The sequence below is a fragment of the Quercus suber genome, unplaced genomic scaffold (assembly GCF_002906115.3).
Source record: "Quercus suber isolate HL8 unplaced genomic scaffold, Cork oak 2.0 scaffold_436, whole genome shotgun sequence".
Lineage (NCBI taxonomy): Eukaryota > Viridiplantae > Streptophyta > Magnoliopsida > Fagales > Fagaceae > Quercus > Quercus suber.
Window position 1 is genome coordinate 304,023 of NW_027069887.1, and position 72,089 is coordinate 376,111.

At 32.4% G+C, this 72,089-nt stretch overlaps 4 protein-coding genes, 1 long non-coding RNA gene and 1 pseudogene across 6 annotated transcripts; all 6 read right to left on the reverse strand.

Moving 5' to 3' along the window:
* Window positions 1-11,493: 11,493 nt before the first annotated feature.
* On the reverse strand, window positions 11,494-15,403 carry LOC112039033 (uncharacterized). Its single transcript, XM_024071874.2, has 3 exons — window positions 14,547-15,403; window positions 13,556-13,740; window positions 11,494-12,230 (listed from the first exon to the last, which is right to left on the reverse strand). The coding sequence occupies exons 1-3, from the start codon at window positions 15,097-15,099 to the stop codon at window positions 11,700-11,702; spliced, it is 1,269 nt and encodes a 422-aa protein (XP_023927642.2). The 5' UTR covers window positions 15,100-15,403; the 3' UTR covers window positions 11,494-11,699.
* Window positions 15,404-24,364: 8,961 nt separating this feature from the next.
* LOC112039057 (putative clathrin assembly protein At5g35200) lies at window positions 24,365-30,980 on the reverse strand. Its single transcript, XM_024071894.2, has 16 exons — window positions 30,839-30,980; window positions 30,031-30,153; window positions 29,876-29,945; window positions 29,649-29,746; window positions 28,777-28,918; window positions 28,582-28,682; window positions 27,815-27,898; window positions 27,562-27,612; window positions 27,396-27,461; window positions 27,248-27,313; window positions 27,067-27,147; window positions 26,876-26,953; window positions 26,065-26,220; window positions 25,777-25,852; window positions 25,383-25,495; window positions 24,365-25,184 (listed from the first exon to the last, which is right to left on the reverse strand). Exons 2-16 carry the CDS (start codon window positions 30,127-30,129, stop codon window positions 24,819-24,821), a joined length of 1,647 nt encoding a protein of 548 aa, XP_023927662.1. The 5' UTR covers window positions 30,130-30,153; window positions 30,839-30,980; the 3' UTR covers window positions 24,365-24,818.
* A 12,041-nt stretch (window positions 30,981-43,021) lies between these two features.
* Window positions 43,022-52,197, reverse strand: LOC112039058 (uncharacterized). 2 transcript variants are annotated; one of them, XM_065761974.1, is made up of 14 exons: window positions 52,019-52,197; window positions 51,629-51,796; window positions 49,869-50,019; window positions 49,208-49,287; window positions 48,323-48,595; window positions 48,033-48,176; window positions 46,792-46,926; window positions 46,311-46,409; window positions 45,682-45,738; window positions 45,304-45,508; window positions 44,649-44,767; window positions 44,256-44,324; window positions 43,747-43,845; window positions 43,022-43,666 (listed from the first exon to the last, which is right to left on the reverse strand). In XM_065761974.1, the coding sequence occupies exons 1-14, from the start codon at window positions 52,169-52,171 to the stop codon at window positions 43,427-43,429; spliced, it is 1,992 nt and encodes a 663-aa protein (XP_065618046.1). In that variant the 5' UTR covers window positions 52,172-52,197; the 3' UTR covers window positions 43,022-43,426. The 2 variants fall into 2 exon arrangements, with proteins under 2 accessions (XP_065618046.1, XP_065618047.1); XM_065761975.1 differs by lacking the exons at window positions 51,629-51,796; window positions 52,019-52,197 and adding an exon at window positions 51,189-51,287.
* Window positions 52,198-53,314: 1,117 nt separating this feature from the next.
* On the reverse strand, window positions 53,315-53,857 carry LOC136062650 (uncharacterized). Its single transcript, XR_010624378.1, has 2 exons — window positions 53,679-53,857; window positions 53,315-53,453 (listed from the first exon to the last, which is right to left on the reverse strand). It is a non-coding gene; the product is annotated as an uncharacterized LOC136062650 (long non-coding RNA).
* LOC112039072 (probable glycosyltransferase At5g20260) lies at window positions 53,858-59,572 on the reverse strand (annotated as a pseudogene).
* Window positions 59,573-66,570: 6,998 nt separating this feature from the next.
* Window positions 66,571-68,466, reverse strand: LOC136062648 (uncharacterized). Its single transcript, XM_065761970.1, has 3 exons — window positions 68,218-68,466; window positions 67,712-68,065; window positions 66,571-67,272 (listed from the first exon to the last, which is right to left on the reverse strand). Exons 1-3 carry the CDS (start codon window positions 68,425-68,427, stop codon window positions 66,571-66,573), a joined length of 1,266 nt encoding a protein of 421 aa, XP_065618042.1. The 5' UTR covers window positions 68,428-68,466.
* Between the last annotated feature and the right edge of the window lie 3,623 nt (window positions 68,467-72,089).

Here is a 72,089-nt window from a genome sequence, read left to right on the forward strand (position 1 = left end):
ATAGTCGTGTTCATAAACGTGGCTATAGGTCCAGCCAAATATAAATATAAATATATATATATATATATAAATCTATAGCCGCGTTTAAAAAACGCAACTATAGGCTAAGTTTATAAAATATTAAATATTACTATTTATAAAATATTTATGTATTAAATCATATTATATATAATAAAAGTTGGGCTTAGGCGCTATGGTTGCACCAAGTGGCGGCACGAAATTGCAAAAAATTTCTTAGATTTTAAGAAAAAATATATATAAATTTTCTTCAACTATAATTTTTAAAACGTGGCTATAGCTATTCCTTATAGCCTTGTTTGAAAAATGCGGCTATAGAATGTCCTATAGCCCCATTTATAAAAACGCAGCCATTGGTCATTGCCTATAGCAGCATTTGTAAAAACGCGGCTATAGACCCCTCAGGCCTATAGTTACGGGTTTTAGGCCACGATTGAAAACATGGCTACAAAATAGGTGATTCTTGCATAATGCTCCCAAGTTACCAACCAACCATGTCAATTTGAAAAAGTGCATATGAGGATTTCTCAGTTTAAGAAACCGAACCCTGCATGGTATCTCTTATAATATAATTCTTTATGATTCAGCTTTAGTTAATAGCTCATAAATTAAAGTCTAACTATTAGCTCATAAATTTAAGTCTAACTATTAGATTCACAAAATTCAATTAATGTACAATGCATAATTAATGGACATTACATTTGCAAACAAGATACACAAACCCTAATATATACCATGGCATTTTAGGTCTAACATCCTTTTTTTGCTGAAGTTTAGTTCTAAAACATTCTAGCATCCTATTCTCTAACATATTTAATTTATGCCATCAATCAAACTTTATTGGATAAAACAAAAATAGAAACCTAGTACGTGAGGTGAGTGTAAGGTTGATTTTCTTTGTGTGTAGTGTACTGTTGCTTTATTTTATGAGTGTGCACTGGCACATCCTAGTATCCAACTCCAGACAAAAAGCAAACTTGCCAATATTACGTGAGACGCAAGTCCTCGCCTTTGCTGCTCTCTCTCACACTCTCAGATTGTTTCGCATACTGTCTCTCTCACTCTCAGAGTGTTTCGTCTGGTCTCTCTCTCTTTCTCTCTTCCACACAAAAAATCATCCTCATACTATTGATCTTCATTTTCATTTTCACTAAGAGAGAGAATGACAGAATCCACCAAACTTTGCTTCGACCCACAAAAACTTTACTAGAGTAAGCAAAGATCAATTGAATGAGCACCACATGAAGTGTGAGTGGATCATCGAGAACTATAAAGACATAACACTCGGGTCTCAAGATGGTTATCTGCTTACAAATTTTGAAGTGGGTGAATTCCAATTCGCCCACTTGGTTTACAAAGATCTGGATCAGAAGACATTTATTTTTGACACCATTCCAAAAGACCCTGACGTCACATACTAGCTTTCATAGAGCACAAAATTGTGAACCAAGCACATATATTTGATTCTAAGGTTGATCACCTATGTCACAGGTTTGATTCTAAAGAATGCATATATGCTTTTTCTATAGATGATGCATTTATTGATTCAGATGATTTCTTACTGGATGGTTCTCTACATGTTATTTTTGAAATGCACATATTAGTTGAGACTTTTTGGGTAGAGACTAATGGTTATCGTAACAATATTTCTTGGGTTATATGGAATTTCAAGCTCGTGAAGGTGCATATCCAAAATCATGTAGTAGCAAGCCCTTCCATTGAGATTTGTGAGTTTGTGATTCGTAGTTTTGAGAGGGTTATTCAATCAACCTCTAGTTGTCAAATTGTTATGAATAAGAAAGAGGGTGATGGAGATTATTTGGAGGTGACTATGAAGCAAGCTAACCGGTGTATATATAAGTTTCAAATTTCAGACGGTGATTGGAGCAACAACATCTTTACGAAGATGTCTAATTTAGATGATGAAGTCAAAAACAAGCTGATATTGCATGGGATTGACGAAGCATGTTATATCAAGGAAAAGATGGATAAGGATTACAAGAATCAAATTATCTAGAAAATATCCACTTTACTTACTTGAAGAATGTATTGAAGAAGGGGAAGAGAGTGGATGCTTGATTTCAGACTCCGACAATAGTTTTTGATGAAACACTAGCTGTTAGTCTCATAGTTTATCCACGAGGTATGTGTTTCCTACTTTGTGTTAAAATTGTGTTTGTTAAATTTGTTAGTTTGTGTTAAAATTGTGTTTCATAAAGTTGTAAGTTCGGTAAAAAAATTTAACTAATCACTAAAACTTAATGTGAATAGGGAAATCTCAGACACCACCTAAGGACCTTTCCTTTTTTATAGAAATGGAGAATTTCAAAGGAGGTTTCTTAGTTTACTATCGGCTACTAGTCCACAATCAAAAAGATAAAAATAAGCATGTTTTTAGACATGGACTAGAATGCCCCTCTATGGATAGAAATCAATGGGGATGATTAGACTTCATGAGTCTTAACATCCTATATGATGAGGGGCGGGGTTATACATATGATCAGAGCATTGTATTAGATGCTGAACTGTATATGTTCAAGGAGAGTTTTGAAGAGTTGAGCGCTTGTAATGGAGCATATAAATGGAGGTTGAGCAACTTTTTAGCATTAAAAGAAATCATGGAAACCCAAACACTACAGAACAAAGTATTTGAAATTGGTGGCTGCAAGTTTCAAATTGGTAAGATGGTATTGTTAATCGGTTTAGCTGTTGGGCTCTTTGTTTAGTATATGATTTTTGATTCCAAGATAGCTTCCATCATTATCATGCTGGGCTCTATATGCTCTTTGGTGTCATTTGTGCATACTTGGAGTGTGTAGCTGATCATTGTAAGAATCTTCAAGTCAGCTACAAGTTGTTTGTGTTGAATGAAAAAGACTCTGCCAAAAGTCTACAGAAGATGTTTTCTCTCTATACAAAGACTGGACAAAATACTTGTAGTTATGTTGTTCCCTGGTTCATCAAATTTTTGAAGATACGAGAAGAAAATTCTAGCTTTTTGAATGATGATGTAGTCATTATTCATTGTGAGATTCTTGATTACAAGGAAGTAGATGTTAGTTTGCATAGTACCCACACTACAAGAAAAAAGACTTAATACAACAAAATAAGTCGTTGCAATAACAACTAATGTCATTGTAATAGGTGTTATTGCAATGATAAAAAGGTTGATACAAGCCATTGGGTGTTATTGCAATGATAAAAAAGTCGATGCAAGACGTTGTAATAAACTCTAAGGCAATAGATTGAAAAAATCTCATTGCAATAGGTTGATTTTTTTTTATATTAAAAAAAATTAAAAATAAATAAATCATTTTCTTAAATAATAATTTTTTTTCATTAACCTATTTTGCAATTCAAAAACCATATCTAGGAACTATACTAACAATATAATTCGATTTGAAAAAAAAAAAAAAGATTACCTATTGCAACAACATATCTCAATGTATAATAAGAGTTACCTAATTGGTAAGATGGTATTGTTAATTGGTTTATCTGTTGGTTTCTTTGTTTAGTATATGATTTTTGATTCCAAGATAGCTTCCATCATTATCATGCAGGGCTCTATATGCTCTTAGGTGTCATTTGTGCATACTTGGAGTGTGTAGTTGATCATGGAAAGAATCTTCAAGTCAGCTATAAGTTGTCTGTGTTGAATAAAAAAGACACTGCCAAAAGTCTACAGAAGGTGTTTTCTCTCTATACAAAGACTGAACAAAATATTTGTAGTTATGTTGTTCTCTAGTTCATCAAATTCTCGAAGATACGGGAAGAAAATTCTGGCTTTCTAAATGATGATGTAGTCATTATTCATTGTTAGATTCTTGATTACAAGGAAGTAGAGGTTAATTTGCATAGTACCCAACTAGTTCTTTTGTGAGTTACATTTAGTAAGCTGATGTCCTTTTTGTCTAAATTCAATGTGTACACGTATTAAGTTCTTTCTTCTTCTTTGGATATTCATGCTACCAGGTTTTGGCCTTAAATAATGATTAGAATATTTGCAATCAGCTCACTGATTCTAATGAAGAAGAATTGATTATCAACATCTCCAAAAAACTTTCAAGTGAAGTATGTTTCCAGAGAGGTGAAGATGATTCTCCACAACAATTGTTTTTGGAAGAAGAACATTTGTTGGGTGTTGGTGGATTGGCTAGACTTTTACTCAAGTTACAAGAGTGTTACTTTGATGGTCTTGAGGAAGCTGATATGTCCCTACAACAAACAATTAGTGATGTACTACTACATATAATTGTTCAGTGTTGCCAGTCTTTAACCTGCACTGCAACAACATGTGAGTCTCTTCCAATATATTATTTATTTTTCTTGTGTATGTTGCTTAGATATCAACATATATGTTTGGTAGTGTCATCAAGTTTTGGATTCTATATGTCAATGGAACTTTAGCAGTGAATTGGGGGAATAGATATTGCTTCAAGTTCCCACTTTCTTAGCAGATTTAAAAGATAGAGCACTTGAAGCTACCATTGACTTGTTATTCAAAGCTGCCTCTCAACACCTGCATCTGCTCAAAACAGTATGTATCTTGAGCAACTAGAAGTTGTTAATGAATATATATATATATATATATATTTTGTGAGCTGTATTTTGCATCTATCCTCTCTCTTAATCTATATAACTGCCTTTGTAGGTCAGTGTTGTTAGAACCCGACTAGAAACTTTGGGCCGTAAGGCATCTCCATGTCTACTGGATTTTTTAGGCAAACATGTGAGAAAACAGGCTGAGATTGCCTAAGTTATGTTAATAGAAATCAATTCTATTTTTGGGGTTAATAAAAATGAATTAGAAACTGAGAGCTTGCTTGGAGATGATCACTTATTTGATATCTTCTTTTTGCTTGATATTCTGTTGGTGTCTTCTCTTTACAATAGAGCATGCCAGGCTTTTGAGAGAGGTGTTACATGTGGATTCATTACAGCTAATTCAGTGAATGAAGTCTTGAAAATACACCATAAGCAAAGATCAGGTTCTATAATTTCTGATGAAAGAGATGCGTTGGGAAATATGCAGTCATTATCTGTTGAAAAGGTGGTGCTTGACAATGTTGTCATTCTTGACAATGTTGTTATTCTTGCCAAATCCCTCTTTGTCTTTGGACACCATCGAGTGCTTGATTTTGTGAAGAGGATTTATTGAATATACTTTGGATTATTTGATGAGAAGGATTGTAGGAATAAGTTGAGAGAGCTAGTTGATCATGCAATGAACCTTGATGATAGTTGTTGTGATAAGAATTTTGACATATTGCTTTATTCAATTGATGGGAAACAAGGATTAGCACAATCAGCACTATGGATGATGAGGGAGGCTATTGATACTATGTTAAAGGACACCAGAAAAGAAAGTACCAATACTCAACAAGAACTTTTAAGCATGATGTCAAAGAACTCCTCCTTAGAGACTGCTTTGTCTAATTTTAAAGTATGTCGTCTCACCTTTGTTGATTTAGTCAGTCATAAATATGCAACTAAAATAGGATTTTATTGTTATAAAGATTGTATATTGGAATTCGATTATGGATCCTATCCTATAAGTAATAAAGCTTCAGGTCTTTAATTGTTTAGTAAGTCAGGAAGCAGAAAAAGGTTTACATCTTTGCATTGTGGGGAACAATTGGAATATAAACCTATGAAATTGAAGCATGCATTTATCCCATAAGTTATTGTGCCATATGGTGCATGTATGGTGAATCATATTATTCTTTTTAATTTTTAAATGGGAAAGGTGAAAAAAAGAAAGCCATGTCACCTAAATAGACTTTTAAGTGTTTAATCATTAATGATACATGAAGTAGCTAAAGAGAGAGATGATCTTGCTATAAATTTGATAAGTACAGAGGAGGAAGTAGGCCAACTGCGACAAAAAGTTGATAATTAACCTTGAGAAAAAGGAGAAGGAAGCAGAGATTGCAAATTATGCAACAAAGTTTGAGGCCTACAAGGTTTGTTTGCCCCTTTATTCTGTTCTTGAAATTTTTTTATCCCACCAAATATTGTAGTTTATGGTGCATTTAAGGTGAACCATATCATTCATTTTCATTTTTAAATGGGTAAAAGGAGAAAGTCATGTTACCTTAATAGACTTTAAGTGTTTAATCATTAATGATGCAGGAAGTAGTTAAAGAGAGAGACAATCTTATTGAAAATTTGAGAAGTACAAACACTACAAGAAAAAATATCTATTGCAACTACAAATTCGTTGCAATAAGGTGTTCTTGCAATGACGAAAAAGTTGTTGTAAGCCATTGTAATAAACTCCAAGGCAATAAGTTTATACAACAAAAAATCTCGTTACAATAAATCCTAAATATTGCAACAAACAAGTTGATGTAATAACTTCTTTATTACAACAAATAACTTTGTAGCAATAGATTATTGCTTCAAAGGTTTTGTGAAAAATGTCATAGCTTACTACAACAAACAACCTTGTTGCAATAGGTTGAGTTTTTTTTTTTTTTTTTTTTTAATTTTAAATTTGTCTATTACCCTATCTTGCAATTTCACATTATAAGATAATATAAATATTATATTTAGGAACTACAATTTAAAGATATAAATTAATAAATGCAAAAGTCAAAGTACTCCATCAAATTGATATGTCCAAGAACACAATATATAAATAACTTGTTGAGTTTATGATCAAACACATAGTTTCAAAAGTAAATATACACATATATACACAATTGTAAGAAAATTTACTTTTAGAAAGTGATATCCATGCATGCTTCACAAGCACTTCATTGGCCTCCACTATACAATTGAAAAAGAAAAAGAAAAAGAAATAAGTATAAATTGAAATATATATTATATATGTGTGTGTGTGTGTGTGTGTGTGTGTGTGTGTGTCTCAATAGAATAAAAACAAGAAAATATTTAACCAATAGACTAACATGTAACAAAATCAAATGGCATTCAAGATATGTCCTCCTGAATCTCTGTCTTTTGATATTTTCTATATTGAGAAATGATATGTACACCTCTCTTTCTATATTAATTCCAACTAAGGCCTTGGAGTAGTCAATGGACCGAGTGGACCCGTCCCAGCCCTTTTTGCTTGGCCCATGGGTACAATGGGCTGGATATAGTAAGCTATTAACTAGTTAATGAGCCGAATTGGGCTAGGCCCAAAAAAAAATAAAAATAAAAACTCTTACCTATGACCCTACCTATGGGTAATACTCATTTTGTATTTGACGGGCTAGGCTACCATATTGGGTCTAATGGGTTACTCATAGACTTGTGTTAGCATATTATTTTATTGTTTATTATAAGAAAAAAAAATCATTTTTTATAAAGGAATTATCAATCAATTTTTTAAAAGGAAAGAATTAAAGAATTTAATACATAATTAATTTTTTTATGGTCAAATCTATTTAATTTTTTTGATTTGTTGATGGAAACATATTTAATTTTTTTTATTAATGCTTTAAATAGTTTTTTATATTTATCTTTAATTAAAAAAAATGTCAAATGGTTAATTCAAAGTTGCTAGACTACTAGAAAAATATATATTTAGTAAACTAAGTTTAACCAAATCACTTTACCTATCTTAGTGGTTGGGGAAGATCTCTTAAGAAAATCTTCTATAATGTCTCAAGATCAATCCTTCATATTTTAGTTATGAATTTTGATTTATTGGGCTAGACGATGAGTTGGGCCAACAGGTTGGGCTACTAGGCAAGCCCAGCGAGCCCCTATGGACATGAAAACTAGCCCCATGAATTGACTCGATGGACTTGTGAACTATCCATGGGCCTTAATAACAACGGACTAGGCTGCCTAGTGCCCATCAGCCTAGTGGGCCATCAGGATACTAGATCGGGTTGTAGGCAATAGGCTATTTGGTGACCCTTAGTTCCAATTGCAGCACTAGCATGCGAAAAGAAACATAAATAAAACCGATGCAATTATTATTATTTTTTTTTATAGAGTTTCGATTAATGGTGTCAGCTTTTAATGATTGTATCATTTATCATTAAACTAAGACACCAATTAATTTTTTGGCGTAGAAAGGGATTGAATTTCAGATCTCGTATTCATCTGAGACTTAATTAGTTTTTTTTTTTTTTTTTTTTTAAGGAAAAGAAGAGATTTTGCCAGTTGAGCTAACTAGAAACGACAACATATTATATAATACTAACCTCTGAGCAAACTCTCACACGCATGCTCAGATGCTCTTCTATTTTTTGGGTAAAGGTTAATAATTAGCATCCACTATAATTTGAGATTACTGCATTTTTCAATCACAAAAAAATCTAAGGGTGTAATGAGTATTATGCATTTGTAGGTGAAATTATTTTTCATCACAACCCTAGGTTTTTTTTGTAGTTGGAAAATGTTGTAATCCTAAATTATAAAAGATGCTAATTATTAATTTTTATCCAATAAAAATAGAAGTCATTGAGCATGCGCTGATTCCAATTTAAATCCTAACATTTTTTTTTTTTTTAATTTACATCAAGGCAAATACATCAAACATCCACTACACAAAGTATACTTTACATGGAACCTAAGTCCAAATAAGAAACATATAGGGCAAAGAAGCTTGTTTCGCCTATTCCCTCTGTTCCCCTATTAGTAAATAGGAAGGGACACAAAAATGCTTGATGGGTTATTCAGTACTTAACTACTTATTCTTCCATATCTTTTCAAAATGCTTCAGCACCACCTTATCTTGCCATCTTGGTATTATATGTTCCAGAGTTGAATTGGCTACCACTTTGCTAGTTGTCATCAATATAATACAATTCCTTCTCATGTCTAAAAGCAGGATAGAAAGAACCCTCAAAGATATAACAGTATAGGAGTAGTCTTCCTCTGAATCCTGAAATATTGCAACCTCTACAATTCTTACATTGAAATGAAACACCACAACCTTTACCTGTCTTAGACTTAGAAGCTTCAATTAGGAACAAAGTTTGCCAGGAAAAATAAAAAAGTATCCTTTCTCTTTTCAAATGCACTTAATGGTTCTTCTCCTAATTCATATCCAAACTCACATCAAGTAGCTTGTCTCTACACAATAAGTCAATAACATACCAATGGAGAGGCACGCTTATAGAAACTGAATGATTAATAAAATTTCTTAGTTTTTGATACTTGGTTGTGCCCCGGTTTAGTGGTTTATTGTTAAAATCTTTTACTTACAGAAAAAGAATGAACTATTACCCAATTTTGAACAATACAACAATGTTAATTTTGCAGTTATAATAGCAAAATATTAAACTTATCTTTGAATTAAGTAAGATCCACATTCTCTTTTGCTAATAATAATGTATAAGTTCAAACATTGAGTTTTAAGATGATCAGTTCAAGTTTTAAGTTGTAAATTCCATTTTAAAGAACAAACCACTTAAAAGATAAATATTCCCAAAAAAAAAAAAAAAAAAAAAAGGGGGTGGGGGCTGGGGAGTTTAAATTTTTTTTTAAATTAATTTTTATAATCAGTGATCTTATTTCTCTCATGTTAATTTCGCTATTAAATTGTTCTATCATAGAGAAATTGCAAGCCGTAGTGAGATTATGAGAGTAAAGAAATCTATAACAACATAACCACAAAGAAAGTCCCAAACCCATAAATATCGATGATTATTAAAAATTAGAAGAAAAAAAATTGATCATAAGTTGTACTAAATTTAGGTAAGAATTTTAATATATGACTAATTACATTTACTTTTTTAAAAAATATCATTTGACTAATTGTTTATATTTTTATGATAAAAAATAGAAGAAATCTATATGTATGCACATGTTACATGCTTTTTTTTTTTTTAATAATTTGACTAATTATTTATATTTTTATAATAAAAAGTGTTTTTAATTTAAATGCATCCATACACTTGCATGGATTACATACTCGTGATTTAATAGTTAAGAAATTATTGTCAATTTTTGTAAGTGTTTGCTATTTAGAAGTTGAGCCTTGATGAGATAACAAGTACCTTTCACCAAAAGCAATAAGTTGTGGGTTTGAGTCTGCAAATATCTTTTAAAAATTCAGTGTGAAGCTATCTACCATAGCTTCTCACAAACTCCCAAAAGTGGGAGTTTTGTACATAAGGTATGACCTTGTAATCATTCTCTATTTGAGAGAATGGTTGGATTAATGAATTTGAGAAACATAATCAATGAATAATGAATAGATTTGAAGTTGAAGCTATCTGATAATTGTGTATACGCATGTATGGTGGTTTTCGTGCACTATGGTATCTTTATGGAAGAGGAGTATTAGTATTGCCCTGAAATAGCCAAATTCATTTGTTCTTTGGAGAATATTAGGACTTCCACTAATTAAACAAAAACAAAATAGAAAAACAAAACAAAACAAATTTCCACCATTTCTTTCTCATAAAAAATCTCAACTACACAATGTAGAGCTTGGTTAGTGATTCCCAGATCAGATTGTTACACACAAAATATTTCTTAACTTTTGTTATTTGTGAACTTGACTTGTTCAATTATTTTGTGATTATTCTCTCAATTTACATGATATAACAATAACTTGGCTTAGAGATAACTGCAAATAATTATTGTCAGTAAAATTTGATAAACCCACGGAACCATGATGAGAGCTCCAATGGATGAGAAAGTATATCATACGTTTGATGCATGTAGCCTCCCTCTTGCAGTGGATAAGTCCCACACATTAATGAAGCACTATAAGAGGGAAGCTACATTACAAATACGTGGTATTATTTTCCCCAATTGAAATCAAATAGTGTAGTAATTGTTGGATACAATAAATGTTGATGTAAAAGAGGTCATGGACGCTTCTTGTGAGAGTGATTGTGCTGCCCAACCCCATGTAGGATTCATTACCTAAATCAGTAAATTGGTTATTCTATCGATACACACTCGTTCATATATTTTGATACAACTTACACATTTATTAATGCAAATAAATTACATTACTTTTATATAGATCTACCACTGAAACTTAGTAAAAAATAATCCAATCACCACTTACCACATGACTAAGTTGTATCAAACTATGTGGGTAAGTGTGTGGTCCTAGTCATTTTGTATGGTCTTTTTGTATACGAGTAGAACAAAAGTCTTTCATTCTTGATTTCTTGTGCTCCTTTACTCCGCCTCTCATCTCAGCCACTTGATTTGAATTGCTTGGTTATTCTTTTGGGGCTATAGACCCGAGCCCCCGCAAGTATAAAGATTAATCTTGAATTAAAATGGGTGAAAGATTCTGTTATTAACTTTCAGTCTCTTAAATTCATAATATAGCTCTATACAATCATGGTGAAACTCCCCCCAATTAACCATCGACTTGTAATGAGAACAAAATAGATTTAAAGTGGATGGGGATCCAAGAAGTTGAGTGCTTAATTATGATACTAGTTATAGCTTAAGAACATTATTCTCCTCTCCTTGCTCAAAAAATCTGCCTGTGCCTTTGATGATGACAGTTGTGGCGGAGACAGGAAGAGCACAGCCACATAATAGAGTAAACTAACTTATTAATGTCCCAATTTCTATACAACCTAAATCTGGCTATTTAACAATGGATAATTCTCTAAATGAAGACTGACTTATTAATATAAACAATAAATAATTCTTAGGCACAGAACCCCCAGGGATCGAAAAAAGGAAAAAAAAAAATGGTAGAAACTATACAATAAATCAAGGATAAAACAAACTGCCAAACTCTATTCAAAATCATCAACAGTAAGCCAGTCATTTGAATCCTCACCTTCTGAATCTTTATCCTGAATATTTGACTGCCCTTCCTTTTGCTGTCCATGGCCACACTGAGTCTCAGGACTTCGATTGAGTTGAACCCAGTCACTGCATCCGTTTGAATGGCCTTCCTTTTGCTGCTTTAGACTAAGGCATGAGAGTCTATTAGAAAGATCATTATCATCATCCTCCAGATCACTGAATGTTACGTCCTCCTCATGGTCCTCCTCATGTTCAACTTTGTTTTGAGCATGCACAGAAGTCCCTGTTTCAATATCTTCCTCTTCCAACCACTTTTCAGTATTCCCTTCATCATCCATTGCAACTTCTGCTCTTCTGATATCAGTTGAATCAACTTTTAAATCAGATTGCATATTTTCCCCTTGTGGCTTGCTTACCTTGCTACTATCTTGAGATCTATCAAGAGTCTTACTGTTCTCATTCTCCAACTGTGCATTCTTTTGCAGCTTTTGCAGAAGTACATCCCTCGCTTCAAGAATCTGCAAAGAAACAAATTTCAGCAAAGATACATTTGTTTGAAAGGGAAGTTTCTTACACAAAATGAAAATGGGAAAGGACATATATATTATCTTTACTAGCTTTAATAAACAAATTTCCCGAACAATACTATACATGGGAAGCTCAAGGTCAGTGTTTCTGGACAAATATAACAGTAGACATTTTGAAAGTGCAGTTTTTACTTTTTTTTTCTTTTGACCACTCTCATGGGAAAAACTTTAAATAAAATGAAAATATAAATAAAATGGAAACAAATTATTTAGTACTAGTAGCACAGAACAGCCAATTCCTTTGAAGTAATAGTTCACTCTTTCAACAACTAATTTCTATCTAAATACTAAGGAAGTACAAAAACTAAACGTTTAATAGCCAGTTTAGAAGAAACAGAAAAAGAATCAGAGCATCATTTACATCAGAAAGACGGGGAAATGTATCTATGGACTTTTAATATCAAAACAACACAGAAGAAACAAGATTTTCAGTAATATGAACTAGAAATATAATCCAAAAACATGTAATACTAGAGCAAGATGATGGATTGACCATCCCAGAAGTATCACAGGATAACCCCTCAGCGGAACATAATACAGCTTTCCACAACCTATGCTTTGGCATTAGTGAAAGGCAGCTATAATGTTTACAAGTAGGGTGGCACACAATGAAGTTGAATGCTCAAGGAAAGCATGGTGCGAGAGCAAGAGAGAAGAAAAGAACCACACACACACACACACACACACACACACACACAAAAAACACAACAACAACAACAACAGTAGCAACAATTACTGACTGGGTTGCATGACAGGGCTCATAAAAGATTACAAGTCACGCAGATCATGGGTCCATTTATTTGAGTCACATAACAGGCTCAAATAACAGGAACTTCAGGTCACAAGTATCACAATCATTTGTAACAAAAGCTCAAACATACAAAGAAGCAGTCAAAATCACATACAAGATGCACAAAAATTAATCCTTGAGCAAAACATGCCACCGTCATGCCAAAGAACCTTTTTGGAAGAAGAAGAACTACTTTTTGGCTGGCACATTGGGTTTAGCATAGTGAAAGACAACAATTTTAATTATCACTGTAAATTGCAGAAAATACGTTTCCAATGGTACAATGCTTGCACCTAATAGGCATAATTTTGCGCTGAAAAGCCAGACAACATGCCATAAGATCATTTCCAGGCCCATTATCAATCTGCCCGTGGGTTTGCCAATAGCATATTATATTTGAGTTTATAATGCATGCAAATGCAATTGAAAAGAAACAAAGGATAACATAGAGAAAAAAAATTCTTGCCTTAGACGTAGATAGAAGCTCAAAATCATGTTCACTTAATCTTGGCAGCAACAATATAAAATAAATTATCCAAAACTGTTCTTCACTCATATAACTTTGAAGTTTAAGTCTGAGAGCCGCCAAACTTGGGGCCAAATGTTCAACAGTTGAAGCATGTTCTTTCTGAACATCAGACATATTGAAATCTGCGATAAAACAAGCCAACCCATAAAAATTATTTTTTAATATGCATCTCCATTCATTTATTCCATCGTCTTAGATAACAGAAATGCATGACTTAAATATAAATATGCAATGTTCTAAAGCTTTGCTCTAATGATCATCAGCTTTCATGAACACAAATGTTTTGACTAGCAGTCAGCAAATTTTCAATTGATAATCCACGGCATATTACTACATCAATATAATTGTAACTGAAATCGTTAGACCATGATAGAATCACATTCTAGCTGTCGCCAACAACAAGGAAAAGGTTTCATCTTGTTTGATAAATTCCATAGCCCACTAATCCTCAAAGGTTTTAGATTCCTTCTGTATCCCACCAAGCCCAGTTCTGGGCTCTGTACAATTTGTAAGCTATTTGTTTCTCCTTCTTTCTCCTTCTCTGGTCTTCCGCTTACCTCGTGCATATAAGGACTATGCCCATTTCATTTTCTTTTCTAAATTGAAAAGTTAACTAAATACTTTTGAATTAACTAGGTGATAAAGTGTATGATTTTGATAGAATACTATGACAAAGAATAGATAAATGTGTCCCAAATCCGATTAGTCTGTTGAGGATCAATAACAGCCCATCAAAATCCAACAAGGAAAATTGGTAACAAGTAGCAACTAAAGTTTAACTAACTATCTCACCATCTAATTCCTTAGCAATGAAACTAAATTGGAAAATAATAATAATAATTTATAAACAAAGCCAATGCCGTGCTATTTTACCTAACTCACTAATATTAACCAATTCAAAATATTTACAGATAAACATAAAAGCTACCATTATTATCGAGTGGTAAAGGAAAATCGGTCCAGAGCTCGGGTCGCGTGGAAATCTCCGAAACGAAATCGAGAACATCATCGGTGACTCCAGGAACATCATCGTCGTCCTCGTCTTGTCGAAAAGCTTCTTCTTCTTCTTCTTCCTCCTCCTCCTCCTCGTTGTTTTCGAACAGTAACAAGTTGGAAGCGAGCTTCGAGATCTCACTCACGGCTTTGGCACTGGACAGAAGGGACAACCTACTCTTCAAGCTCCCACCGATTTCAACAAGATCGTTGCGAATTCCAACGAGAGCTTGAGATTGAGATTGCGATTGCGATTGCGACTGTAATTCTGATGATGATGATGATGGATCAACGGCTGCGATTGAAGAAGGTGGTGGCGGTGGGGCCAGGAAGTTGGCGACGCCGCGGAACTGGCGGCCGAGGGTTTGGCCGAGGGCGGAGAGGTCGTCTTTAACGCCACGTGGAGTCGTGGATGGGCTGTGATCATCGTGATCCTGCTCCGACGAATCAGGACCGTCGGATTGGAACGATTTGAATAGCCAAGACATTACTGTAAATTTGAGTTAATGAAATTGAGAAACAAGAACATAATCGAAGAATGAGGATTAGGTACTTGAATTTGAAGCTCTCTGTTTTTGTTTTTTATAAAGTGCTTTCTAGTCTTATCTAAACAACTGTTAAAAGCGAGAAGCCGAGAGTAATGCCTTTTTTTTTCTTTTTTATTTAATATAGAGTTAGGGATTTTGTTTTGCTTCGCTTTTTGTTCTAGACTTCGTTGTTGTTTAGGAACAAAGAATGTTTTGTTGGAATTGAGTTGCCACGTCACTTTTCTTATACATCCCGTGACTTTGTTTCCTTCGCGAGTCGTTTCGGTGGTAGACTTGTAGTCGTACGCTAGCTCATTCATGGTGATTGTGTTTTGTATCATTTTCACATTTTATTGTTGTTTTTTTTTTTGTTTTGTTTTTAACTTGCACAAATATTGACAAGTACATTTAGAACTTGAAAGCTATGTAAATATTATTAATTAATTAATTATACAGTGCAGAAAGTTATTGACCACAAGAATGAAATTCCAAATTAAGCACGTTAATGAAAACAAGGGGCTATATATATATCATTGTCACCCATGTGGGTATAATTGTGTGTGGTGGTTCTAGTGTAGGGTAGTGTGGTGTCCATTGAAAAGTACACGAATTTATGGTGCACTATTGTTTGGTTTGTTTATGGTCCTATGGAAGAGGGGTATAGAATAACTGAATAACCCAAAATAAGCCAAATTCATTTCTTCCTTGGAGAATATTTTACAACTTACACCGTTTCTCTTTCTCATTAAAAATCTCAACTACGCAATGAAGATCTAGGTTAAGTGAGTCCCACATCCTTTTTTTTTTTTTTGAAATCTTCCCACATCCAGTTATTAAGCACGAAATAATCCTCTCTTTTTTAAAATTTTTTTATTTTTTTTTAGAAACAAATACACACACAAAAGAGAAGGAAAGAGATTCTAACACAAACAACATAACCATAATTACAGGGGCGGCGCCATATATAATTGAGGGTGGTCACAAGACCACCCTCAAACTTTAAAAATAAATAAATTTTATACCTAAAAAAATGAAATTCTAAATTAATATGGATGGTTGACCACCCAAAAAAAAAAACCTTAACCACCCTAAAAAATACTTGAACATCTTAAATAAAAATTTGTCCATTAAAAATAAAATTTGACTTCTCCAAAATTTTGGTCCATTGAAGATTGAACCAAAAAATTGAGAGAAGTGTTATGTTCACAACATGTCCTCAACACTTTCATAACAAATCTTAAGTGGCAGATTATTACCGGTAAAAAAAAGAAAAAAAAAACGATTTTAGTGATATGTAAATTAAAACTAGTAAAAATTGCCAACTAAAATTTATTGTGGAAATATTGTAGACGTAACATTTTTCAAAAATTGCCCAAACAAACAAATTAGCCTAAAAACACAAATCAAATGTTTAATTGTGATATTTTAAATTATCTTTACAAAAGGCATATTTTAGAATTGCTAATTTTTTTATTAAAAAAATGCATATTTTCCAATAGCTAGTTAGTTTGTACTTGCTTTAGTCTTTAAATGAATTTATTGGATTTATGTGATGCATCTTGTACATACATGTATGCACTAAAATAATACCTCAATATTTTATTGAACATGATTAATATAACGGTTTAATACCAAAATTGAATACATAGAATGAACTTGTAGCCTACCCTTTATTTTTTTGTTATCACTATAGACAAAATTCTTATAAGGAAATCACTTTTATTACAAAATTTATCTTCTAAGCAAATTTGTATTCACTTGAATAATCTTCTTTTAGATCCTAGGCTATGAGAAAAGTTCTCATCTTTTCATCCTAATAATCAAGAGAAAATAAAAAGAGCATATTTACAAATATATTTTTGTCAACCTCTTTGCCAAGATTTCCCTAAAAAAGAAATTAGTGGAGCATTGCATTGATTTAATCCTGATTAGTTTAGAGAATACGAAATATAGGTTGGAACACATTTTAGGGGTGTGCATGGGTTAGGTTAAGAGAATTTTTTGACCCAACCCACTATGACAGGTGAAAAATAATTCAACCCAACCTAACTCATCATATAAGTTCAACCCAATTTACATGGGTCGGGTTAGGTTGGGTTGATAGTAAATTTATTATTATTATTATTAATTGAAAAAAAAAATATAAATATAAATATATTAAAAAAATTCAAAGATTAGTATCAATATAATTCTTTAAAAGCAAACAACAATAATTTATTAAGGTTTGTGTGAATTAATTGGCGTTTATATAGGATAGGAAGAGCTAGTTATTTAAAAAAATTTATTAATTATATAATATATTTTAAATATATATTAAATATATGAGTGGGTTGGGTTGGGTTTGACAGGTTTGTAATTTTATGACCCAAACCCAAACCGACTCGCTATCAAAAAATTTTTTGTAACCCAACCCACCCCACCAAGCCCTAAAAACTGACCCAACCCAGCGAGTTGGGTTGGGTCGGGTCAGTTTTGGTGGGTTGGCGGGTTGGCTGCACACCCGGTCCATATTGTTTAGGTTTATTTCAGATGCAACCCTTATATTAACAATTTACTAATATTATTGTTAAACAAGTTTTACTAATATTATTGTTAAACAAGTTTGAGTTTGAGAATTGATGAAATTATTAGCATTAACGTCCGAGAATGCCAAAAAAAAAAAAAAAAAACTTATTTTGCATCATCAAATACTACTTTATTTATTTTACTAACCTATTTTATAATTCACCCTACATCTCAATTTTTATTTTTACATACAACCCAATAGAATAATATAAACTACCTAATAAAATAATAAAAAATATTATTCTCTCTCTTTTCCTCACTCACTTTTTTTCTTCACACACAATCACATATTAAAATAATAAATATTTACTTACGACCTATGAAGGTTGCATATATGCAACCTTACTATTCATAGGTTACAAACTTTTTTAAGTTTACAAACCCAAATGGAGATGGTTTTGGGTGGCTTAGGTTGTAAAATAGCAACTGGGTGTATTTACATCCCCCAATGCTAGTGCTTTTATTTTATTTTTGTATACCCCATCTATTGTGATGGATTGAAAGTGACAAGAGAAATAGGCTTTTGCCCTTATTTTTTAAAAGTCTAGCACAATGTTCATGTTTTGAAATTGTTTAGCAGAATGTCTCTGTTTTTGGAACTCAGTTTTAACAAAATCAAGTTCTGTATAAAACTCGATATCCTCAAAATTGAGTTATATGTAAAATTTTAAGTGAAAATCAACATTGCTAATGTCAAGTTTCACTTAAAATTTCAAAAAAAAAAAAAAAAGCGGCAAAATATGTATAGAACTTGACTTTGTTAAAGTTCAGTTCTATCTGTAACTCGATTTTGTTAAAATCGAGTTTCAAAACAGGGACACGGTGCTTAATAATTTCAAATTATGGACATTGTGCTAGATTTAAAAATAATAATAATAATAAGGACAAAGGCCTATTTTTCTCATAAAGTGACCAAATAACTATAAATAAATAAAAACTATCTGAAAATTTAAAAATGATTTTAAATATTTTCTCTTTAAATTAAAATTAAAATTAAAGACAAAAACACATTTAGTAGTTTCATCATTTTTGAAACCTCATGATCACGGGTCAATAACATTAAATTAATAAAATAGGGTACGTTATCATCCCATTAAGAATACAATTTTAGTTAATAAATTGACAACTTTAAATGAAGCTTTAGGAGAAAACCTTTCTTACCTCCTATGGTTGTCCACTTCTCACTCCTAACCCCTAACTCTTCCTTGTCCATTTTATTGTAGTTGAGGATTATGTGGTGCATTTTTTTTTTTTTTTTAAACTTGATTATAAATACTAGAAGATAAGTAGATATACTGCCTCTAAATCTGAACCCACTCTCCCCCTCTTCAAGTCCAAGCACTAAGCACTTATAGTGCTTGGGAAGGTACCAATTTGCCTCACATGTGGTTGGTGTTTGGTGCTTTTTTTTAGTTGAATTGGTAGTAAGCCAATTGATAATCACAACTTTGTATTTCTGCAGATAATGCAAACATTTTTCTGGGACCATGTTCTTCAGCCATAACTAGTACCATAATTAAGCACTCAACTTCTAGGATCTCAATCCTCTTGAAATCCATTTTGTTCTAATTACATGATACTCAATGATTAACTTGTGGAAATTTCACCATGATAGTATGGTGCCATATTATGAATTTAAGAGAATGAAAGTTAATAATAAGTATATTTTGTTGATCTTTTGCCCATTTTAGTTTACGATTAATCTTTATACTTGTGGGGGTTGGTCTACAGCCTGAAAAAGTAACCAAGCACTCAGATAAGTAGTTGAGTACAAGGACGGAGCCAGAACATAGAGTTAGGGGGGCGGCTTTGCTGTTGGTTGTGTGTAGAACTTCAGCCTTCGACTTTGTTGCTACATAGTCGCTTAGCTGTTATTGTTTAAAATTTTTTAAAGGGTCAGATTATTTGTTTTAAGTAAATTGTTAACTAGGCTTAATTTTTTTTTTTTTAGTTTTACTATTGATAATTTTTGTTGTTGTACCTATTTTTTTGGGCTTGTATATTTCTTTTTTAGATTTTAGACTTATAAATATTTTTAATGGTCTTTAAAATGTGGAAAATGTTTGAACTACAAACTTTTTTACAAATTGCTAATAATGTAAGTGGTGAGCCCAAATGCGAACCAATAAGAATTTGTTATCTTAACTGTTTGTAAAAATGTTATAGAAAAATTTGGGACTATAACAATACTCTTAAAAGAATTAATGATATTTTTAAGGATGCAAAAGTGTAATTTTCTAAAAAAAAATTGCTAAAATTAGTACTCATATATATAATAATTTTTTTAAAAAAAATGGATGGGGGGGGAATGCCCCCCAAGTCCAACCATGGCTCCATCCATGGTTGAGTAGTGAGTAAGGATAAATCCAAGGAACCAAGAATGAAGACCTAAGCTGAGTATTTGATCTTCATTGAAGTCCTTATTATGCAGTGGCGGCTTTAGAAATTTTGTTCAAGGTGGTCATTAAAAAATTTAAATTAAACAAAATTTCATAAAAATAAATTTTGAATATATTGACATAAAAAAAAAGTCACAAATACATAAAGTTCTAAAATTTTATTCTACAAGTTTTTCATATTTTGAAATTGTTGTATGATAGCTTCATTATTATGCTATTAACTACATCTTTTANGGGTTGGCTGCACACCCGGTCCATATTTTTTAGGTTTATTTCAGATGCAACCCTTATATTAACAATTTACTAATATTATTGTTAAACAAGTTTTACTAATATTATTGTTAAACAAGTTTGAGTTTGAGAATTGATGAAATTATTAAGCATTAACGTCCGAGAATGCCAAAAAAAAAAAAAAAAAACTTATTTTGCATCATCAAATACTACTTTATTTATTTTACTAACCTATTTTATAATTCACCCTACATCTCAATTTTTATTTTTACATACAACCCAATAGAATAATATAAACTACCTAATAAAATAATAAAAAATATTATTCTCTCTCTTTTCCTCACTCACTTTTTTTCTTCACACACAATCACATATTAAAATAATAAATATTTACTTACGACCTATGAAGGTTGCATATATGCAACCTTACTATTCATAGGTTACAAACTTTTTTAAGTTTACAAACCCAAATGGAGATGGTTTTGGGTGGCTTAGGTTGTAAAATAGCAACTGGGTGTATTTACATCCCCCAATGCTAGTGCTTTTATTTTATTTTTGTATACCCCATCTATTGTGATGGATTGAAAGTGACAAGAGAAATAGGCTTTTGCCCTTATTTTTTTAAAAGTCTAGCACAATGTTCATGTTTTGAAATTGTTTAGCAGAATGTCTCTGTTTTTGGAACTCAGTTTTAACAAAATCAAGTTCTGTATAAAACTCGATATCCTCAAAATTGAGTTATATGTAAAATTTTAAGTGAAAATCAACATTGCTAATGTCAAGTTTCACTTAAAATTTCAAAAAAAAAAAAAAAAGCGGCAAAATATGTATAGAACTTGACTTTGTTAAAGTTCAGTTCTATCTGTAACTCGATTTTGTTAAAATCGAGTTTCAAAACAGGGACACGGTGCTTAATAATTTCAAATTATGGACATTGTGCTAGATTTAAAAAATAATAATAATAATAAGGACAAAGGCCTATTTTTCTCATAAAGTGACCAAATAACTATAAATAAATAAAAACTATCTGAAAATTTAAAAATGATTTTAAATATTTTCTCTTTAAATTAAAATTAAAATTAAAGACAAAAACACATTTAGTAGTTTCATCATTTTTGAAACCTCATGATCACGGGTCAATAACATTAAATTAATAAAATAGGGTACGTTATCATCCCATTAAGAATACAATTTTAGTTAATAAATTGACAACTTTAAATGAAGCTTTAGGAGAAAACCTTTCTTACCTCCTATGGTTGTCCACTTCTCACTCCTAACCCCTAACTCTTCCTTGTCCATTTTATTGTAGTTGAGGATTATGTGGTGCATTTTTTTTTTTTTTTTAAACTTGATTATAAATACTAGAAGATAAGTAGATATACTGCCTCTAAATCTGAACCCACTCTCCCCCTCTTCAAGTCCAAGCACTAAGCACTTATAGTGCTTGGGAAGGTACCAATTTGCCTCACATGTGGTTGGTGTTTGGTGCTTTTTTTTAGTTGAATTGGTAGTAAGCCAATTGATAATCACAACTTTGTATTTCTGCAGATAATGCAAACATTTTTCTGGGACCATGTTCTTCAGCCATAACTAGTACCATAATTAAGCACTCAACTTCTAGGATCTCAATCCTCTTGAAATCCATTTTGTTCTAATTACATGATACTCAATGATTAACTTGTGGAATTTCACCATGATAGTATGGTGCCATATTATGAATTTAAGAGAATGAAAGTTAATAATAAGTATATTTTGTTGATCTTTTGCCCATTTTAGTTTACGATTAATCTTTATACTTGTGGGGGTTGGTCTACAGCCTGAAAAAGTAACCAAGCAACTCAGATAAGTAGTTGAGTACAAGGACGGAGCCAGAACATAGAGTTAGGGGGGCGGCTTTGCTGTTGGTTGTGTAGAACTTCAGCCTTCGACTTTGTTGCTACATAGTCGCTTAGCTGTTAATTGTTTAAAATTTTTTAAAGGGTCAGATTATTTGTTTTAAGTAAATTGATTGACTAGGCTTAATTTTTTTTTTTTAGTTTTACTATTGATAATTTTTGTTGTTGTACCTATTTTTTTGGGCTTGTATATTTCTTTTTTAGATTTTAGACTTATAAATATTTTTAATGGTCTTTAAAATGTGGAAAATGTTTGAACTACAAACTTTTTTACAAATTGCTAATAATGTAAGTGGTGAGCCCAAATGCGAACCAATAAGAATTTGTTATCTTAACTGTTTGTAAAAATGTTATAGAAAAATTTGGGACTATAACAATACTCTTAAAAGAATTAATGATATTTTTAAGGATGCAAAAGTGTAATTTTCTAAAAAAAAATTGCTAAAATTAGTACTCATATATATAATAATTTTTTTAAAAAAAATGGATTGGGGGGGGAATGCCCCCCAAGTCCAACCATGGCTCCATCCATGGTTGAGTAGTGAGTAAGGATAAATCCAAGGAACCAAGAATGAAGACCTAAGCTGAGTATTTGATCTTCATTGAAGTCCTTATTATGCAGTGGCGGCTTTAGAAATTTTGTTCAAGGTGGTCATTAAAAAATTTAAATTAAACAAAATTTCATAAAAATAAATTTTGAATATATTGACATAAAAAAAAAGTCACAAATACATAAAGTTCTAAAATTTTATTCTACAAGTTTTTCATATTTTGAAATTGTTGTATGATAGCTTCATTATTAATGCTATTAACTACATCTTTTTCAATATATATAGTCAAGTAATTATTAAACTACTGTTATCCCTTTCAATTACCAACATTTTGCCTAAATAAGTACTAATATAAACAAAATGCATCATCCTTTTTATGTATATATATATTTTTTTTTTTTTTAAGCTAACTATATGGGTTTTCTTTTTTTTCTTTTTCTTTTTTTTGAAAAGAGATATGGGTTTTCATTTTGATCATATTTATTTTTTATTTGTACATTTTACGGTAATATTTATAATTGATTTTATGAGTTCAGCTTGTTTATACTTTTCCTCCCAAAAAATAAATAGCTTTTTACTTTATACTATACTATTTAAATAATATTTTACCTACTTTTTTTTTTATCATAATTTTTAGCGCATAAAGTAGAAGCAGTGTTGACCTTTGATCCTTTTGAGGCCAACAACTTATGAGTGTGTTGTCAATTGCCTTGGAAACATCACTGATCACTATCACATCACCCCCAAGTCCCAAAACCAAACTCAGTTTTAAAGGGCGTTGGGCTGTCTAATCCACACGAGCCAAGTACATGAATTCAGGATATCTGTCAGTGTGAGCCATTGCGTAAGGAATATGGGAAAGTTCCTATCAATATTAATTTACTATAAAGATTTATAAATCCACTGTAAAAAAATAAACATGATTAATATCATACATATTACTAATAATAGTAATTAAGTATTTATATTTTATATTTAAAATTTGACAAATCAACCATCGTTTTTATGTGAGTCAATTATTAATACTATTCTTATTATGCACTAACCATTGAATAAGCTCTATCCATTGGCACTGTTAGGAATTACGTCAAGTGTCAACAAACTGTGTAATATCCGCTTGGGGTATGAGATGGAACTTAGAAGCTTAATTCAATCTTCCTTCTCTTCACCAAACTACCCTTCAAAAAATTAAATGTGACATCTCTTTTTGACAAACTGCCATTTCATTAAGGCTAAACATAAACAAAAACAAAAGCAATACAACAATCGTGCCTACAAGCTTCAGAAACAGGAGGCAGCAAATTGCAATTTAAACGTGATATCTTTTATTGGTTTATTAACCATTGGTTGGTTGGTTAATCAATCACATTCATTAACTGAAATATAATGTGAAAGTTAGTAGGAAGAAAAGTCTAAACCAAACCAAAGAAAAAAAAGACCTTGCCATCTTTAGGAAGTAATGGTGGTTGTAGCATTCTCAATCAACAAGTTATAGACCTTCTTATAAGTATATTTTAAAAAAAAAACACAAAAGCACACTAACAAATAGTTGAAAATAAGAGGCAAGTGACCGTGGAAATAAATGTCAAACCAAAGCTGACCAGGAGCCACAAATTGAAGTGCCTATTCATTACATGAATGTAATATCAACAGCCATAGTTTACAAATCATTCTTATAATCTATAAAAATAAATAATAAAAGAACAAAAAAAGTGGGGGGAAGAGAGGAATATCAGAAATTAACAAGAATAAATTTCCTGCTTAGGCATGAACAATAGAGCAGGTTCAAAATATTCCAAAATCCAAAGTAGTCAGGAAAACATTATTACCAACTTTCTTGTCCATAGAATAATCAAATGATCCAAAGCCCTCTCCCCTCTAATTATTAAACAAAGAATCTCACCCTAGCTAACTACTGCACATACACAACATATGGTACACATCTGTCTAATCTTCATATTTTGCGCACTCAATATTTATAGAACCGACTAATCTCCCCATGTTTCCTGATAAAGAATATGTTTCTCTGGACAAATGATCTAGATAAGGCCTGTATATGGATTGTACGCTTGAACGGGCATACCTGAGCCATATGGGTGGACAGTGGCTCCATAAGGAGCTCCGAATGGATTTGAAGCCGGTGGTTGTTGTGGACCCATCATCATCATCATCTGCTGCTGCTGCTGCAACATGAAAGCCTGTTGCTGGTTGGCCATTGCTGCCATTTGTACATTATGTGGTGCAGCCACTGTGTTTGAGGCATAAAACGGATCTTGTGCTGTTGGATGCATCATGACACCAGCCATTGGGACTGGCTCCCAAGGGTTGTAGCTTACATTCTGGTTGCTTCTTCTGATTGCATCGTCATAAAGGCTGTCTAGTGTAAGCTTGTCTAATCCTCCCGCCTATTTTCAATATCAATAGAGTTGGAAAGTATTAGTGAAGTATCAGCCATTATGCTCAGCCCAAAGCATCATTCAATAGCAAAACAGCAATCTCACTCATTACTGAAACAGCTAACTTGTGTTTGCTGTGCAGCTCTGTGAGCGAGTGCATGTGTACTACAGCCATTAAATGTAAGAAAATATAAACATCTTAAATACCAGTTTACTGGCAGCCGCAGCACTCTCATTTGAGCTTGGAGTTGTAACAAGCGCCAACTCCCAGCCTGTAGTTCCATTAGCTTGAATTGGAGCAGTAGATGTTGGTTGAATATCTGTAACAACCACCAGCAGAAAACATATGAGCTCGCCCCTATAAATGTACAAATTTTTAAATCTTGATTAAAGCTTAATCCAATTGGCAAACTAAAGCTTATATTCTCAATTTCCTTAAATTTCCAGCTAGAGCTTTATTATTTAGAATAGTCTCTCTCAATCCTGGAACAGAACCAGTTCAAGTTGACTCTATCTGGGACAAAATTCAGTTCTCAACCTTCAGTGCAGGCTACGCATTACAAATCAATTGGATAAACTAAAAAATGGAAAAATGCCTTACCAACTGGAACAATAGCCAAAGCCATAGCGTTCTTCTCATCTAGTTCTGCAGCTTCAGGAGTAGGATCATTCAAACCCTAGAAACCGAGAAAAAAAAGGTTCTCCTTAGGGAAACTATGAAGGACTAATCAAGTTTATAGGCATGCTGGCCGTAAAAAGGTGTGTTCAATTATATTTTAATTTTTCCAAGATAAAAATATGTTACACATAAAAATAAGATTCAGATTAACTGAAAACTTTCCAATATAATAGTATGCAAAATACAAGAAAGAAAGATTTTGAGAATTACCAACAAATCAGGTGGTTCGGTTCCAGCAGCTTCTTCTTTGACTGGTTCAGCTGGAGGTGGAGGAGGCGATTCAGGACGTGCCTCCGGCACCTCTGGGGACTTCTTATATTCTATGGCCAAGACTTCCTTGGGGGAAGCTATTTTATTGTTAACCACCTACGTGGTTTAAAATAAGAATTAGAACAAATTGATATGGTCAGAATAATTATTATTCTGAACAATGAAGGCACCAAGATTACAATTCCTTCAATAAACTAAAACAAAATGTTGAAGAATTTTTCCACAGTTCACTAGGATTAAAGTTTTCCAAAAAAGATAACATTTAAACAACTATTAAGTGGCATATGCCACAAAGATAATGCAAAAAATTCCAAACAAAATAAGAGAACTCTAGGGGAAACCCAACGGGAAATGTGAATAATTAACACAATTTGCTCCAATTGATACCTAATTGTCCAATATGCACAGAATGGTGCATTATCCTTTTATTAAAAAAGAAATATAGGCTAAACATTACAAAACATGAAGTTTCATATTTTGTTTTTATATCAAACAAAATATGAAATGCCATGTGTGCAAACTGCAGACCTACACATGCCTGCCCTAGTGACAATAAGCCAAAATTTTGTAGTTTTTTGCTGTTGCAACCAGAAGCTAGGTTTGGACAGATTATTATAGCTCCTGATGGTCAAGGATACCCGATGTTCTTTTGCTTTCCCGTTTTCATATAATAAAGCAACATCGAAAATTATGTCTAGTTAAAATCTTCATATCCAAATCTAAGAAAGTTTAACAAAGAGCAGTTCCATACTTGATCCTTGACAAATGATGAACCCCGTGGAGCTTCTCTCACATACTCTTCCATAGCTTGTAGAAAAGATGCAGGGGGCTTCAACAAGAACAAATAGTTCTCTCAATAAAAAATTTTAGTTAAAATCAACGACAAAAAACTCAAAGACAGAAATATCTGTTCCAGAAGGCACCACAAGTGAGACATTAAACCTGCTCAATCTTAATAAACCTCTCTCCACGTCCAATATCAAGATTTTTACATATTTCATAGAATTCTGATAGTCGCTCAGCCTGAAAATATAGAGAATAGAAAATGACATAAAGTAAATTCCTATGCCATTAAAACTAAGCAACAGTCTGTATTAGAACAAATATTCATAGAAGATATTACCTGCTGCCCAGCCCTTCTGTATATATCCAGAGCCCTCAAAGCATCAGGGCGTTGCATCTCAAAGAACTGTCAGAAATTAAGGTTATCGTAAAGACTTTTATGCTCAATATCCAAATTTTTTACATAAAAAGCCAAGATTGCATCCTACCTTGTCAACCAAATTGACAGTACCATCACTTATAGCTTGGTAAATTTTAATGCTTTCTATAGCAACCTGTTTAAATGATAAAATTCTGTCAGGGGAAACAAGAATAATGTGAAGTTGATTAAAGCTAAAATTAAGGATAAGCAAAATGGTTACAAGTTTCACCCACCAATGACAGTGCTAACTGAATCACAAAGTTGTGAATTGCTGCCCCTTGTGGCTGCACAAAGTTTCATCAAATTTTCCCATTAGAAGAGTCTAGAATCATGTTAAATTTTGACTATAAGTCCACAAAGGATAGCACCCAATAAAAAAGTTAAACTTGACCTATAATTGACATGTGCTGGGACCCATAACTTGTGCTTAAATAACATTCTACCAGAATCACGTCCACGTTGAACTGATTGAACTCAAGAAATTACCTGGCAACCAAGCACACGGTAAAGTAGCTGTTGCAAAGATGGCAAATGTTCAAGCAGTTCAGCAGCGTCCAGATCTTTCGTTCTCTGCATCAAATTTGCAGCTATCAATTTCCTATAATCTACTTTTTCCACAAGATCACCAATCTAGAGTTTCACAAGTCAAATGCAACGCAAGAGAAATATAGAAATAAACGTCTGGCAGGATCCTTCAAATTGTGTAAATTTGGACTCACGCATATCAAGCAAAGTTACATAAAGAGGATAGAAGAGCATGCAACTACAACTGAGATAAGGTGCTGGAAACCATTTGCAGAGCCCTTTCAAAGACATTTTTAGGGGGATATGTCGTAATGCATGATCCATATCCAAAAAGTGACACAGGCAAGTATTATTGACGCAGTTTTGAAAATGACAGCACGAACTAAAAGAATTTGTGCATCTAGTAATTCACTTCCAATGCCGGTGTGACACTACTATAAAAAGTGTAGGGAGGAAAAGGGTGACAAAATTTGATCCTTCTGAATCTACCATTTTGAAGAGGGGGATCACTTCCTGATTAGCTTCAGCAGAAATTAACCTATTAGTACCTATCAAAAGTTTACACTTTCTTGATTTTGAACTGTCACAATGCAATATTTAGCTGGAAAGTAGCAATTTAAATGTGTGTGTGTGTGTGTGTGTGTGTGTGTGAGAGAGAGAGAGAGAGAGAGAGAGTGAAATCAAAATTCAAAAATGAAAGATCTTTATAAAAGGAACAAACTTCTTACAGGGCGATCTGTCTCAACATCATACTTCAATACGCGAAAGCACTCCAGTCTCTCCTCCAAATATAATGCATAAGTACGGACCCAAGCAGAATAGTCCCATGCTGCACAGCAGATCAAAAAAATCTCAAAAATAAAAATAAAATACCTAATTCTTCGATAGGAAAGTGTCTACAATGGGTGAGAGGAATTTGGTACCATTTGGACTGGAATCGTCTTTGAAATGAGCCATGTTAAGCATATGGCTTCTGCTTCTTCCATAATTAAGGAGTTCTTCATGAAATGTGGGGTCAACTTCCCTCAAAGCACGATGAATTACAATCAAAGTTTTCAATGCAACCTAGACAACCAATAATCAGTAAACCAAATTTCAACAATAAGCACATACATCAAATTGATAATAATACATAATGAATAAATAATCATGTAGTTCATCACCAGATCAACAAATATTCATATATAAACCACAGTCATCACCACTCTGAAGTGCTTAACCATCACTACTACCACTCTCATTAAATCAAATCACTCATTACAAACTGGACAACAAGAAATGCAGTCAATAATGAGAAATTACTCCAATGGTAAAGCATATTAACCGCACATGAGTAACTTATTGTTTCACAATTTCTTTTAACTAATTGGTTTCTTAAGGAAACAACATGCATCTCACATCAGACCATTCTAGTCACATGCACAATTCTGTAGGATGGCAAAGTTTATGAACATTATCTTTAAAGCGGCTTCTTTTAGCTAGATTTGTTTGATAGGGAAGATGAAGACCAAGATTATTATAAGTATAGATACAGAATAACTGAAAAAATATGACCATACATGAAGTCTCCACCTAGAGGTTACAAGCTATACCTTCAATTGCATAAAGGAACACTGCTCTATATAATCAAGGGCTCCTGACAATTTAATCACATTTATTATTTCTCCTATTCAAAATTAAAACAACTATAGTCTATAGAATGATAAAGAAATTCTTGATTTACTTCAGATAATAAAGGATAAACCCCTATGCTCATTCATCTTATGATAAAGTATCATTGAGGTGAAGCACATACCGCCCAATTATGTGTCTTTGCTAACCGCCTAGCAAGAGCATGGATGCAGTATGCAACATCTGCCCGAGGTCTTGTAGCTGAAATAGCAGAGAAAATAGCTGCAAAGGAAAAAAATAATAAAATCCATCAGGGCCACATTCAACAAATTACTTCTACTTAAAGATCACCAACGAATCAAGCACATAATTGCGTCCCATCTCCAACAGAGAACAAGAGAGAGCACCCACCTCTAATGTGTCTTTCTTTTGCTGGGCTCTCAACATGATTCGTGGCTTTAACAATAGCAATGTCCAATTCCTGCAAAGTTTTTTGCCACACCCAGATAGTTAGATACATCCACAGTTCAATGAGCCCTCAAAAGCTTTGTATGTAACCTGTATACCTTGTAATCACTGTTGACTTTAGCCAATGACACTGTGGTGGTGTCCTTGATGGCTCCAAGTGCTTTTCTCAAGCTATTTTGAGTACCCCCACCTGACATTCTCTACTTCTCAACCCTGAAATTCTACAATAAAACACAAAAAACACTTAACCTGGGTTCACTTGTATAAAACCCCATTACCCACCCAAAAATAATAAAACAAAATCCCACTCCCCAAAAAAACAAATTTAGTGACATCAAACACAAACCTACACCAAAGTTTAATATAATTCCTTAACAAACCACAATTTTTTTAAAATTAAAGAATGAAGCTCTTTTAACTCTAATCAGATCCAGCCCAGATAGAATTTCATCATTGACCACAAAATGGTTACCATTAAAAACCAAAATTCAACAAGTTTTATAAACAATCAATGAGTAATCATTATTCTATTTGAAGAAGAAAAAAAAAGACACAAGCTTTCAAATTTCTGATAGAAAAAACTCATCGAAGTCACACGAATAAAAGCATATATATGCATGACAGAACAACCACCACCACCAAAACAACGAAGAATGAGGCCACAAATGCAAAAGAAGTTTGATTCTAAAAACAAACAAAAACATCCGAGATACTCATCAAAGATCTGAAGAGAAAGAATGGCAAAAGAGTAAGAAATCTACGGTACAATTCAACAATTACATTCATAGTTAAAGCTCCAATATTTGAAAAACAAAAACAAAAACAAAAAAAACGTAGACAAACACAGAAGCAAAGAAAGACAGAGAGAGAGAGAGAGAGAGAGAGAGATCAGAAAGCTCGAATTACCTGTAACTCAATCAATGAGAGAGAGAGAGAGAGAGAGAGAGAGTAGAGAGAGAGAAATATAAAGGGAGGTGGAGACTGGTGTGTCTGCGACCAGAGAAAAGTCGACCAAACAATTGAGTTCGGTTTGGTTGGGTCGTCGGCGTCTGACACTGAGTTTTTTTTTATATTAAATAATAATAATAATAATAATAATGTAGTGTTTTTTTAAAAAACTTTACCTTTTTTTTTTTTGGGAAAAAGACTCTTGGATATTTTTTTATTATTGTGTATATCTATGCCAGTTTTCTCTACCTATCTGCGTGTCAGAAAAATACGGCCAATGTAAGAAATTTTGTACTATCCGCCCTTTTTAACTCTGTAGTGTTCATTCTCAAAAAAAAAAAAAAAAAAAAAAAAACTCTGTAGAGTTAAAAATTAGGACTTGATTCTCTGCACTCTCTTTTTTATGCTTCCTTCTTGCTTCTTACTCTACTCTCTCCCTTCGATTCGCCACGTTGCTATAAGGAGATCCTCTCCTTTTTTTTTTTTTTTTTTTTTTTTTTTAAGGAGATCCTCTGTTAAACTTAATTATTCGATTAAACCAAATTAGTTGGTAACCCCAAGCTGATCTCCCTACTAAAGAAAAGAAAATGTTAAATCTACAATATTTTTATAACGTTTTCACAACAACTCTCAAGTGATAGATTATTATTAGTTGTTATGGGTTGATAAAAAAATAATTTTAATTTTGATTTTAAATTAGAATCAATAAAACATAACATTTAGATTTGTTGTGAAAATATAATGAATATAGCACTTCTCATTAAAAAAAATGATGAATTACAAATATTTTTATAAACGATTAACATAAGTAAGAAATTCTATTTTGTATAATAAAAATAAAAATAAAAATTAAAAAATAATTAAAAAAAAAAAAGAAGAAAGAAAGAAATTCAACGACAAAAAGTCAACTTCGGCAATGCACCAAAAATTTGATATTAAAAGGAAAAAGGTAATATACAAAAGTTACACTTAGTTTTCGCTATGTAATGTAGTATGAAATTTTTTTTAAATATTCCTTGGCTTTTCTTTATTTGAAAATATTCTTTATTTGAAAATTTCTTGGCTTTTATTTTCCTCTTTTTTATCTTTGACTACTATTTATTTATCATTGACTATTCAAACATTTTCTTTGTGCATATAATAATAATTTTTTTTTTTTTATATAAGATAGAATTTCTACTCTAGCCTAATCTAAGTGTATATGTGTGTAAAGCCCCCTCTTGGAGACTTGAACCCCGGCTCTTACCTCCCACACCCCACAAGTACTTATATTTGTGGAATAACCACCGAACCAAGAATGCGCGATGATTTTTGTGCATATAATTATTATAATGCAATTTTATGCTATCAAGAAAATTAGTAATTCTAATGTATTTTTGGAGTATGGTGAAATGGTACTTCCTCTTCTCATATTAATGATAGAGTTTACTTATTAAATTAATGATAGGGTTCACCATGAATATAAAAGAAATACCTAAGAATTTTCTCAAGAAAAGTTTTTGGAAAGAAGTAGAGTACTTATAAAGGAGTAATGAACTTTTAAACGGAGTTTAGTGTTGTTTTTGCTTAAGGAGAAAATTGAATACTTTTGAAAAAGTTTGGTAGTACTTAGTATTAGCAACCTTAGGAGTGATTATTATATTTTACCCAACAATCTTCATATATCATTTATGTCTAAAATAATAGGTATTTAAATATTGAATTAGATATTTTGTACAAAAAGAACTTATCTAGTTTAATTAAATTTATTTTAAAAATATCAAGTTTTTTTAGTGTTGAATTATTTTCTCCAAAAAGAAAATGAGTTCTAAACAGTTTGAATTAACACAGTTTAACATTATTTCTAAATTTAAAAGTCAAATATGAAATATGATGAGGAAAAATGCAAACTTTCAAAAAATTGTGTAGTAATATATTAATATTACAAAAATTTTAGAAAAAGTTAAAGACTTTTATTGTTTATATATAGAAATGGTGGGTTACTCTTATATATAGTTTTTTGACAACTCATTTTCGTTTTAGGTACAATTATAATTTTATTCAAACTTGTTTTTTCGAAGAAGAAGAAGAAGAATACATGATTTAATCTATTCCAAACAAGTACTTAGACCATATAAGTGTACCAAGATGATGAGACTGAACAGAATCAAGTGTCTAGAATAGGTTGATCCATTTGTATAATATTTACACATGCACAAAACAGGCTATAATGTTCTTGATAAATTGTAACTTTACAAATTTGATCTTTTTACTTACAATGAGTATTTTTTTTTACTTATAATGAGTAACATTTTTTTTTTTTTTAAGTATCAACCTATGACATTCGCTGTTAATAATTGCTTTTTATAATTTTACCAAGACAATGAGTAGAGTAAGGAGGATTTGAACTAAACTATACCATTAAACTAGTTTGACTTCCACCAAATTCGATCATTTGGATATAAGAGTGATAAAATTATATATATATATATATATATATACATACTTATAAGTTTTGCTTGTCCTATTAATCAAATGGCCCATGTGGGTGCAGGTGTTTAAAGACAATAAATGGCTATATGTACTAGATCCATTCTTATAAACCATAAGTAACTTAAGGATTACCCTTTAGTAACAAATTCTTGTCTTTAGAACCAGGAATGGGAAGAAAGGGTAGTTGCTTAGAATCAAGAAAAGAAAAGAAAAACCTAATACTTCCAGCTGGCTAAAGACAGCCAGTTTTGAATTAAGGTTTGATCCTAACCTTGTTTTTTGATAAAACTACAAAACTGGCCTTTCCATTTTAAGAAAAACACACCTCTATTTTAAAATGGTGAATTGGATGGGGACCATTTACTTACCCAGTTTAATAACTTTAATGTATAATGATTGCCACATGCAACAAAAAGAAAAGGTACACCTACAAATTTAAAATTTGAACATTATTGCCATGATGAATTGGAGGCACCATTTTATTTTATTTTATTTTTGATTCTCTATGTTTTCATTGTCTATGATAATAATAATCCGTTAAAAATACATGAACATAAGAAAAAAAAAATAGAAATATAATTTCTTATTCAATTTTAGCAAAAGGTATTTGAAAGTTCAAAATGTGTGTAAAACACCCTTGAACGTTTAGACCCCAAAATATAAAATATTAATTCAAACTTATTATCAAACAATTAATGTGCTGAACATGAACATAAGCCAAACACAGAATTGATAAACAATCTAAGTCAATTATAATCACATCCACAACAGAAAATAAAAGGTAAAGATAAAGGAAGAAATATGCAAACACAAAGACAACACGCAATGTGTTATCAAAGAGGAAATCGAAACCCTTGGCGTAAAACCTCTCCGCTGCCCTCCAAGCGGTAAATAATTCACTAAAGAATGTAGTTGGAATATATGAACAGCAGAAGACACTCCAAGCCTAATTTACCCAGTGTACCTAAGCCCTCTAAGCTTCTTGCTCCAACGAGGTTGTGCCGAACCTATTTCTTCTTTAACTTACCAGATTCCGCTACTAGACCATAACATCAACCACTAGACATTGGTTCCTTCCAAACTGCTTCCCTTAGCACCAAATGTACATTTTCACAGACGTAGGTGTGATGAGAAAATGATTTGGTCAATAACTTCTCAAGGATGTATTAATGGAGAGGAAGAGAGTAAAGGAATTTGATGAGTCTCTTAGGTAAAGATTGTGGATGAGGCAATCTTGTTTTCTCTAGGGTTTCTCTCTCAAAATTATCTTTGGAAGCTCTATCTATTTCGTGGGTATAAGGGTTTATATATAGTGGTATATGTTTGGAATACGAAGAGTCAGTTTTTGCCAAACAGGGTAACTTGGCGGCTTGACCTAGCGGCTTGTNAACCCTAGAGAAAACAAGATTGCCTCATCCACAATCTTTACCTAAGAGACTCATCAAATTCCTTTACTCTCTTCCTCTCCATTAATACATCCTTGAGAAGTTATTGACCAAATCATTTTCTCATCACACCTACGTCTGAGCATTCCTAGCAAAAATGTCACATATTTACCATTAAATATTACAAAAGTAATTTATTCTGTATTCAGTTTACCATAAGATTATTCTTCTCAAAAAAAGTTTACCATAAGATTACTTGGCAACAAATCTAAGAAAATTCATACGTTCTGATATTAATTTTAAATTATTTCCATATCTATCACCTGCCGTCCTTTGAAATTCTAAGTAGTCAATGATGAATGCCAAGTAAAAGTATCTAAAAATAAACTTTCAAACTATAGATATATTCAACGTAAGCTGATTAAAAATATATGACTATTCTCAGTATTACTGCCTGATGCATCTCATCCCTCCGAATAAAAAGATGGGTCTCTATAAAATTAAAAGTGGCTTTAATAATCGGCGTTTCAGCTTTTCTCTGAATCAATAGGCAGTGGTAAGGGTGAGTCCAGTTCGTTCAAAAGCAGCAGTTTGTCTCTAAAGCAGCTTGAATTTTTTTTTTTTTTTTTTTTAATTTTGCTTTTGATCCATGTAAGTGGAGAGAATTGTCTAATTTTATACTATAGAGAAAATATCTCACATGACTTTCTCATAAAGCAACTTTCTTAAATTTGATGGATCTAACATACATGTGAGACTCATATAGTCATATGTGGCTAGAGTGGCACTCAATGAGATATCTCATAAGATACTTTTTCTATGTGAGGGGACAAAATACTCTCAGACCATATAACTTATTGGTATTTTAATAATTGTTTAAAAAAAATTAATACAAGTGGAGAAGAGGGAATTCAAATTCTAGTTCTACTTAGTGGGTTCCAGTTAGCTCAATTAGTAAAGTCTTTGATGATTGTATAAGAAATCTGGGGTTCAATCCCTGCCTACACCAAAAACTGATTGGTGTCTTTGTCTGATGATAAGAGCTATCATTAGGAGCGGATGTCATAAGTTGAAACTCTAAAAAAAAAAATTATAGTTCTTCTTATAAGTTATAAGCGAAATCAGACAATGTCACCAAGTTGCATGATTCTTGGTAGCATTTATAAATAGTTAAAATGAAGGGGTTAGATTTTAAAAGAATTGAATGCTATTATGACAAAGTCATCTTTTATTATCTTTGATACCCTTAATTATATATGGCTATTTTGATCTATGAAGTAAATAACCATCAATAGAACAATGTTTTTCTCGTCGAATAAGAAATTTGGGATTCGAACATCGCCTACACAATAATCCAATTGATGTTTTAACTTGATAATAAAGAATAATTATCATAGAGTGGATTTAATAGGTTTAAATTCTATCATATTTATAAAGAATATCAACTTCCTTTTAAATTTTATAAAATGAGATCACATGATAAAGAGTTGTGAATTTAAAATTTATCATTTGAGGTGCATCAATAGTGTTATTATATGCATAAAAAAATAGTGAGATTGAAAATTTAAATCTTATCTTGATTGAGGAGCTTTTCTAAAACAGTGATTTTTTTTTTTTTTTTTTTTTTAATTGTGTCTTCTAATATATATATATTATATTTAAAAAGCACATATTAAAAACATATATGCTTGACTAAATCTCGACAGTATAATTTTATTTAATTTAGATGATCAGATCTTAATTTCATATATTATTTGTATGTATGATTTTAAATAACTGGAGATAAATTTTTTAAATTATAATAATATGAGATAATAATTTTTTTTTGTCGAGTAAGTCAATGTGAAATATAATAACAAATAACTTAATTTATTTAGATGCTCCTTTAGAACCTAATGTTTCATTCAAATCTGAAATATAATAATTTATTACTATTTTTTCATTTTCTTTTTCTATGACCTGATTTTCTAAGAAAGGTTTGTTGAAACTTTGAATCAAATACAAGGTGTACATTTTCCATGCCACTTAAATGGTATAAGTTTTATTGCGTATATTACTACTAGGAATCTAGCTCTAAAGCCCACAGCCAATTAATATACAAAATAACTCTTAATTCAACATTTTAGATTTGGTCATTTGCATTATTTTTCTCTATTTTATCACTTTTATCATTTCCTCAATTGATAAGTCATTTTTATTATTTTTATCAATATTATTTTGAGTTTTCTAGTTTTTCTCTTCTTTTTTTTTTTTTTTAAATTTCTCAACTTAAATCATTTTTTTTTTACTAATACATTAATTGCTATTATTTAAATATGACCAAACCACCTCAGATTACCCTCTTTTATTAATAGGAGCTATCTCTATTTTTAAAAAGATTTAATTATCTCAATTATATATATATATATGTGTCTGTGTGTGTGTGTGTGTGTGTGTGTGTATTTTGTTAAAAGTATTTAAAATTTTTTGATAGGAAAAGTATTAAAACAAATGAGAATAAAATCGGATTTGATAAGAATCTTTTTATTTTGGATAAATTGCAAATTACACCCTTAAATCTTGGAAGTGATTGAATTTTACACTCTGAAATTTCAAAATTTGGATTTTACCCCTTAAAGTTTGGGGTGTTTAGATTTTACACCTTGATATTTCAAAACTTGGATTTTACTTCGTAAAGTTTAGAATTGTTTAGATTTTATACCCCAAAATTTTGAAACTTTAGAAAGTAAAATCCAAATACCTTAAAACTTTAGAGAGTAAAATCCAAACATTTCTAAAACATAGTGGGTAAAATCTAAATTTTGAAATGTTAAGGTATAAAATCCAAATATCACCAAATTTTAGGAAGTAAAATCCAAATTCTGAAACTTCATTGTGTAAAATTTAATCTCCCCAAATTTTAGAGGTGTAATTTACAATATACCCTTCTATTTTTTATTTTTTAGAATCTTGAGCTATATATAATATATGGTAAATCCAAGGGTATTTAACAAAAGACATCACATCACAGCTATTTGGGGCATGTGGAACATTGATAGATACCAACCTGCCAACAGTGATCCCTATTATAACCCATGTGAATGAGGATCATGACACCTCTCCGAATCCCATCCCATCAAAAGGACGATCGTACCCCAAAACTAAAACAATACAACAACCAACAACCACGCAGCCAGGCACCACAAATATGAATATGACTAACTGACCCTTCATCATTGGGGCATGTGGAACATTGGTAGATACCAACCTGCCAACAGTGATCCCTATTATAACCCATGTGAATGAGGATCATGACACCTCTCCGAATCCCATCCCATCAAAAGGACGATCGTACCCCAAAACTAAAACAATACAACAACCAACAACCACGCAGCCAGGCACCACAAATATGAATATGACTAACTGACCCTTCATCCATGCCTTTTTACCTAAAGTGGAGTCAAAGGGTAATTTGGATTTTGTCATCAAATGTCTAAGCACATGAGCATTTAACGCTTTATTAAGTAATATTTTTATACATTTTATAATAATAATAATAATATGTCAAATTGTACAAAATATATCCAAAATTTTATGTATAATCACAATAAATTTATGAATGTAAGAACAGCATAGGTGTTTGTATAATAGAAAAAAAATGCTATATTTTAGCTAATTAAAGTCAAAATTTACTTACATCAGTTTATGTGTAAAAATGCATAGCTGCTAACTTATTACAATAATCATGTAAATTTACACTAATATTATTTATTTTGCATTTAATTTTTTGTTATTTTTTTTTTTACATATTTTAAGGATGAAGAAAGAGAGTGGATAGTAGTTATTGTGTGTGTGAAGAAATTAAAAAAAAATAAAAAAATTAAGAAAATTTAATATTTTAATGAAATACAACGTAAAATAGGTAATATGTATGGTGTTTTGAAAAATTAGTACTTAAAATATAAAAAAAAGAAGTAAATTCATATGTTAAAATAAATAATAATTTTGCAATGCTGTCAATAAACTATTAAAATATATATTTTATTTTTTGATAAATTATTAAAATGTGTATTTTATTTTTGAAAAGTGCACGTTGCAGCTTAAAATTAAGGACCCCATTATTGAGGTTTTGTTTTGCTACGGTACTTTTCATCCCCATTACATTTCAGGACCCACCTCCAACCTGTGGACCAATGGGCCTCCGCTGTACTATATTTCACGGAACACGAATGGATGTGGATGGTGGGGGCCCACTCTCCATCTTCGATTCCTTTGAAGATCTGTTCACCGTCTGATTTGTTAAATTTTTTAATGTACAAGGTTTTTCTCGTGCAGAGTGGATAGTAGTTATTGTGTGTGTGAAGAAATTAAAAAAAAATAAAAAAATTAAGAAAATTTAATATTTTAATGAAATACAACGTAAAATAGGTAATATGTATGGTGTTTTGAAAAATTAGTACTTAAAATATAAAAAAAAGAAGTAAATTCATATGTTAAAATAAATAATAATTTTGCAATGCTGTCAATAAACTATTAAAATGTATATTTTATTTTTTAATAAATTATTAAAATGTGTATTTTATTTTTGAAAAATGCACGTTGCAGCTTAAAATTAAGGACCCCATTATTGAGGTTTTGTTTTGCTACGGTACTTTTCATCCCCATTACATTTCAGGACCCACCTCCAACCTGTGGACCAATGGGCCTCCGCTGTACTATATTTCACGGAACACGAATGGATGTGGATGGTGGGGGCCCACTCTCCATCTTCGATTCCTTTGAAGATCTGTTCACCGTCTGATTTGTTAAATTTTTTAATGTACAAGGTTTTTCTCGTGCAGGTTACCCCTATTTTATTTTCAGCCTGTCTGTCTATAGTCCAAGATTTGACATTTGCATTTGTTTTGGTTGCGACTTTAAAGAAAGTCCATGTAGAAAGGAAGCTATATATATATATACACACACTTTATCTTTAATCGTAGTTTTTCCTTTACCAAACAAAGTCTATACAGTAAAGGTCATTGTAGTCCTTAATTGAAGCTATGTCCGTGTATAAGTTTTTATAGTTAGGATTAAAAAAAAAAATTATATGTCAACTAATTGTGTTGCTGAATAGTTAAAATGAAGTGGGTCAAAAAGATTCAGTCACAAATTAGATTACTCTTTTGAAATGATGTGTGCCCTTTGGATTAGATATTGAGATGTTAGTGGCATATCATTTTCATACAATAAGCCAAGCCACCCACTATAAAATTTATAAATCTATACAAACTTGTAGACTATAAACTCTACAAAATGTAACATCTTCGGTAACTTGAAAAAAAATGTATATAATTTATAAATAGTTCTCCCTATATATATATATAGGGAGAACTTTTTATCATACCATCCAATAGCTTTGTCTTGGAGTAATTTAAAAAATCCAAACGTAAATGTTCTTGATGTTTTTAAGAGTATTCGCAGTGGAGGAGGTAAAACCTCCAAAGAGCTATTTTTAGCCTTAACAACCAAAATACATACTTTATCAATGGGTGTAAAGTTAAAAAGGTTTGGCAATTTGTTACAGTAAACTGCTATCTCTAAGAGCATTCACGGCAATAGTTTTAAAGAATTTAGCTTTTAGCACTTCAAAAAGCTACTTTATTTATTTTACCAACTCATTTTACTAAACACCCAACATCATAGTTTTATTTTAACATACAACATTAAAATAATATAAGCAATATAATAAAATAATATCTCTAACACAATAAATAACAGCCATAGCCACAACCACCCGTAACAACCATAGCCATAGCCACGAAAACCACCACCCAACCACAACTACAGCCACCACAACCCACAACTGCAACACCCAACCATCACAATCCCTTTAAATTGCAACCCACCAAACCCAAAGCAAAAAAACCTCCCAAAACCATCATCACCGCCACCCACAAAGGCCACAACCCCTACAAATCAGAACCCCCACCACCCAAAAGCAAATCACAAACCCACCAAACCCACGTCACAACCATCGATCCAACCCACAATCCCCACAAATAACAAATCCACAACACAATCACCTATCAAAATCCAACCACAACTCCACCAAAACTTAGCCATGACTTCACCGAACCTAGCCACACTTGCCGAACCACCGTAACTCTAATTAAAAACCTACCAAAAATCACTGTAAGACCCACAAACTGAACCACCCACAAACCATGAAGTTGACCCACAATAGAGACCCACGAGATTGATGGTGAGAGAAAGGAGAGTGAGTGAGGGATTCAAAGAGCTAGGATGGGAGAGAGAGAGAGAGAGAGAGAGAGAGAGAGGAGATTAAATAAAAGTGTTATAAAAAATTGATAATAATAAGTTACAGTCAGTTGCTACTAGTAGCAACTTACTATAGCAGTTTGCAAATTTATATATATATATATATCACCACTGATGTTGGGTGGTTTTAGCGTTTGAAGGGGTAAAATAGTTCCCCCCCCCCCACCCCACTATTTTACCAACTTTATTGTGAATGCTCTAACAATTTAGAATAGCAACAAAGTTATAAAAAAAATTTATTCGATTTCTCTTTTTTTATTTTTATTATTATACTCTCTCTCTCTCTCTCTCTTCAAACTTCTCTCTTTTTTCTTTGGCTTAGCCTCTCTCTACACTCTCCCCCCTTCTCTTCAGTCTTTTTTCTTTTGGTTAGGGTTGTTCATGCTCCAATTGCAACCAAAGAAACTGATTGCCACCGATCCGATCGCACCATTGGAGATACATGCCAACGATTGATTGGATTTGTTTCAAAGATCCAAGCTCATGTTGCTCCAATCTCCAACCTCATCTTTGTCTTCCTCAAGCTTCAGTTACAAATGTGGTTTGGGTTTTTGAGATCAAGCTTTGGTTTTCTCTCTTTGAGATCTCAAGTATGATGGGTTTTTTAGACCAAAATTTGATTTCAGATATACTTTCTCTCTGGTTGTGTGGTGTTTTATGTTCTATTCTCTCTCTCTCTCCTTTTTATTTTATTTTATTTTTTATTTTGAAACTAATTAGGCTCCAACAAACGAACTAACTAAAGTCACCACCAATCAGAATTTTTTTTTTATACCGGTGAAGGTGGTGGTTGGCAAAGGGTGTCGGTGGTAGACAAGAGAAAAAGATGGAGAAGAAGATAACGAAAGAGGAGAGAGTAAGGATAAAGAAAAAATATTTAAATGAATGGATAAAATAACTTTATAAGTTGCTAAAAGCTAATTTTTTTTAAAGCACCACTGCTGTGAATGCTTTAACATGCATGCAAATGCCAAGAGTTTTTAACTAAATTAACATTTTTTGGTGCTTCAAACAAAGACATTTATGATTTAAATCCTCCCTCTCCTAACTATCGAATTATAAAAAATATTAAATAAAACATACATATTATATTTCGTGTCAATTAGATATTGTTCGCTTTTTGCTCCATAAGCTCATATTTTTGTATATAATGTTGAGGTTATAAATCCTTAAAAATTAAACATTCTATAAATGATATAGCTATTAACCTCTAATCTTCTTGATATGTTGTATACTTGAATTCATGTAAGCCATAAAGAAACCATGTAATCCATGGTTAATCGTCATAAATAGATATTTGACAGAACGTGATTGAGTGATTTTATGAAAGTTATGGTGAAACATAACTTCAATCCATCTGGGCCGGCCATCCCCAAAAATATATCCAACTGGGCGAACCCTAAGAAAAGAGATGATCAAATTATCAATATTTATCACGATTCATGATTTTCTACATCCCTTTTTTTTTTTCTTTTTTTTTTTTATTTTTTTTTTTTGAGAATGATGATTTTCTACTTGATTTAAATGGATACGGATGACGTACTTGGGAAGATGATAATATTGTTATTATGGTTATCCCTAATCATTCAATAATGCAACTTCGTTCAGACAGCTGAGATCATCCTAATTGTATAGTCGGACAATAAAGATGTAAGACTTCCTCCTTTTTGTAATGTTACAAGTCCCATCCTATCTCTATTACCTGCCTCCATTCTTTGTTTAATTTCAACTGTTAGTCATAGTCAGGTTGTGACACTCTTTGACATTTGGACACTTCTTACCATAATAATACCATTGACAAACTTTCCAAACTCTTTTGCTCCCCATCTGATGGAGTTAGATATAATCAACAATACCAATGATGACTGTCCATTGAAGAAATTTTTGTATGCATCAAAATTTATAGAAGCAAGGCTATTATTTTCAAGTACATATTAATATATTTCAAATACCATTTTAAAAATAATTTGTACACTGAACGCAATTTGATGAAAAAGGGCCTGTTCGACCTTAGACTTTTGATAAACTTTGTCATACACGTGCCAAATTCAAAATGGCCCCCCAATTTACAAACTTCTTGTATGATCCTAGGGTCTTGCGGTCAGTGACATATTTTCCGTGTGTGTTGAGATTACATCTTTGCCCACCCTAACCCCCAACCCAAGAAAAAAATAGACAAGAAACTTATACATAAATGATTTGTTTTGTTTTTTTTTATAATTAATTTATTTGTTTCTCAATGAAAATTACAATCTCAATATAATAAATAATTGGGAAAATTGATTGAACAAATAGTAATGTTACAACTTACAAGTTCCATACTGCATGACCCAATTGCCTCTGAATCCTGTAAAGCTTTTTCAAAATTGTTGATTAATATAGGACACTTTCAAGATCTCTTGACAACGGCAGTAGCGAAGTACGGATGGTGGCCGAACTCAAAAGAAGCCTTTAGTGTAGGGTCGAGGGCTCCTACCCGGGAAATAACATTTAAGGCAATGCTATTGTGCTCTGCCACTTGCTCTATTTTTCTGAGTTCGGCCAATTTGTCAGGGTCGTTGGAAAAACTACTCTTAGCCTCCTTTGCAATCCTCTGAGCATCTTTAAAGTAATTGTACATAACCAGGGTCTAGGTGAAGAAAGAGAGATCAGTCATGACTGTATGAGAGAGGATTATAAACACGTGTACAGGGTTGATGAAACACTTACGGATAAGCGAGCATAGGTTGTGGATTCCCTGAATGAGTGGAATGAGACGTGATCAAGAATACAAGCTTTCTGTAAAAGTTCAAAGTGCTGAATAAATCTCTGCAAAAGAAGTTAAAAATTTTGTGAGAAGACAAATTTTACATATTAAACTAAAAAATCATGAGGCAAATCGAACGGAGAAAGAAGCAAAAAGCAATCTAGTCCGTATCGTAGCTCACATGATTATAATGATGGAACTTTGTCGAGATTTAGATAATTAAATTTATTTTAACATGTAAATTAATCAATTTCATATGCAAAAATAGTAGTCACTTTCTACTAGTGTCTTGAAGATGTATCTCAGGAAAGATTGTTTCCTCCATCCACACCAAGAAATTTATAGTGGTGGAAAAACAATTGAAATTGGCCTCAATATAGCTTAGAGATTATTCCAATACCATGTTTTCCCACCATGGCTAGGATACTTCAGATATAAACAAATATATAGAAAATAAGCTTAGAAGCTATACCTCTTGCTCTGTATTAAAAGGATTTCGACTTTGTAAGATCATGTGTTCATTCCTCAAAGCAGCAAGCATCTGCAAAGAACCGACAGATATGTACAACTTTTGAGATTTTCTTGAATATAAATCACGAGTAGTGCATCAAAGTAGAATATCTTTAAGCAAGGGACCTATATTTAAGACCTGTCATCACATCTACAACATATGATGGCCTGTCTAATTTAAACCAGAAAGACCTCTTTCATAAACCTGACCAGAGTATGGGTCTACCAACCACAAAACCCAAGAACCTTGCACAGGTCAGGAAGTCAACATTTATTCCCAAGCAACTTAAATGGCATTTCATAGAAGTGGTCATCCATGGTCTCATCAAATAAAATTAAAATCAAGCAGAATTACCATTGTGAGCCCTTCAGCAAGACATATTTGGCATTGAAGAAACAAGACTGCTGGTGGGATTCGATATTCCCTTGCAACATCCTTCGGGTAATCCCTTTTCTTCTTGCCCTTTCGTTTGCCTGTTCGAAAGCACAGGAACACATCAAATTGGTATAGTTTTTTTTTATTGATAAGTTATGCATGCAATAAGCTTGAACCCATGACCTCGCCCTCCATCCCATTATTATAGGAGGAGGAAGCGCCAATTGAGCTATAGCTCATTGGCCAACTGGGTATCATAAACTCAATAAAATTTCTCAATAGAGATACAATCACATGCAGATTACAAAAGAATCTAGTTCAGTTGTTCCCAGATATCTGATTGCAGATAGAAAGAAATAGAACACATTCACAGGGACCCGCTTAAGAGTTTCTTCATCCAAAATCACCTTAATCAGATAATCAATGCTACAGGCTTTCTCTGAACTATCTGTCAAATTCCTAGCCTACCAAAGAACACAGCATATTACATGTTTGGAATTATTTAATATTTTATTCCAACATCCTCATTTTCAAAGATGCAAAAAATCCACGGGTCTTATGTGTCTAATTAGATTCATCAAACACTGCAAGTTTCTTATCAAGTACCAAGTGACCAACTAGCGAGCATACTTACCCATGTCATTCTTTGCTGCCATCTTAAGATGTGTTTTCTCTGAAAGCTTAATCAAGACAACATAAATATACCAGTATACCATGCAATATTCACTTGGGGAATAGAGCTCCAACTCAAAACCCAAAATGAGAAAACGCGAAGCTATCCAGTATGTTTGCTCCTCTACCCAAAGGAGGATATGTTGGAATATTTTCACACAGACGTTCTGCAAAACCATAAAAAAAAAAAAAGGTTTGAAATAGATCCTACTGGTGAAAGCATCAGGGTTTGATAATTTTAGCAAATTTATAAATCATAAAAATCTTGACCAAACAAGCAAGCACTTTCTACTATACAGGTAGAAGACAATTCAGTTAAACCTATGGCAGACTAACATACCTCATCTTCTGGAATGCTTGACACTTCTCCAAACTCCTTTCTAAACGCTAGCTCTAGCTGTTTGCCAACAGATAAAGGAACATAGATGCATTAGATATCAAGCCTAATTCTTCTTGAAAAGCCAACATGAGATTCCTGGCTTAAGTTAAAATCAATAATGTAGTATAAATGTCAATGTGGCAAAGGTAACAGCCGCCTTATGCAGAATTCATGTTTGCTCCTAAAGTTACATCATACTTCGAACCATACAAGTAAATATATCAGTTATATTTGCTGAATTACAAAAGATACAGCTTTGATGGGACTGGGGACACAGATCACTGATCTAAAGTTGGCAGTTAACTCAAACACCGTTGAGTTATGAAGATATCATGTTTCAGGGTATAGTGCAATTTTTAAGGCAAATTCTCAGGGTAAACTACCAATAATAAACAAGAAGGAGGGTTATGGGATGCTTTTTGAAGATACAATCTTATAAGAACAAAGTAGCCACAAGCTCACTGAAGCAGAGAAAGGAAAATCAGATTACACCCCCTGTTATGATAACTTGCATGAAATGAATTTCAGAAAGAGAAGAACAAACAAATTAATAACGCACGTGAAATATGGTCTACAAATATGGGACAAACCTGCACATAGATAACACGCCAATCTTGTAGCATTTTCCCTAGCTTACGCCTTTGCCATGCAGCATTTGTACAAAGAATTTTGAGCATATTGATTACTAACTGCATTACATAATGACATTGAACATATTAGATGAAGCACCTTCCGCAACAAACCAGAAGAATGTTATAAGCTGTCCTGCTGCAGACATGCCAAGTGACAACATAAGTATAATTTAACAATGCTATCTTCTGATGAAGCTGTTGACCTAAACTGATTACAATAAATATAAATCTTTCTTGTGTGTGCGTGCAGGTGTTTGTATTTAATAAGTAATATACGGATAATAGGATTTCAATGACCATTTCCCCAGATTCCAAACTCAACCCAAACCGGCGAATAGAACTAAATAAGAGGACAGAGTGGGATTATCATTACTAAAATGACTTGGGAATAGAGAGCAATGGCATACATAATTATGCCAAAAGATGATATTGTCTTCACCTGCCCTAATTGCACAAAATATTCATTCTTCTGAACATCATGGTTCTTTGCAACTTCGGGCAACACTGCAGCTCTGGTGATAACAGCAAACATAGAATCCCGTCCATAGAGTTTCCCATCTTGAACCAGCAGAAGCTGTTCAAAAGTTATCAGGTTGAGAATCCAGACGTAAGAACATAGACAGAGAAATAAGTACCTCAAATAAAGTAGACATCAAGACATTCCCACAAGATCAAGAATTATTAACATTCTAATGCAGATCATAAGCATCATATTGAAGCATATATTACAAACAAGGAATTTGTAAGTGAGGCTATAATACCTCTGCCACTATGTGCTTCCCAAAATGCAGAATATCTTATTTTTGGTCAAAGCTTCATGCTACAGTGTATAAACATGTCACCTGGACGTACAAATTTCTCAATAATATAGTTCAAAGACATAATCCACTCCCAAGTTTATGCTCTGGCTCATGAATTTGACAGCACAACTAGTGTCACCCTGAACATCAGCTTTAGTTTCATGTAATTAACTATCACCAGCTTTTTTACTACTCACATGACTGTTGTATTTTTCATAATTTTAATGAACTTGATTGTTCAAATATAAACAATTAGCACCAAGAGCCTTGTAGCTCAACTGACACCTCCTAATGTTTCCAGCAAAGACATGTAGGTTTCAAATCCCTCCTCCCCCATTGTAATTATTGAATTATCAACAAAATATAAACAGTTAGCATGCAGACATTTTTCCTCTATAGTACATTTCCAGTGTACTTGGTTTTTTTTTTTTTTTTAAATAAAATTTGTTATGTTACTTATATTTTAAAAAAAAGGACTTTCTTTTTTCAAAATAAATCACTTTTTTTTTAATCGACCAACAATGGGGTTACCCCTCCCCTCCCATGCATATAACCAACATAAAGAGGGAGACAACCACTTGGCATGCAGAATTTTTTTGGAATAAATGTTTCTTTTTTCTGTTTCTCTGTCTATTTTTTATTGGTAAGTTACACACACAATAATTTTTGAACAGACAACCCCACACTCCACCTTGTTTTACAGGAGGAGAGGGTATCGTTTGAAATACCATTTAACATGTAGGTTCAACTTTTGGAATGCAACTGAATTTCATTAAAAATGCAAAAAGGGAGCCAACTCTAGTACACGGGGATGCAGTAAAGAATTTAACAATGCAGTAAAATTTATCAATTCTTAAAAATAGATGCAGTAAAAATCAACCTGGAGATGAGCTCTTGCAACCAAATCAGGTTGAGATTTTTGGAACTGAACCACAAACTGCAAAACACCTTCTAATGATGGATCCAATGAGTAGGAACAAATAATGTCTAGATCATGAAGCAGTTTCACAAAATATTCAATGGCCTGGCAGAACACAGACAAAAAAATCTTAAGACATTGGGCATTTTTATTTATTTATAAGTTTTCATAAATAAAAAAGAAATTTTATGATACAAAGACTTACAAATGCAATTACTAGACATATCAGAAGTAATTATCTAAATACTTACCTTTTTCCAACTAAGGATTTTAATTGCACGCGGTGGAGTAGGTGCAGATAATCTACAATTTAAGCTAGCATCAAACCCAATAGGCTGACAGCCAGAAGCAGTTGTTCTATCTTCTATGCCATCCTCACTAGTTCCACTGGCACTAGATCTAAGAAAATCTGATGATCTATAAATGCAGTCTAGCTCTGATAGGCAGGTAGCTATATGTTTCCTTGCCAACTCCAAACCTCTCCCTTGAGGCCGCCTCATAGATGTAAGAACATGGTAAAAATGCTGATAACAAAGAAAAGATGTTGAAAATACCAATTAAACAAAATTTGATCTGGGTTTTTGGTCTATGCACTAGAAAAAAGGTCATAAAACAGTGTGTATGCACAAACACCAGGAAAAGAGACCAAATAATAACTCAGAGGAAAACATGGAAAGTAAATGGCGAGGCAGAACCAATTTTTTTCACTTGTATGTACCAAAATAGAGATCTCAAGCCTGCAGTGTCAGGAATAATCAGAGTTTGAAAAGACAAGTAGGGTAAAACATCACAGAAAATGAATTAACAAATTCTTTATGTTTATACAAGAGTAATACGTACAACAACAAAAAAATGATAACCCTAACTGATGCATCTTGTCAAGGGCTACAAGCATAAACTCTCAATAACTCTTTCAAAAAATCAAATAAATATTCAAAGCACCAAAGATATATACAAGATGCTATGTACTGAAGCACATAATAATGATCCAAAAACAATAGAAGGGGTGCTAATGAGCATACTTTCAGAGGATAAAACATAAATTTCTATGCAGACATATACATGCAATCATAGATGATGCAGAGACAATAACCTAAATAATTACAGAACATTAAAGAGTCTACACAGGATAAGACCTTACGAAAGCGTAAGCGGCATAACAAGGCTTTACAGTAGCCTTCTTCTAAATCAAGATTTGTTTGTAAGGGCTCCATATCTGCATCAAAATAGCAAGCAAATACATGAAGAAAATGTTTCTGAAGATTAGAACTTACATGCAGTGAGAAAGTGTGCCTGATCCTATAAAGCAGAAAGTGCTATCAATGCCAAAGGCTAATACAATGAGATAAAGTTTTTATTACACTGAACACTAACACCAAGAAAATTTGAACATGTTTGCCACATAGCCCAAAAATTTGTTAGTTTAAGTAGCATACCATTGCTAGCATACCTTCAGACACTCATTAGCAACCACTTCTAATATCTCACAACATAGCAACAGAATGGTCTTACAATTAAGAAAAACCAGATAGGGCCATGGTAAGGTATGTTTGACATAGAGGTTTACAAGATAAGAAATTGTGGGCAAATTTTTAAACATGTCTTACATCATATATGTAACAATTCACGCTTAAGATCAACCAACCCTAGTCTAGCCTAAAAAAATAAAAACAAAGAAGAGCAACCATATTCACCATATGTGACTCCTTTGAATCCTTTGCAATCTTGACAAAAAATGACTTGCTTATAAAAAAAAGAGGAGGAACATAAGATTCAAGCAAGTTATCTGACAACAACCTTCTAAAACTCTTCTTCTAGACGAGGGGGCTTTGCAAGCACGCAATTGGCGAGAAATTGTCTCTTCAACAGCATTTAGCAATGACAAGCACTTTTCATCTCCATCCCCATCCAAAGGAAGGCCATATGCCATTGTAAAAAGATCATCTTCCTGCCAAACAAACAAATGAGACAAAAAAGTATTTCTAGATAGTAGGTTTCATTTTTTTTTTTTTAAAATAAAAAGATGATTAGAAACAACAGATTGAAATTTAATGAAGGTTAATAACTTATTATATGCAGTCAATGAAACTTTTCTTTTAGACTAAAAATGAAATCTTTGGCAGTGTTGGTAAAAGCACACTTATGCACACTCAATGTGCAAAGCATCAACCTTTAAGCACTTTCCGCACCTAAAGCAAAGTGCCTTCTGTACACTTAATTTTTTTGAGCTTTTAATAAGCTCAAATGGCACCTTTTGAGAAATATATCTAAGTGACCACATGATCTCACCACACAACACCACTAGGAAAAAGTCCAGCGTCCGGACAAATCCAGTTAAAAACATGCTACTAATGATGGAAAGACTATTAATTAAAATGAAGTAGCTGAGGAATATGATACATCTCTTGCGATGACAATGATGATTGTCATCTGCTTAATGAGGATGATGATTATATACTTTAGGACTGCATTGCATTGCTTATGTTAGGCATTGAAGTCGCTACTTACTATTTTAGTACTTTTTGGCCTTTGCCTTTTGGGTATATTTTAATTCAGCCATGTACATCATTTTAATCATAGCTATCAAATATCATGGTTGTCTGTGTATATTTTATAAAGGACAAGAGAATTATAAAAGATGCTATGTCTTAATTTAATATCATTAGTTGTTCACTTAGTTGTGCCATATTGTACACTAATAATTCTTTTCAAATTTACTATAATATTTTTTAAAGATGTGTGCTTTACTTCAATCAGGCACGTGCTTTGCACTTATGTGCACCTCACACTTTCACCAACACTGATTTTCGGCCAAGAGGATACCAAAAAATAATTTAAATCAACAATTACTATTACATACATGCAGTCTAAAACTAGCATCACTTTCTCACTTTTACTGTTCTCCTCACATCATACAAGGAGCCATAACAACAAAATACTGCAACATTCTTTTAGTTTTAGGAATCACCTCCCCAACTGTCTGTACTTGACAAAAAACTAAAATTACCTGAATATTAAACAACTCCTTAAGGCAATGTTGACTTTAAATAAGGGAGGAAAGTGAGACCAAAAATTTGTTCTATAAAATGAAGAGAAAAAAGGGATTTGTTGGAATACTTTACTTCATGTGTACGTGCATCCGAGACAACTGAAATAACCGCCTTGCAGGTTGCACGTATGACTCTGCAATATGAATGAAGCAAGGCATGTGAAGATGTCCTAACTTTCACCAACACTGATTTTCGGCCAAGAGGATACCAAAAAATAATTTAAATCAACAATTACTATTACATACATGCAGTCTAAAACTAGCATCACTTTCTCACTTTTACTGTTCTCCTCACATCATACAAGGAGCCATAACAACAAAATACTGCAACATTCTTTTAGTTTTAGGAATCACCTCCCCAACTGTCTGTACTTGACAAAAAACTAAAATTACCTGAATATTAAACAACTCCTTAAGGCAATGTTGACTTTAAATAAGGGAGGAAAGTGAGACCAAAAATTTGTTCTATAAAATGAAGAGAAAAAAGGGATTTGTTGGAATACTTTACTTCATGTGTACGTGCATCCGAGACAACTGAAATAACCGCCTTGCAGGTTGCACGTATGACTCTGCAATATGAATGAAGCAAGGCATGTGAAGATGTCCTATCAGGTCTCAAAAGATAGATACAAGAGAACACAGTTTGTGCCAATGAATGACCCTTGTGCCATGTCGCCTGCATATAGGATCATATTTTAGACTCTAGAGATAAAGATTAGGTAGGTCATACATTGAAGATTTAAAGTTTAGATAGGAAAAAAAAAAGCAGTCACTACAAATATAAAAAAGGGGAAGAAAAAGCAATTTTGTATAGAGTCAGCATGTCAATCAAGGTCAGGCTATGTATGTCTTTGCTACATAGGGTAAGACTAATCATGAAAAGTAATACTGCTGATACCTCACACGCTAGAAGATGGTCCATGATGTCAATAGTGCATTGAACATCAACAGTTTTGTTAATGCTAATAGGAACTGGAGCAGCACCGTTCTCAATGGCTTCATCAATGGAATAGTATTTACAAACAATACCAGAATCCATCTTCGGGTCCATTATCTAGTAAGAATAGCAATTACAAATTAATGAGTATAGGCTAAGCATATAGAGAACAAAATTAAACATAATCGAAGTGGAAAAACCATTGTTGAAGATGATAACAGTAAGATTATGCAAGTATTTATTTATAAATACAGTGAGATTATGCAAGTCTTTATGTTTATAATCCCAAACAATTCACTTTAGGTCACATCCGACAAGCAGGAAACATAGGAATGACTCGTCAATAGCATCACACATTTGAACAGAGCATCACACCACAAAATACTGTGATATTCAAGAAAATTTTCCAACAATGCATAGATTGAGCAAAGAAAACTAAGGAAACACCTTAGTAGAAACAGCAGAAAAGAGATTAAAATGGCACAGCCCCAACAATGGTGCTCTTTCATTTTTTTTTTTTTATGATGATTGTCATCTGCTTAATGAGGATGATGATTATATACTTTAGGACTGCATTGCATTGCTTATGTTAGGCATTGAAGTCGCTACTTACTATTTTAGTACTTTTTGGCCTTTGCCTTTTGGGTATATTTTAATTCAGCCATGTACATCATTTTAATCATAGCTATCAAATATCATGGTTGTCTGTGTATATTTTATAAAGCACAAGAGAATTATAAAAGATGCTATGTCTTAATTTAATATCATTAGTTGTTCACTTAGTTGTGCCATATTGTACACTAATAATTCTTTTCAAATTTACTATAATATTTTTTAAAGATGTGTGCTTTACTTCAATCAGGCACGTGCTTTGCACTTATGTGCACCTCACACTTTCACCAACACTGATTTTCGGCCAAGAGGATACCAAAAAATAATTTAAATCAACAATTACTATTACATACATGCAGTCTAAAACTAGCATCACTTTCTCACTTTTACTGTTCTCCTCACATCATACAAGGAGCCATAACAACAAAATACTGCAACATTCTTTTAGTTTTAGGAATCACCTCCCCAACTGTCTGTACTTGACAAAAAACTAAAATTACCTGAATATTAAACAACTCCTTAAGGCAATGTTGACTTTAAATTAGGGAGGAAAGTGAGACCAAAAATTTGTTCTATAAAATGAAGAGAAAAAAAGGGATTTGTTGGAATACTTTACTTCATGTGTACGTGCATCCGAGACAACTGAAATAACCGCCTTGCAGGTTGCACGTATGACTCTGCAATATGAATGAAGCAAGGCATGTGAAGATGTCCTGTCAGGTCTCAAAAGATAGATACAAGAGAACACAGTTTGTGCCAACGAATGACCCTTGTGCCATGTCGCCTGCATATAGGATCATATTTTAGACTCTAGAGATAAAGATTAAGTAGGTCATACATTGAAGATTTAAAGTTTAGATAGGAAAAAAAAAAAAAGCAGTCACTACAAATATAAAAATGGGGAAGAAAAAGCAATTTTGTATAGAGTCAGCATGTCAATCAAGGTCTGGCTATGTATGTCTTTGCTACATAGGGTAAGACTAATCATGAAAAGTAATACTGCTGATACCTCACACGCTAGAAGATGGTCCATGATGTCAATAGTGCATTGAACATCAACAGTTTTGTTAATGCTAATAGGAACTGGAGCAGCACCGTTCTCAATGGCTTCATCAATGGAATAGTATTTACAAACAATACCAGAATCCATCTTCGGGTCCATTATCTAGTAAGAATAGCAATTACAAATTAATGAGTATAGGCTAAGCATATAGAGAACAAAATTAAACATAATCGAAGTGGAAAAACCATTGTTGAAGATGATAACAGTAAGATTATGCAAGTTAAAAATTGCCTCAACCAATCTTGGGCTTGCCACTTCGAACCCACTTGGGCACAAGCAAAACTTGCTTTGTCCCATAAGTTTACTATAGTTTTGGTTCTTGGGAAGGTACTCATGGACTCGAACTTCATCGTCTTTGTCCTTCCAATACTCCAATAAAGCATTCCTTATGTCTCCATGGCCCCTCCTGCAAAGAATGCGAGGATAGAACGCTTATTAGGAGCTACGCCAAGGTTGCGAGGTGGGCTGAGCTTAAAGGGTTCTAAGTTAAATTCTGGTAATGAGACATCCCTTCTTGGTTGGAATCCTTCTGAGGTGTTGGCATTGCATAGTACTCTCATGAAATTCTTGAAAAGTTTAGGATCATCTTTTGATACTTCTGGTCCCTGGAATATCAAGAAGAAGATGCGTTACTAGAAAAATATGTAATCTAGTGGTTGATTAACATTTGAATGATTTATGTTTATTACCCCAAGAGATAGAGAAAAGCTTTCTATATTATTTTGATAGAAAAATGAGAGAGACTATTAGTTAAAATTTGAAGTAGAAGAACAATTCGAAAAATGAAAATTGAACTAAAATGGACCAAATCTTCCACCTAGATGAGCTACTTCTTTGTAGATAGAGGATGGATTTAGGTATACTCCAAAATTTACTTGTGTTTCACTATTCCAATGATCAAATCAAGTTGAAAGTGGAGTTGATTAGAGAGTGAATGAAACTAGTTTTTTTAGTATAATAACATATCACATTGGGTACATTAATCCATATGGTGAGTACTAAGTCTTTATTTCACCAATAGTTCATAGGCTTTTCCTATAATGGAAGTCAAATCCAAAACTTAGTGCCCACAAAACCGTTTGAGAGTGTGCTAATCTTATCCCAAATAAGTTTTTAATTGTATTATATAGCTTGATAACAAATTAACAATATATTGAATTTCTATAGTCTTCTATACATCTCACTATTTGAGTCCAATTGAGACCATGGCCACAAGTGACGAGTCTTGTTTTAAGTTCAGGATTTTTGAATTTTGAATTCGACCAGCCCAAGACCAAATCACAAACTTTAATTGAAGTATTAAACATTAGGATTTTGGGCAGACTTTTGCTGTAATTAGAACCAACCAAATTTTTTATTATAAAAAAATTCATAAGATAAAGAAAATAAAAGAGACACTTAGCTAAAGATGCTTAAAGAAAATGCACAATTTGTAAAATAAATATTACCCAATCGTGACAAGAGACGAAAAAATGGTCCGCTCCACTGCTTCTATTCCAATATGGGTATCTATCCGCTACGGTATAGATGTAATCAGTGACGATCCGGACTAGTCGATCACGAGCGTAGTTAGTGACAGGCTTGTAGATGTACTCAACAATGTATGTAACACTTATGGGTAGGAAGAATACATGGGCCTCATCAGGATGGCGGGCCATGAATGTGCTCTTCCCACTTTCCATTTCATCAATGAAGTGACCTTCAATAGAGTAGATGTGCTTAGTGGGTCCATCATGGACCAAGGGTTGCTCTCCTTCCCTGTAAGCCCACAGTTTGAATCTCTTCACCATTTCTTTATGACTCCTGGTCAGCCAAGATCATGAGAAGTAAACAAAATTGTTATTTCTCTTGAATGAACACAACCCATTTAATAATTATATCAAAATCTATCAACTTCAACACAATTTTTTTCCCCTCTAAATGGGTTAACTCAACATGACCCATATCACTTGTTTAAGAAGTTGGTCATATTAGATTGGCACAAACATGATTCATTCCAATTAAGTTATGTTGCATTGACCGAATACAACCTATTTCAACCCATTTAAAACTATAACTTAAATCATTAACATATTCTTATATTTTATAAGCACATTAAGTATAATAATCCCCATTTCCCTCTCCTTGTGTGTGTGTGTGTGTGTTTGTTTCTAAAAAAAAGAATGGGTAATTGTCTCATATTGCTTAAGAGTGTGTTGTGTGTAATATAACTTGCTTCACTCTCCCTTAAAAGTTACCATGGCTTTTGAGTGGAGTTGTGATGTGCCTTTGTGTTAGAACCCATTTCCCTCTCTCTGTGTGTGTGTGTGTGTTTGTTTATCAAAAAAAAAAAGAATGGGTAATTGTCCCATATTGTTTAAGAAAGTGTGGTGTGTGTAGTATAACTTGCCTCACCCTCCCTTAAAAGTTACCATGAATTTTGAATAGAACCCCTTTTCATCTCTCTTGTGTGTGTGTGTGTGTTTGTTTCTAAAAAAAAAAAGAATGGGTAATTGTCCCACATTGCTTTAGAGAGTGTGTTGTGTGTAGTGTAACTTGCCCCACCCTCTAAAAACTTACTATAGCTTTTGAGTAGAGTTGTGGTGTATCTTTGTATTAGAACCTATTTCCCTTTCCCTTTTGTGTGTGTGTGTTTGTTTCTCCAAAAAAAAAAAAAAAGAGTAATAATCCTAAACAAAAATTTTTCATATTAAAGTATTGGTAACATAGAATCTAAAATTTCATATTTCAACCTAATGAAGTACCATTGAAATTTAGAAATACATATTTTTACAAAAATAAAATGAAAATGAGATTTTTTCCCTTTGTTTTGGATAAAAGGATTAAATACTTTAGGGTTTAAATGAAGAAATTTTTAATATAATCAATAAAATTTCTCTATTTAGTCAATTTTACATTTAAAATTCAAATTCATGTTAGATAAAAATGACATTTAGAAAATTAGAAATATGTTTTAAATGATTTCATGTTAAAATAGACTTGACATGAACGATGAATTGAATTAACCTATTTATTAATCATGAGGGGGTTCACTCACTTTGACATAAACTCATTTGTATCAAATACTAATCCATTAGGAATCCCATAAAAAAGGGAAAAAAATCCATAAGGAATCGAATGTGTAGCATTTGCAAATAATATCAAACATTACCACTCTTAAAAAAAGAAAAGGTAAAAAAATTAATTTCTATAATCTAACTTACATGATCCATCCTATGATTTACTTCTACTAATTAAAATAAAATTTTTCCTAACACATTTATACTCTTCTAGTAATATTTAGTGTCTGTTTGACATCAGTTTATAACTGTCCAACTTTTAGTTTTTAGCATTTTTAAGCTTTTTTCTCACTTTTTTAAAATTTTTCAAAGTACAAGTATACTTTAGCATATTTTCAATAAAAAATTTTTTAGCGAAAAGCTAGATAATCTGTTTCCAAATGGACAGTTTAGTATAAAGTTAGAAGCCTAGATATAAATCTCATACACATATCTACTAATATTTTATTTTATTATTAATTTTTAAGTTGTGCAAGACTTAGGACTTGTTACACACTTACACCAAGATAAGTTTGAATCAAATGAAAAGTAAAAGGGCACACACAAATATACCATGTAAAGTGTATATTTTAGGTAAAAATGTGATTAATATTTGCTACTTTGGGAGAAAATGTACAATTCTTATAACTACAATGTACACTTTACATGAATAGTGCAACGTAAAAATAGTTTTTTTTTTAAAAAACTTTTTTCATATAATAAAAATTTGACATGCATATGAAAAAAATGTAATTCAAGTATTCAACGCTTGGATTTTTAAAATATTAGTTTTATATAATGTAGTGTAATATCATAATAAAATACACTAACACTCCATTTGTTTCCACATTAACATTTTTAGAACAATGAGTACTTGTGGGGTGTGGAGAACAAGAGTTGGGGTTCAAATATCTAGGAGGGAGTTTTACATACATATATACTTAGATTAGGCTAGAGTAGAATTTTTATAGTGTATATATATATATATATAAACAATGAATCATTTTCTATAAAGTATTTTTTAGAAAATTATCTTACTTTCCAATGTCTTGTAGCAACTTTAAAATGAGTTAGAAAGATAGAGTTGTTTTCAGAAAATTTTAATGGAAAACAATCTTATTTTATGTCAAACTAAATAAGGAAAATAAAGAGATAGTTTTTCTATGATTCTTTTTTTTTTGATACTACAAAATATAGAAAAATGCAAAAAAATTATCTTCACATAAAGTTTTATATTAATACAAAAGAAGAATAACTCAATCCTGACTCATATATATATATATATATATAAAGGAGTATGACTAAGAAGAAAAGATTTTGTACAGAAACAGAAGTTAATAATACCATCACTTCACCGTTTGAGTGATAAAAAGATAATGTTTGAACATATTAGGTAACCTAGATTCTATAAAAGGTATGTAGCTGAAGTCATGTCCCTCACTACTCATTATCTTATTTTAAAGGGTCATGCTAACAGGTATTTTTAGAGTAATAATTAACAATTTATTTTAAAAAGTTTTGACACAATTTTTATGAAAAATAGAAAAATTATTAAAATATTAATTTTTTTTCTTATAAAAATTTTATTTAAATTGAGTATTAACTATTATCTTAAGGACATCCTTAGCACTTCCCTGTTCTAAATAGGGAGCACTTAATTAGTCAAGTTGCAGGTTTTACCAAAATTTGGACCCTCTTATAATGTATTAAGAATGCAATCAATGCATGCATATATGTCAATCCGATCACAGTTGACTGGCACGAACTTGGGCAAGAGTCTTCTTATATTTTACTACTATAAATCAAGATTAATTTGGGTTAGAATCCTCCAGCGTATCAAACGGTTTTCGCGTGTGTTAATCACTCACGCTTTCACTTTTAATTCGCAAATTCATCGACCCGTGTCTCTTGCTCCTAAACTTTGACTTGCAGTCTTAACCTTAACCCACCAACACACCAAAAACAAAATTCTTGATACCATGAAGGTGAACCGTTTGAAGATCTCAACATTAATTTCAGAGCTCTCAAACTTTAATATTAGTAGCAAGCAATTAAGCAAACGAGGAAAATACTCAAAACTCAAAAGTTACGTTTCGGGATTATTGCCAATTCGCTTTATTAGATGGAATTAATAGTAAAGTTTTATCATAGATCTCTGAAAACTTAACTGATGAAACGCATAGGCATTTCTGTAAATGGAACCTCTTGGGATGAAACTTCCATCATCATCATCAGATGTATAATTCCATTTCCTCGTACGAATTGCTTTGTGAATAGCCGCTCTTGCTCTAGCCAAGTCGTCTTCAATTCTTTTCTTACCACTCTTGTTCTGCAAAAATTAAAAAAGAAAAGAAAAAAGAAGATCATATATATTCATATTGAATCAAATACATACATTATGAATCTTTCAAAATTTACAAGCACATTTTAACCATTGAACTTACTCTGATATGTGGAGGACTAAGAGGAGCTTCTGCCATGGCTGGAGCAGGTGCAGGTGCGGGTGAGATTTGTGGGGTTGTATAATTCGTTTGCATATGGTCAAAAGATGTTATGGAAGAGAAAATGAGTGAGAGATGGGTTTGGTTTAAGGTGCAGAAGAGGAGGAGGAGAAGGAGGAGAATGGTTGGAAACAGAAAAAATATTGATGAGCGAACTCGGAGGGTTGCCATGAATTTTAATCTTTAGTCTATTATGTCTCTTCTTCTTCTTCTTCTTCTTCTAGGGTTTGAGAGAGAGAGAGAGAGAGATACGGATAGATGGATGGGAAATACTAATGAAGTTATCTAACCAATCTTTGCCAACTTCTGCTATGCTATAAAAGAAGATTAATGTGGTCTTTGATTTATTAGCAGAGAAACGTTTGAGATGGTTGTGTGTGTGTTAGCGTTGATCCTTGTTTTCTCAATCAAAAGAAAATATTTTTATTTATTTTTTAAATTCAATCAAAAGAAAATCAAAAATGAATTTAGGAGTAGAAGTCATGATTTCCTCAAAAAAAAAAAAAAAAAAGAAAAAAAAAGAAAAAAGANAAAAAAGAAGAAAAAAAAGAAAAAAGAAAAAAAAAAAAAAAGGAGTAGAAGTCATGAACCAAGAATACTGTATAAATTAATACTCCACCAAACACAACTTACCATATATTTGTTTTACATTTCATATTAAATAACAAAAGTTTTAAATGGAAAAATATACCAAAATTAGTAGAGTCAAAAGTGGAACACAATATTTGTCTTTTGAAATTATGGAATGTATATATGGAAAACATTATGGTTCTACCAAAAGTGAAAAGTGAGCATAACTTGTGAATTCCAAGAGGACCTCTCTCTCTCTCTCTCTCTCTCTCTCTCTCATCAATAAGATTAATTTATCCCATCAAAAAAAAAAAAAAGATTAATTTATGGACAAAGTTTAACTACAAAATTAGTTGTAGCCTAAAATTACAACCTTACTCAAAATGTTTTTATTAAAGGTGAATTTTGACAAATCCACTATTGAATTACATCTTTTTCTTATATCCTCTATACTTGCAAAATTTCTAGAAAATTAAAGATCAATAGCTATGTCATCTATAAATTATTCAAATTGTAAGTTTTTGTAGTTTAAAATTATGCATAAAATATAAGTTTATAGATCATATAGTAAATAATATCTGATTAATACAAAATTTGACATGTGTATTAAGAGCATAAAGAACATGAAATTCAATGGTTAGATTTTTAAAATATGTAGTAATGTTTATTTTATTATGTAAGATTATAGTTTTAGGTTACAACCAATTTTGTAGCTAAATTTTTTCCTTAATTTATCTCTCACACACTTTTTTTTTAGAGAGATAGTTTCAACTAATGACGTCTATTATTGATGATAAATTTTTATTATCAGACCAAGACACTAATTGGATTTTTGGTGTAGAGTGGAATCAAACACTAGATCTTTTATTCAATGACAAAAAACTTTATCAATTGAGCTAATTAGAACCTTTATCTCTCTCACACTTACCTACCTTTCAAATTGTATCTAAAAGAGGACCAAATAAAGGATCACACTTCTTCATTTTTTTTATTAAAAAAAATTCAATGATTGGGAAATAAGAGATTTGAACCCTAAGTGTTTCTATCAATTGGAAACATTATGAGGTGTCATTTGAACTACAAAATTTTTGCCACACTATCCAATGTATCCCAAAGCAAAGTGGGGAAAGATAATGTTAATTAATATATGAAGCATTGAATTAAATTGCTCGCCAATTAACTTTATACACGCTTAAAGTGTTTCACTACCATAACTACGAGTCCAAATCTTTTGTCTTACTTTTCTTGCTCTACTCTATACTCTACAAATAAAAACTTGACACATATCTACTTATTTAATTAATTTCTATTTTTTTATTTTCTTATTTCGGATACCTAAAATAAATAAAAAATAAAAAAGAAACTTGCCCATTGCCGCCAACGTTGTGAACCCCTCTCTCTTCTGTATTAGACTGTCGTCAACCTGCCTTCAAAATAAGCCCATCTCACCGTTTCTTCCAGATCTACGTCTTTGTAGACCAAACCACCAAATTGCTTCGTTGGTTTGAATTGAAACTCAAAAAGCCTAAACTTTCTAGCTAGGCTTGCAATTTGTTGTGATTCAAAATTTAAGAAGCAAAAATGAAAATTTCGGTGCCTTGATGATTGAAGAAGAAAGCTACAGAAATAGTAAAGGCAAGGAATAGTTACAAACAAAAATCAAACTTTATTTTGGCTTGTTGAACATAGAGGCGGCCCCTCTGTCAAAAGGCTAAAACAATAGGGATTTAATATTTGGGTTTGCTGAACATAAAGGCAGTGCCTTGACAGAGAGACTGTGGTTGGCCATGAGCGCTAGTGTTGATGGCACTGGCGATCTTTGCTAGCGGTGACCGATGGTGGTGGTGGGAATGTATTTGGTTATTTATTTATTTATTTTAGGTGTCTAAAATAAGAAAATAAGAAAATTAGAATTTAATTAAATAGGTAGATATGTGTCAAGTTTTTATCTATAGAGTATTGGGTGGAGCAGGAAAAGTGAGATAGAAGATTTGGACTCCATAATTACACTCATTAACATATTACTTGATAAAAATGCTAATTTTTTATATTAATTTTATTACAAAAAAAAAAAATTTACAAAAGGAATGCATGACAATGAATATGACTGATCAGGGGACTCACTAAATCTAATCCCATGATTCCCATCTAGCCATCCTAATTCGACTTGAAGGGTTGCGGTGGAGGACCTCAACAACAACCGAATACGACAATAACAGCGACAAGGATAAGACAACGACAACATCTTTGTGCTTTCCATAGTGGCTTGACTACATGCAGTAGATGGCATTGCATCTCAATCCTGGAATTACACCAACTACAATGATATAGAGCTCTAGATAGAGATCTGTAGGTATGATCCAAGCTCAGGGTAGATTTGTAACCTGCTTTAACATTTTTAATTTATGGCATTGTATTTGTAGATTTGTTTAGTTGGAGGTCAAAAGTTATGGATTTTTGTGATTGTGAATGTGTATTTTGGGATCTTTTCTTGACATGTTGTACCTAAAGATTCGCTTGAGGCCTGATCATCTAAATAGAGATGGGATGTGCATAGTTTTGTCCAATATGATGGTTGATGGTGGGTGGGATAGTTTCCCACTTGAATGGGAGTTGGTTTACACCAAAACCTGATCTGACTCTACCTGCATAAGAATCCCTAACAATATATGTGATTAGTGTTATATCAACAACATAATAAATAAAATTTTTAAGTACTTTTTTGGGGTAAATTACCCTAAGACCCTTTGAACTTTATGGTTTGTTTGGATGTTTAAAAAAGGAGGGGGAGTAGGGTAGAGGGAGGGAGAGTAATCTAATTACCTTGTTTGGAAGTTTTTTAAGGAAGGAGGGGGAGGGGTTTGGAGGGGCTTGGAGGGGTTTCAACTCCCTCTAGCCCCCCATTTTTAATTCTCCCAAATTGAAGAGATTTGGAGGGAGAGTAGAGTACATAAACTATTAACCAAGTAAATTACCTAATTTACCCTTATTATATTAACAAAATTACACAAGGGGAAGGGCTAATTACTCCCTTCCCCCTTACTAATTCTAAAAACATCCAAACAAGGTGGAGGGGAATCATTTTCCTCTACTCTCCTCCCCACTACTCCCCTCCCCTCTACTCCCCTCTGCTCTCCTCCCTCTCTAATGGCTTGTTTGGAAGTTTAGAGAGGGAGGAGAGTAGAGGGGAGTAGAGGGAAAGGGAGTAGTGGGGAGGAGAGTAGAGGAGAATGATTCACCTCTACCTTGTTTGGATGTTTTTAAAATTAGTAAGGGGGAAGGGATTAATTAGCCCTTCTCCTTGTGTAATTTTGTTAATATAATAAGGGTAAATTAGGTAATTTACTTGGTCAATAGTTTATGTACTCTACTCTCCCTCCAAATCTCTCCAATTTGGAGGAATTAAAATTGGGGGGCTAGAGGGAGTCCAAACCCCTCCAAACTCCTCCAAACTCCTCCCCTTCATCCTTTAAAAAACTTCCAAATAAGGTAATTACATTACTCTCCCTCCCTCTACTCTACTTCCCCTCCTTTTTTAAACATTCAAACATGCCATAAACTTCCAAACAAGCCATTAGGGTAGTTGCTCTTACACCTCCTAAACTTTTAATTTAGCCAATTTAGTACATGAACTTTGATATTGAAACAAACAAACCCCTAAACTTTTATATAGTTTCAATAAGACCCCTTCATTTTCATTTTTTAAAAATATTTGGTACAAAAAGTGGTTAAATTGGTGAAGGAAAAAAAAAGTTAAAGGGGTCTTTTTGCCATAGTATCAAAATTTATGTATTACATTGGCAAAAGGAAAAGTCTAATGGGTCTATTTGCTATAGTACTTAAGTTTATGTACAAATTTGCTAAAATAAAAGATAATTTAGAAGGTGTAAGTGCAACTATTTTAAAGGTCAGGAGTGTGAAGACATATTTTTTTAGAGAAAAGACTTTCAACTTTATTAAGACAGAGTGGTCTGGGTGTCAAGACATTGCTTTGTAAATATAGTACATTTTGTAATATACACATTACTCTATTTGCTATAGTACATTACTCTATTCTAAAATGGGTGGTGTTTATTACACACACCTTATTACACACATGACACACAGGGGCGGCTCTAGGATTTTTGTCCAGGGGGGTCAATAAGAAACATAAATTATATAAAATCTAAAACAAAAGAAACTTGAATATATCAATATCACATTTTTTTATAGCTAAAAAATAAATAAATAAACTAAATTTTATATATAATAATATTTTTTTTTCCAGATCAAGGTAGTCTTGTGACCACCCTGGTTTAACGTAGAGCAACCCTCTGTGTGTGTGAGAGAATTAATCAAGATTTTGTAATTCATGTCATCTTCAGCAGATTTTAGTTAATGTCACATGAATTTATGTATTCCATATCCTAAAACATGAGACTAGAGCCTCAGCCCTTAGAACAAGAAATATATTGCAACCATAATCTTGGTTCTTTTCATATGAGTTTAAATTCAATAAGTATTTAGTGTAAAACTATATGTTATCATAATCGAGATTCTACGCGAGATCAGTGAGAGGGTTGGAGGATTGACAAGAGGATCATAAGATCCTACTTTCCGTTTAAAAAAATTACTAAAATATACCTATAAGTATAATTCATAATTTATATTAAAGAAATATTGAAAAAAGTAATTTTTGACACAAATTAGTGAAATTGCTAATAAAAGGCAAAGTACCAAATTTTAAATACATAAATAAAGTTCAAAGTTCAAAAGTTACAACTCACAAATACCAAGTTCTAAGTTAAACAACTCAAAGCATACATAATGTCCCTAATAAACAACTCAAAACAAATAACAATGTTAATACCTAATGTCTCACATAAACAACACAAAACAAATAACAACATTTCAAACAACACCACAAACACACTCAATCATCAAGACCGAAGTTTTAGTTATCTTGGATGGGTTCCTCAAATTATAGTTGATTATTATAAACAAAATTCTTGTTATTGTTAGTAGAATCACAAAAAAATAAAAATCGCCTTCATCATCAATGGTCTCTCTCACAGTGGTGTCACTGTTAGATTTCTCAGCTTCTCGTGCTCACCTTCTACTCTTTAGTAGTCTAGTCTCTTCTCTTCTCTTATGTCTTCTATGATTTTTTTTATTAGGTTAAGGTGGCGAATGATGTGAGCCTTAGAAATTTGTTTTTATTTTTTATCAATGTGAGCTAGGGCCACTGGGCTAATCTATTTATTACTTTTCTTTTTCTTTTTTATCAATTTGGGACCTTTGGGCTCTATTTGAAAGCCCGAAATAAGAAAAATAAATTTGAATTATCCTTTATAGCACAGGATCTTTAATATCACTATGGGATCGAGATTCTATAAGATTCTAAGATCCGGATCGGGATCCCACAAGGATTTCACTTAAATTGAGATCTTAGTGAGATTCATGACATTTTAGGAATGTAAGATCTTTGGATTTTGAGATCCTAAGATCAAGATCAGAATACTGATAACCAATTATGCACTTCAATAATAGTTGGCCACATTAGATTTGTTTAAATCAAACAATAGACACTATCCCACTCAATTCTATTATAGAGATTAATTAAAATAATAATAATCATATTATTTAAACTCTACGATTTAGTAATTATAGAATTTAAAATATTAAAAATAGTTATAGCTCTTTCAATTTCTCTGTTGACTAAAGCTAAAATCTTCCTCCCTAATTTTAGTGCTGAGGCTTACAAACCAATCTTTATTGATCTTCTTTATAGCCCTCTATAATTCTTTTACACTTTGTTTATTTTGAAGTAAAATATTTTATATTTAAAGAATTTACATGTAAAACATTTTCAAATAAAATATTTTCAAGTGTTTGTAATGACAAGTAAAAATTTTCAAGTAATCCACCAAAACTGATGGCTTAACTTTGAAGTTGTTGGTGCTAGAGGTCCAATGACTAGACCGTTGGAACTGGCAATTAAAGCAGTGACTCCTGTGACCGGACTGCCAACGATCACTGTTGGAGCAATATCTTTGGTGACCAAATCACCAACACCAGTTGACAATATGGCGTTTTTAGTTACCAACCTCTAACACCAGTTGTAGTGCAGCGCCTTCGGCCATCAAACCACCAACATCAATCTTAGGTAAGGAGTCTCTTGCCACCTGACTACTTGCACCAATCACGGAGTAGAGTCACAGTTAATCGAACCGTCGGCATCAGTCACGGAGTGGAGTCATTGGACAACGAATGACAGCATTGGTTCTCGGTCGCTGGAGTAGAGCCTCTGGCTACTAGACCACTAGCACTGGTTGTTTGAGCGATGTCTTTGGGTACTGGACCAGTGACCTAGCAACTAGATGGGGAGGGGAAGCCTTTGTGTGTTTTTGGAAAATGTTTTACCAAATTTTCAAATGTAAAACATTTAACAAAACAACTTTTTATAAAGAATGTTATTATCAATGGAAAATATTTTACAAGTTTGACTACCTACAAAAATACACATGAAAATGGGATAACATTTTTCAAAAAATATTTTACATCAAAACAAATAGAGCGGAAAAAGCAAAGATGCAAAATTTGCAATGACTCATTTTAACTTAGAAGCAGGGGCGGCTCCAAGATTTTTGTCCAAGGGGGTCAATAAGAAACATAAATTATATAAAATCTAAAACAAAAGAGACTTGAATATATCAATATCACAAAAAAAAAAAAAATGAAAATCTACAATTATCTTCTATGAGGTTTCATATTTTGAAATCGCTGCATGATAGATTCATTATCAATCCTATGAGCTATATCTTTTTCAATGTACACAGTCAAACAATCATTCAACCACTGATCCCCCATTCGATTGCGCAATTCATTCTTGATATATTTCATTGCTGAAAAACTTCTTTCCACTGTTGTAGTCGCAACAGGAAGGGTCAAAACTAACTTCACAAGTAAATATACCAATGGATATATAACATCCTTCTTTGTCTCCACCATCTTTCTAGCAAGGTCCCCAATTCCTTTAAGCTCTAAAAACTCATCATTGGAGCGCATATCAACAATGTAAGTTTGAAGTTGATTATCAAGTGCCAATACATTTGTCTCAGTAAAATCAGATGGATAGAACTTTGCAAGACGAGTCAATTTTTGTATATCAAAAGCCAAAAACGAATCACTTGGATTCAAGCAAGCCATACAAAGTAGCAACTCAGTAGTCACCTCTGAAAAATGATTATTAAGCTCTTGAAGTTGTAGATCTATGACTTCAAAGAATAGATCAACACGATAGTGATGTAAATTTGTAATTTGTGGGGCGTTGTGTTGTGGCCTCACACCAACTACAAATATTTCTTCCATGTTCAAGATAGGAATATCATGCTTGCTACAAAATGTGGATACTTCAGTCAATAGAGCTTCCCATTCATCATCTCTCATCATCTGCAATCGTTGCTTAGACACTCTGACAAGTGTCATAGCATTTACAATATCTTGATTTTTCTTTTACAATGCTATTAACAACTCATTTATGATCCCCAAAATATTTTTCATCAAGTGTAAAGCAAAGGAAAATTCAAAAGATAGAATTAACCTTAAAATAGATCGAGCTTCAACTCTTTGCCCAAAGAGTAGGCTATCCTTTTCAATCATCTCAAGTACATCAACTGTGGAAGTGAACATCAAAATCAAGTTGAGGATTGTCCTATAATGTGATCCCCAATGTGTATCACCAGCACATTTAAGACTTGTCTCATGGTTCAAACCTTGCCCACTTTCAAGTTCACCCAAGTTTAATGCTTCTATAATTTTGGCACTATGCATTTTGTAAAAATTCTCGTCTTTTACAAGAAGCTCCAACAATAGTTACTATTTTACTAACCAAGCTAAAAAATTCAACAATATCAATATGTTTGTTAGCAACAGCAACAAGAGTCAACTGAAGTTGATCAGCAAAGCAATGGACATAAAATGCTGATTTATTCTCCTTAAGAATTAAAGTTTTAAGACCACTGAATTCACCTTGCATGTTACTAGCCCCATCATAACCTTGCCCACAGAGTCTTGATAAACTCAATGCATATTTACTGAATAAAAATTCAATTGCAACTTTTAGATACAAAGCGGAGGTATCTGCTACATGTACAATACCAAGAAATCGCTCTATAACAATTCCCTTTTTGTCCACATAACGCAAAACTACAGCCATTTGTTCTTTTATTGAGATATCACGGGACTCATCAACTAAAATTGAAAAAAACCCACTGCCAAGATCTTCGATGATGGCATTGGTAGTTTTATATGCAACTGCATTCACAATGTCTTTTTGAATATCAGGATGGGTTAGCTTGCTGTTTTTGGATTTTTCTGCAACACTTCATTAATAACATCATTATGATCTGCTAAAAATTGTAGAAGTTCAAGGAAATTTCCTTTATCACTTGAATCATCAGATTCATCATGACCACGAAAAGCTAACCCCCGATGCAAAAGGAATCTTATGCAATCAACTATTGCATTTAATTGAGTCTGATATTCAATTTTATCTTGATTTGACTGCTTAACAAAAACACTTTGAATGTGTTGATTTTGCTTCATTAGATTTTCACCATTCTTAAGAGCTTGGTTATGGGCACTATTAACACCTCCAACATGTAGGTCTAGCTTTTATTTCTTATTCCAACTATTGAATCCTTTGGTCACAAAATTGTCCCCTCTAGATTGCATACCAACATCTTGTCTAAATAGGTAACAATATAAACAATATGCATCATCCTTTTCAATACTATATTCCAACCAACTTTCATATTCTTTAAACTATTTAGGATTAAATCAACCCATAAGTCCACCAATTTTTGTTTAAGGGAAATCGTGTTTATAAGGTTGACATGGGTTTTTTTTTTTTTTTTTTTTGCAAATAATATCTTCTTATTTCATCTCGATCATTAGGATGATAAAATGAAATCTTTTTTCGTAGTCCAGGGTCCGAAGGAAGATTGTTTACATCAACACGACCATACTTAGAAGATGAATCTTGAGTAGAAGATGAATCTTGAGTAAAATCTGCATCTTGGGTAGAAGATGAATCTTGAGTAAGATCTGCATCTTGGGTAGAAGATGAATCTTGTAGCCTACGGGGTCCTTATTACAAATTTATCCATAGTACTAGCAAAAGAACAAAAAATAAACTATAAGTTCATTTGACATTTTTTTTCTAATACAATAAATATATTAATTATTGTTATTAAGTGATTTTTTTGCAATTCTTTAATTTATAAGTTTACAATTCTTTAAATATTTTATATTTATTTGTCTTTAATGTTAATGTATTGACTAAGTCACATAGCTAACAACCACACACAAATCCTAAGTCACATTCAACAAAATTAAAAAACTACTCACAAGCTACAAATTAGTCAAATAGTCAAAGTAATAAGTTATGACTCAACTTTATATCAAACACTTTAGTCACTTACAGCAACTTAGCAACCCTGCAACACCTAATAGTAAAGAAACTTTACTCAATGACTCAGCAACAATAAAACAATAAACTAATAAAGGTAATAAGTTGTAAGTCTTTGACTCTATAACCCATTAACCCCCAAAGGCCCACACATAGTCAGACAAAGTCACACTTTACTTTAAAGACTCAAAACCCAAATTGAGTTCTCAGCAACAAACACCAAAAGTTCAGAACACACGCCACAGCTCCCACACACACAGTCCAAGATTCAAAAACTCAACAAAAAATATCAAAAGATAGGTAACTCCACACATACATACGGTGATTCACTCACAGTGAAAGAAAGAGAGAGCTGAAAACCAGATTAAGCGGTGGCAGAAGGGCCTTCCAAGCGGCGGCAGCAGCGGCAGATTAGGGACAGTCAAGGCCTCAGGCAGCGGCAGATTTGTGTGTGTGATGTAGAGGCAACCTTTTTCCTTTGGGTTTGAAGAGCAAAGAAGAATAATGAGAAATTTTAGAGGTTTGGCAGCAATAAATTCTTAGGTTTTATTTGACCCTTTTTATTTATTTATGATTCTCAAATTTTGATTAATGGGCTTTTTATTTTTGAGATTAAAGACCAAAATTTTTATTTGAACTTATTTTTCTTTCGGGAGTTTAAGTTGGGCTCATGGGGAGGGGGTGCAAATTTGTATTTGCAGGGGGTTCAAAATAAATTTTTTTTTATAAAATATTATATATATATAAATAAAAAAATTTGAGTCAGGGGGTTCATTTGAACCCCCTGGCTATAACGTGCCGCCGCCCCTGAGGATACACTCAAAGTATCCTGCCTCTATTATTTTTCTTATTCTTTCTCCTTTTATTCTCTTATGTTAAAACTTTGCTTTTAGTAAGATACACACATGCAAACAAGAAGGGGAAAAATAGAGAGTCTATTTGAGGACTGCTTGTTGGTATGTACGTGGAAAAGCTCGTTACGCATAGATTTTTTTTTTTTTTTTTTAACTTAAAAAAAGTATAGAAGTTAAAGAATTAATATAAAATAATTGGGTTCAAACTTATAAATTTGTATTTGTGAGTTAAGTACTGTTCCTATCAAAGAAGTTAATACCATATTGGAAGTAGGTTTGATTTGGTTGGGGGAATGAAATTTTTTAATATGGTGAGAGACCACCTCAAATGAGAAGTTTACAAGTACCAATGCATTTTTTCATGATTATCTCGATTATATAAATATATTTTTATTAACATTTATGTATTAATATTTTTAATTGGAGTTCAAATGATCCTTTAAAAAATGTATATATAGACATATATTTAACTTATATAAATTTTTTAGAATCAATTTATATAAATTAATATCGTTTATTTTTTCCCTCTCAAACATTATTTCGTTTTTCTTCTCTTTCCATCACATCTTTCTCAAGTCACAAAAACAAAGTCACATCTCTCTCTCTCTCTCTCTCTCTCTCTCTCTCTCTCTCTCTCAAAAGTATTGCTAAACCGATTTCCAACCCCCAAAAAAAAAAAAAAAAAAACCTATTGCTAAACCCGCGACGCACGTCATCATTCCAATACTTGACTTTGATTTGTCTCTAGATCGTGTTTCACTGTAAGATAGAGGAACTTGACCAAAAATAGAATTTACGTGTTAAATTAAATATATATTTTTTAGAATATTAAATATTTTAACACACACGTAGAGGGAAGAGAAAATTTTAAAGAAACTTTTAAATTAAATACTTAAACGTCAAACTTTAGTGTGTTTAAAAAAAGAAGGAAAGTTTAGTCTAAAAAATTCAACAAAAGAGAACTTGAAAAATAAGAGTGGCGCTACCATGCATGATTGCAACCTCATGGGTCATGGCTATATATTATGCTTATAGCTTATAAGCTTATAAGCATAATATATAACATTATATCCTTACACATTAAATGAATTTTATACGTAATATTTATTTCTTTATTGCCTGAAGCATTTTTACATTTATCTGAGAACCTAGCAGCTACATTCACTATCTTACAACCATAAAGAATTCAGCAAAATAACACACAATTTGCATATTGAAATCACATATATGACATGTCCAAGACTGCTCCAGCATGGAAAAAACAGGTGTAGGCCAACTTTTTTCTTGCTAAACAGGGTGTAGGCCAACTTGTACTAGAGTTTAGCGTGTAGTTTAATTGTACTTGTATCCCTTTCTCACGCAAGAGCCTCTAATTCCACATATATTTTGTCAAAAATCATTTTCAATGCAAGTGGTATGTAGTGATGTTTCCACACGATTCACATGATTTGAAAAATAATAAAAATCATATGGGGTTTTATTGACTTTCTTGGTTCATTGGATGAATGGTTTTTTTTTTTTTTCCATAGACTGAGATATGTTTCTCTTAAGTTAAACAATTAATTAAGTGAATGTTCTCCATGGTTATAAGGAGGAGAGGCTTTTGTGGTATTTCTGATCCTTAAAAGGACTTGCCGAAACATATTTAGTAGCAGTGACAAGTGACAAATACATGACTAAAAACCGTTCTAATATTGTAGTTTTAGGTATGCCAAGTTGGATGCTTGTGATCACATCTCAAGAGTTTTTCATACTTTCCTCGTGGATACGTATTTTATTTTATGGAAACTCTTTTTTCTTTTTCTTTTTTAATATCACATTTGACATAATAGTTATTCTATAAATACAAAATTTTTATAATGAGGTGGTGCAATAGCTGGAGTTCAAATTTTCAGGAGAGACTACTGAATTGGACCAATGTTCATATTGAGTATTTTTAGAAA

Excerpts from the sequence above, each read along its gene's own strand:
- LOC112039033 (XM_024071874.2), bottom strand. The coding sequence starts at position 15,099 with ATGTCTTGGCTATTCAAATCGTTCCAATCCGACGGTCCTGATTCGTCG. Across the intron at positions 13,741-14,546 it reads TTTACCACTCGATAATAATG|ATTTCAATATGTCTGATGTT; the intron begins GTAGCTTTTATG and ends GTTTTATCGCAG. Across the intron at positions 12,231-13,555 it reads AGCTTCTATCTACGTCTAAG|ATTCTTGAAGCGAGGGATGT; the intron begins GCAAGAATTTTT and ends GTTTCTTTGCAG.
- LOC112039057 (XM_024071894.2), bottom strand. The coding sequence starts at position 30,129 with ATGTCAGGTGGGGGTACTCAAAATAGCTTGAGAAAAGCACTTGGAGCC. Across the intron at positions 29,747-29,875 it reads AAAAGAAAGACACATTAGAG|CTATTTTCTCTGCTATTTCA; the intron begins GTGGGTGCTCTC and ends TTTCCTTTGCAG. Across the intron at positions 28,683-28,776 it reads AGACGATTCCAGTCCAAATG|CATGGGACTATTCTGCTTGG; the intron begins GTACCAAATTCC and ends TCTGCTGTGCAG.
- LOC112039058 (XM_065761974.1), bottom strand. The coding sequence starts at position 52,171 with ATGGACCCGAAGATGGATTCTGGTATTGTTTGTAAATACTATTCCATT. Across the intron at positions 45,739-46,310 it reads GGCGTGTTATCTATGTGCAG|CTAGAGCTAGCGTTTAGAAA; the intron begins GTTTGTCCCATA and ends GTTGGCAAACAG. Across the intron at positions 44,768-45,303 it reads GGCAGCAAAGAATGACATGG|GCAAACGAAAGGGCAAGAAG; the intron begins GTAAGTATGCTC and ends GCTTTCGAACAG.
- LOC136062648 (XM_065761970.1), bottom strand. The coding sequence starts at position 68,427 with ATGAAGCAAAATCAACACATTCAAAGTGTTTTTGTTAAGCAGTCAAAT. Across the intron at positions 68,066-68,217 it reads TTTTAGCAGATCATAATGAT|TCCCGTGATATCTCAATAAA; the intron begins GTTATTAATGAA and ends TTAGTTGATGAG. Across the intron at positions 67,273-67,711 it reads TTGTTGAATTTTTTAGCTTG|ATGATGAGAGATGATGAATG; the intron begins GTTAGTAAAATA and ends CAACGATTGCAG.